The following is a 60,948-nucleotide window of genomic DNA, read 5'->3' on the forward strand; positions in this document are numbered from 1 at the left end:
ACCAAAAGTAACTATTGCTGGCAGGCAGCCATGTACTGGAATATGGTTTTTCAAATAGCACACCAAGTGAAGCTTGGGTTCAGTAAGAGGCACATCTTTAAAGTAATGCAGATAGATGGAATCAGGTAGTATAGATACTGCTGAGCCAGTGTCCAACATTAACTGAATAGAGTGTGGTTTGCCTGAGGGTATGGCGGAAACGTTTATCTGTTCTGGAATATGTGCAGTAGTGATTTTGTCCACACTCAGCACAGTAACATCTGGTATTATAACTGCATGCACCTGTTGATTGAACTGGCTACGGCAACATACTCTAGCAAAATGCCCAATCTTTTTGCAATGATTGCACTGAGCTACTTTTGCCAGACATCCTGTGTAGCTTGCAAGGTGTTGTGGGGATCCACAGTGAAAACATGCTTTTACTGTATTTTGAATATGCTGATTCCGTGGTTTTTCATTACTTTTTCTCTTGCAATTGTGTGTCTGCAGTGGTAGTGAACTTTTCTGCAAAGGAGTCACAGCCTGGACTGTGCCTCCTGTATCCATGCTCATTATTTTGGCTTCAGCTGTAGCTGACTCAATCTGAGTAGCAATGGTTATTGCTTTTTCTAGGCTAAATTGTGGTTCTAGAAGTAAGCGTGCTCTTACATGAAGCATGGTTGTTTTCTCAATGAGCTGGTCTCTAATCATCTCATCTGCCATATTCCCAAAGTTACAAATTACAATCAGACTCCTCAGGGAAGCAATATACTGCATTATAGTTTCCCCTGGTTTCTGCTCACGCTGGCAAAATCTGTAGCGATTAGCTATTACATTCACTTTTGGCACAAAAAGATTCTTTAATGCAGTGAGTGCAGTCTCATATTTATCATCTGCAAGGGGAAAAGTGTAAAATATACGCTGCCCTTCTGCTCCAAGGCAGTGGATTAGCAGAGCATGCTTTCTTACTTCAGAAATCTCTGTAGCACTGCTTGCAAGCAGATAAGTCTCAGACATATGGAACCAGGTAGTAAAGGCAATTGGAGGCTCACCTGCGCTTTGCAAAAAGGGTGCAGGCGGGTTCAGAGGCAGAAGATCCATCCTCGTCACCAAAATGTTGTATCAACCAGGCAAGGTACTAACAAGCTTCAACAGGATTTTATTTTCAAAGTGGAAACCTCTTTACCAAGCTGCTGCTGCACTCTCTGTAGTTTTCTCCCAGCCTCTCAACTCCTCCCCGCTCCTTCCTGTTTCCTGTCCTTTCAGACTCCCAACAGCCAGTGCTCCCAATGCTAATAATTACAAGCAACATGTAAACACCACACCTAGGCAGCAGCTTCACCTGACTTCTTCGTAGGCAGTTTGTCTCAGTGGGATTAAACATAACAGGCAGAATTCAAGGAGTATGATGTGAAAACTTTTAGCTTTAGCAAGACGTGCCTGGGTCAACAAAGCGCAGCTGAAAGATGTGGATTGCTGGCCCCGAGCCCCACTAGCTATGGAAACATAAGGCTGCAGCAGTGCTGGGAAAACATACAGGGATGGAGAACCAAAGTTGTTTTGAAATGGAGGATTCATAACATAGGGGGAATGTACAAAACCCCACTGTCCTAGGATGATGAGATATCCAGATATTAGGGGCTTTGTCTTATATAGGCAACTATCCCCTCCTCCCCACCAAAAAAGTGCCCCGATTTTTCACACTTCCTATCTGGTCACCCTACCACTGTCCACCTGGGGGACATGAAGGCATTTTGAATGAATACATAGTTTTGTAGATGCAGTGAATCACAAAAAAGAAAAGGAGTACTTGTGGCACCTTAGAGACTAACCAATTTATTTGAGCATGAGCTTTCGTGAGCTACAGCTCACTTCATCGGATGCATACCGTGGAAAATACAGTGGGGAGATTTATATACATAGAGAACAAGAAACACAGTTTACATCTTCACAGTATTGCCTAAAAATAAATGAGATCTTGTCCACAGGCAAAGCAATTGTGGCCAAAGCTTTCAAACCATGGGGGGCCCCAAGGTCAGGTATCTCAACGCACATTTACATGTTCAGAGATGCTCAGTGTCAGGGCTTGTCTACACTACAAACGTGACAGTGGCCTGCCTGTCTGGGTGTAGCTGCACCACTGTAGTGCTGCTAGCATGGGCCTCTGTGCCAACGGGGGAGAACAGGTGGAGGAGTTACACCGCATGTAAGGGAGCGGTGTGATTCCTCAGAGCTCCAGTATGAAACTGGAGAAAAGCCTGTTGAGAGTCTTTGGGTTAAGTTTAGAGGCACGAGCAACAAGGGTGATGTCATGGTGGGTGTGTGCTACAGACCAGCAGACCAGGAGGATGAGGTAGACAAGGCTTTCTTAGGACAACTAATAGAAGTTTCCAGATCACAGGCCCTGGTTCTCATGGGGGACTTCAATCACCCTGCCATCCGCTGGGAGAGCAATACATCAGTGTACAGACAATCCAGGAAGTTTTTGGAGAGTGTTGGAGACAACTTCCTGGTGCAAGTTCTGGAGGAACCAACTAGGGACCGTGCTCCTCTTGACCTGCTGTTCACAAACAGGGAAGAATTGGTACGGGCAGTAGAAGTGAGTGGCAACCTGGACAGCAGTGACCATGAGATGGTCGAGTTCAGGATCTTGACAAAAGGAAGAAAGGAGAGCAGCAGAATACAGATCCTGGACTTCAGAAAAGCAGATTTTGACTCCCTCAGGGAACTGACGGGCAGGATCCCCTGGGAGGATAATTTGAGGGGGAAAGAAGTCCAGGAGAGCTGTCTGTATTTTAAAGAAGCCCTATCGAGGGTACAGGAACAAACCGTCCCAATGTGCAGAAAGAATAGCAAATATGGCAGGTGACCAGCTTGGCTTTACAGAGAAATCTTCATGAGCTTTTAAACACAAAAAGCAAGCTTACAAGAAATGGAAACAGACAGATGACTAGGGAGGAGTATAAAAATATTGCTCGAGCATGCAAGAGTGTAATCATAGAATCATAGAATATCAGGGTTGGAAGGGACCTCAGGAGGTCATCTAGTCCAACCCCCTGCTAAAAGCAAGACCAATCCCCAACTAAATCATCCCAGCCAGGGCTTTGTCAAGCCTGACCATAGAAACCTCAAAGGAAGGAGATTCCACCACCTCCCTAGGTAACCCATTCCAGTGCTTTACCACCCTCCTAGTGAAAAAGTTTTTCCTAATATCCAACCTAAACCATGCCCACTGCAACTTGAGACCACTACTCCTTGTTCTGTCATCTGCTACCACTGAGAACAGTCTAGATCCATCCTCTTTGGAACCCCCTTTCAGATAGTTGAAAGCAGCTATCAAATCTCCCCTCATTCTTCTCTTCTGCAGACTAAATAATCCCAGTTCCCTCAGCCTCTCCTCATAAGTCATGTGTTCCAGTCTGCTAATCATTTTTGTTGCCCTCCGCTGGATGCTTTCCAATTTTTTCACATCCTTCTTGTAGTGTGGGGCCCAAAACTGGACACAGTACTCCAGATGAGGCCTCACCAATGTCAAAGAGAGGGGAATGATCACGTCCCTCGATCTGCTGGCAATGCCCCTACTTATACATCCCAAAATGCCACTGGCCTTCTTGGCAACAAGGGCACACTGTTGACTCATATCCAACTTCTCATCCATTGTAACCCCTAGGTCCTTTTCTGCAGAACTGCTGCCTAGCCACTCGGTCCCTAGTCTGTAGCAATGTATGGGATTCTTCCGTCCTAAGTGCAGGACTCTGCACTTGTCCTTGTTGAACCTCATCAGATTTCTTTTGGCCCAATCCTCTAATTAGTCTAGATCCCGCTGTATCCTATCCCTACCCTCCAGAGTATCTACCTCTCTTCCCAGTTTAGTGTCATCTGCAAACTTGCTGAGGGTACAATGCACGCCATCCTCCAGATCATTAATGAAGATATTGAACAAAACTGGCCCCAGGACCAACCCTTGGGGCACTCCGCCTGATACCATCTGCCAACTAGACATGGAGCCATTGATCACTACCCGTTGAGCCCGACGATCTAGCCAGCTTTCTATCCACCTTATAGTCCTTTCATCCAGCCCATACTTCTTTAACTTGCTGGCAAGAATACTGTGGGAGACCGTGTCAAAAGCTTTGCTAAAGTCAAGGAACAACACGTCCACTGCTTTCCCCTCATCCACGGAGCCAGTTATCTCGTCATAGAAGGCAATTAGATTAGTCAGGCATGACTTGCCCTTGGTGAATCCATGCTGACTGTTCCTGATCACTTTCCTCTCCTCTAAGTGCTTCAGAATTGATTCCTTGAGGACCTGCTCCATGATTTTTCCAGGGACTGAGGTGAGGCTGACTGGCCTGTAGTTCCCTGGATCCTCCTTCTTCCCTTTTTTAAAGATGGGCACTACATTAGCCTTTTCCCAGTCGTCCAGGACCTCCCCCAATCACCATGAGTTTTCAAAGATAATGGCCAATGGCTCTGCAATCACATTCGCCAACTCCTTTAGCACTCTCGGATGCAGTGCATCTGGCCCCATGGACTTGTGCTCCTCCAGCTTTTCTAAATAGTCCCGAACCACTTCTTTCTCCAGGGAGGGCTGGTCACCTCCTCCCCATGCTGTGCTGCCCAGTGCAGTAGTCTGGGAGCTGACCTTGTTCGTGAAGACAGAGGCAAAAAAAAGCATTGAGTACATTAGCTTTTTCCACATCCTCTGTCACTAGGTTGCCTTCCTCATTCGGTAAGGGGCCCACAGTTTCCTTGACTTTCTTCTTGTTGCTAACATACCTGAAGAAACCCTTCTTGTTACTCTTAACATCTCTTGCTAGCTGCAACTCCAAATGTGATTTGGCCTTCCTGATTTCACTCCTGCATGCCTGAGCAATATTTTTAGACTCCTCCCTGGTCATTTGTCCAGCCTTCCACTTCTTGTAAGCTTCTTTTTTGTGTTTAAGATCAGCAAGGATTTCACTGTTAAGCCAAGCTGGTCACCTGCCATATTTACTATTCTTTCTACACATCAGGATGGTTTGTCCCTGCAACCTCAATAAGGATTCTTTAAAATACAGCCAGCTCTCCTGGACTCCTTTTCCCATCATGTTATTCTCCCAGGGGATCTTGCCCATCAGTTCCCTGAAGGAGTCAAAGTCTGCTTTTCTGAAGTCCAGCGTCCATAGTCTGCTGCTCTCCTTTCTTCCTTGTGTCAGGATTCTGAACTCGACCATCTCATGGTCACTGCCTCCCAGGTTCCCATCCATTTTTGCTTCCCCTACTAATTCTTCCTGGTTTGTGAGCAGCAGGTCAAGAAGAGCTCTGCCCCTAGTTGGTTCCTCCAGCACTTGCACCAGGAAATTGTCCCCTACACTTTCCAAAAACTTCCTGGATTGTCTGTGCACTATTGTATTGCTCTCCCAGCAGATATCAGGGTGATAGAAGTCTCCCATGAGAACCAGGGCCTGCGATCTAGTAACTTCCATTAGTTGCTGGTCCCTCGGCCAAACCAGGAAGGCCAAAGCACAGTTGGAGTTGCAGCTAGCAAGGGATGGTCAGGGAAAGTGTGGGACCCTTACTGAATGGGGGAGGCAACCTAGTAACAGATGATGTGGAAAAAGCTGATGTACTCAATTGTTTTTTTCCCTCTGTCTTCACAGACAAGATCAGCTCCCAGACTGCTGCACTGGGCAGCACAGTATGGGGAGGAGGTGGGCAGCACTCAGTGGTGATAGAACAGGTTAAGGACTATTTAGAAAAGCTGAATATGCACAAGTTCATGGGGCCAGATGCAATGCAACCGAGGGTGCTGAGGGAGTTGGCTGATGTGATTGCAGAGTCATTGGCCATTATCTTTGAAAACTCATGGTGATCGGGGGAGGTCCTGGACAATTGGAAAAAGACAAATATAGTGCTCATCTTAAAATTGGGAAAAAGGAGAATCCGGGGAACTACAGACTGGTCAGTCTCACCTCAGTCCCCGGAAAAATCACAGATCAGGTCCTCAAGGAATCCATTTTGAAGCACTTGGAGGAGAGACAGGTGATCAGGAACAGTCAACATGGATTCACCAAGGGCAAGATATGCCTGACCAACCAAATTGCCTAATTAATTCTCTAACTAATTAACTAACTAATTCTCTCAAAGGTTGTGCTAATGCTTTCCATCTACAGGGGATTAAAATGGCCTGTCTCAAACTTTATGCTCTCCAGGCCTATACCAGCATTTGCCATAGCATCTAAATTGCTACAAGATTCATCTTTTTCAGTGGATCTTGGCAGCCTTTTGGTAGCTACTATTTATCAGTCATTGCAGCGGAAGGCTGCTTAAAGCTGGACTCCAACTATATTCCTGAAGTTCACCTGAGCCACCCCACTGCAAATGCAACACCAATGTTTCCTTTGGGCCATTTCACACAGAGATACAGCTATCTGAAGTCTTCCCTCTTCACCTGGGCCAACCCTGGCTTTTGTGGAATCAAATCAACGGCTTCCGCTCTCCAAAGTTTGCTCCCCATTTAGGATTCATGCACACCTGAAAATTCCCAGTCAGCCTCTAAGCAAAGGCAGTAACTTAAAGTCCCTTCTCCTGAAATAGGTCTGGACTCCCCCTTCTGCCCTTCAGATACAGGGAGGGGGAAGGAAGTTGAGAAGTGGCCGAGTACTTCTCCTTGAGGAAGAAAGGAAGGGTGTGGGTTGACTGCTTCATTTGCCTCTTTTTGGATCTTCTTTTCCTCCTTTAGTTACTTGCCAAGATCTGAATTCAGGCTTCTGTTTTTCTGATCTCATCTTCTGTTGCAGGAGGAGCACAGACACTTCAGCTTGACTCTTGGGCACACAAATGAAAGTACTTTTCTCTTCACTTTTACCATAGTATTTAATGGCTTGATGTATTGTCCTCTTGGGGGGAAACATCCCCCAGTACTCAGATGTGAGGGTGGGTACCAGGGAGTCAGGACATCTCAATTCTCCCAGTGTCTCATGTTCTCCGGCTGTAAACTGGAACAACACAGACCTGCCTCTCATGGGGTGCTGTGAAGCTTTACTTCTTGATGTTCCCAAAGCACTTTGGTACCCGCTGAGGGAAGGTGCTCTAGAAGTGCAAAGGATTATTAATTCTTAGGACTATTCTCTCTTCACGTTGTTTCATAGACTTCCCACCCTGCTAAATTTGAAGACCTTAAAAGCATGCTATCACAGGGCGCACCACTCACTGCAGTCTGGCGCCTCCTCCTCGCCACTTTGGGGATTAACTCGAGGTAGAAGCCTTCCTTCCACTATTGCTTTCCCGTGTCTTGATTCGATCTGCTGCTCAGCTCTCTCCTGGATCTGCAGTTCTCGCCTCGTGACTTGATCCTCCAGCCAGCTCACTTAAGTCCTCCTCTTCCCCGGAATCACAGTCTTTCCTAACACTGCTGTCTGCTTGGCGTCTCCCACACCTTTAGCCACTACCAAGTCACGCAGTCACGTACTGTGTTTCTTTGCCTCAACTACTGCTGCATTTCCCACAGCTACAGCAGCACCCTACTCAGTCCTGGAGCTCCTTCTCTACTCCCTAGGTCCCTGACTGCACTGTTCTGTCCAAGGTACTACAGGGTTACAGCCTACTAGGGACACAGTCTTCTCTCCTCAACCTCCCACCAACCACTGACCCTGCTCTGCCCTGTGGCTGTTCTTGTATGGGCCTGCTGGGCCTGGATTGGCTGCTTCTCACCTCCCCCCTCCTATTGATCACTTCCCCATGCAGCCTCCCTAGGCCTCTTAACCCCTTATTTGCCAGTGTGGGGCGGATGTCCCATCACATAACCCATCAGGCATGTTCAGCAGGCTGGTTTGCATCACTCTGTCCCAACTCACATCTGAGCTGCATTTTCCTTACATATCTCAGGGTTCAGTATGCACAGCAGGCCCTGGTGGATATTTGCTGCCTATTATAGACTGTGCTGATGAATTTTTTGCCACAGATGAGTTCAGAATTCAGTTACCCAGAGTTCCCTTGCTGGTTGCATAACATGATGGGCAGATTTCCACAGAAGCAATGGACGAGTCAGGCAGAGGGGGAAAAATGTACAGCAACTCTTCTCTGCCACTGTATACAACAGAGACTTAGCTGCCAATGCAATTAATCATAAAGCTATCAGCACCTGGAGTAACTTCTCCAGAAAGCCAATTCTATTACGGAGGCAGCTAATAATATCAGTGAAAACACACAGGAACAATGTACTACAGATGAATAAGGGAGCCTACCTGGGACTAGCTTAGCTTTCATTGTTGTGAAACTTAAGGAGTCAGATTAATTTAATCACAAGCAAAAAGATAGGACTAGAAAAGGGATCTAGTGGGTAAAGCAATGGCCAAGCATTCAGGAGACCTGGGTGATATTCCCAGCTCTGACACTGACTTGCTGTATGACTTTGAGTGAGTCACTACTGCCCTCTGTGCTGCTGTTTACCTTTCCACTTTTTGTCTATTTATTTAGATTGTTTAAGCACCTGGAGTGGCAAATGTCTCTTACTGTGTGTATGTACAGTGCCTAGCACAATTGGACTTTGATTTTTCTTGATGTTTATAGCTGCTACTGAAATGCCAATCAATAGCAATAAAAGTCACACAATAACTTTTTTATACTCCTATAACACCCTGGCACCCCCTTATTCACCACTGTCATGTAATTAGAATATGTTTTGCACAAAGTCTGCCTTGTGATGTATCATTCTAAAAGTTGTGATCTGCTAGACATTAGTATCTCGTTGGATTGTATGTGCTGTCGTCGTATGTGAAGTTATGAAGTCTGGCTATGTATGTGTTACTGAAACATGTTGTGAGGCTGAAAACACCCACAAGCAGCCTTTCAGGTACAACAGTAAAACAGCCAAACAATGTTAATGGCTTATTGAGGAAATGCACACAAGCCCAAGGATTAATTACTCCAAGAACTGTGTACAATAGAAACCTCTCAGAGATAGCACTAAACAATGGGGACTGTTTGACCCAGGTCACAGCAAAAGAACTTTCCAGCAAGTGGGAAGAAGATACAACAACGCACCTGTAAACATCTGAGGAACAGACTGAACAGGGGGGAAGTGATGGTCCCAGACTAAAGGAATTGCTAGCCTGTATATGAAAACCTGGGAAACACAAGCTGCAAAGCAAAGGCAGCTTGTGTTGTGCCTTAAGAATCTGCCAGACTGTTTATTCAGAGTGAGAATTTGCTAATTCATATCCTACCTGTATGTTAAGCTCAGTTTGCAGTTTTGTTTATTTACTAGGTAACCTGCTTTGATCTGTTTGCTATCACTTATAATAATTTAAAATCTATCCTTTTGTAGTTAATAAACGTATTTGTTTTAATTAAAACCAGTGTGCGTTTGACTAAGGTGTCTGGGGAAAATCTCAGCTTTGTTACTAAAAGTGTGCATGGTCCTCTTCACATAGAGAGAGAGGCGGACGGGGTATTAAACCCATCTACTGGCCAGATTTGACCAGTGCAAGATGGTATTGCTCTGGGATCCTAGGCTGTGAAGCTGGTGGTTAGAGAGCCTGCATATAACTGCAGCTGAGTGTGTCCCTACCTGTGTGAATACTGGTGAAAGCGCAAGTTTGGAGGGAGTTACAGTTTGTCACAGCAGCACATTGTGAGAGGGAGCCCAGGCTGGTGGGTCAGAGGGCTCGGTGGTACCCCAGTTCCAGGTGGCACCCTGGGGGGAACCCATCACAACTCCTTTAAAAGTATTTTTTTCAGTACTTTTAATTTTTTTCCTAACAGCAACCATTCCACATTGGCTAGTCACTTTGTTACATCTTTGGTTCCATTCAAATGCTTTTTCAAAGTAATTTTCAAAGTAATTAATGGATATTAATGAATTAATCCTCACACTATTAGAAATGAAACATGATTGTCCCACTTTTCCACCTGGGGGAAACCAAGGGAACAGAGACCGCAACTTGCTAAAGGCCAAAGAAGACGTTAGTTTCAGAGCAGGAATTAGAACTCAAGGAGTTCTGGCACCCTCTAACTGGGGATCCCGACCCAAAAGGGTGTGGGAAAGACTAGTGTAGGAGGGTTGTGAGTAGGGTCACCATACATTTGGATTTTCCAGGCAAAAACCTCTTCTTTAGTCCTCTGATCTCCCTCCAGGCAGATTTTGGAAATATGAAAAATTGTCCATGATTTTTCCTTGCCTTCAGAGCTGGGTGGCTGGACAGCAGCAGCCATACCATGCCACCCTTCCTTCTGCATTGTTGTTGCTGGTGGCACTGCCATCTGAGCTGGGCGCCGACCAGTGGCTGCCGCTCCCCAACCACCCCTCTTGGAAGGCAGTGTCCCTGCCAACAGTGGTGCAGAAGGCAGGGTGGCAATACCATACCGTTCCACCCTTTATTCTGTGCCGCTGCTGGTGGCGACACTGTCTTTCTGGCTGCCCAGCAGCGGCACAAAAGGAAGGGTGGGAATACCATACCATGCCACCCTTCTTTCTACGCTGCTACTGGTGGTCATGTTGCCATCTGAACTGGGTGCTAACCAGTGGCTCCCACTCTCCTGCTGCCCAGCTTTGAAGGCAAGGGAAAAAAAAAATCACAGACATTTTTTCAAATTTCCAAAATCTGCCTGGAGGGACATCAGAGGACCAAAAAAAGAGGTCATGTCTGGGATAACCCGGATGTATGGCGACGCTAGTACCATACACTAGTCTTGTGACCCCCTTTTGCGTTGGGACCCCCAGTTTGAGAAAGGCTGCTCTAGGGGATTTCCCAACAATGCTGAGGTCCAACACGGCCAATAGTTTCTGGTGAACTGTTTCCCACAAGTTCCGCCAAATAATTCATAGATTCTCAGGGACCTTTTCCCCTGGGTTGGTATCCATCTGATAGTAGGCTAGGTAGGTTTGCTCTGGCAATATTAAGAACACCAAGGGGATGTCTTCGATCAGCAGTTTTTTCTGTTTGGGCCAGAATTGTGGATTAAGGGCGCTTGTGGGCCGAGCTCAGGTTCTGGTGGAAAAGGCATTATGAGGAGGCCCTCTTGGTCCTTCCAAGCCTTCAGTAGGGGTACACTCTGTGTCTCTTTTCTCTTCCTTGGATGGCAGATTTCATAATCAACTGCCCTTGCCCTTTTTACAACTTTGAATGATCCTTGCCACTTGTCCAGCAGTTTTGACTTCAAGGTTAACAGCAACAACACAGGGCTTAAATTTTCACATCCTGGACCTGTTATTGTAGGTCCATTCCTGGTTCTACTGAGGTTTTCAGCAGAAGAAAGCCCACAGTGTCTCCAAGTTTTCTCTCAAACAGAACACATATTGTACCATGTTGATTGTTCCTGGTTCTGGCTCCTCCAATGTCTTGTGGAAGAGATCTAGGATCCTGTGGGGCTGCCTCCCATATAGTAGCTCAATTGGGGATAATAGGAGGTGTGGGATCAACCAGGCTCAGTGATGTGGATCCTGAGGCCTTGGTCCTCTGGCGGCTCACCAGTTGAGTTCCAGGTTAACAGAATCCAACAAAATGTATACAGTCCAACATCCCCTCAAAAGAAAGGGTCTTCAACCCACCTTTGGTTGCCTGTGAGTGGCACACCTTTGGTTCAGGGCTTATAATGTCTCTACCCTCTCCTCCTCTCCAATGGAAGGAAAAGGGATTTGTCCCCTCCATGAAATGGGTGGCTAGTACTGGAGCCTGGGCCCTCCCTCTCCACTAGGCATATGGTCAAATGCCTCACCCATGATCCTCCAGAAGTTAGATCAAAGGGTTCTGTAGTCTGAGGGAAAGGCCCCTCCTCTCAGGCCTCGAGGAAGCTACTGCTAGCAGAGTCTCCCCTGCAGCCCAGACTCCTACTGCATCCTTGTTCAGGATCTCCTCAGGTAAGTCTCTTGTTCTGTTGTCTCTCCCTCTTCTGAGCTGTCCTGCTCTGTGAGGTGGTGCATCAGTGCTAAGGTGCCTCCCCTGGCTGGAGAGGGGTCTGGCTCCTGCTCACTCAGCTTAGTGGGGCTGTCAGTCCACTCTGGTGTCCAGTAATCTGGACATCCTCTCTGTTCTCCAGTCCATCAGGGGGGTTGATAGGGAACCCAGGCCTGCCCCCTCGACCAGGTTCCAGCTCAGGGTCTCTCAAGCTAGACAAGGAGAGTCAGGGTTTGCTGACTCTGCCAGTGCCCTGAGCTCTTTCCTATCTTCCCTCAGGCCTCTGTAGGCTCTTCAGTCTGTTGGCCTATTTGCCCCTTTCTGGGGTGTTGTCCCTGGGCACCTCTCTAGCAGTCTGCTGACCAGAGTTTCTTGTTCCTACCAGCTCACTCCTCTTTAGGCTCACTGCCTGCTCACTCCACCCCACCCTTCTGCTCCCAGCCCTTTTATCTTCCCAGCTGCTGTTAGCCTGCCAATCAGCAGTGGCTGGCAGTGCCTGTATTAACCCTTTGGTCGCTGGGCTAGCATGGGGGTACAAACAGCCCATGACAGAGCCACGAGGTTTCCTATTTTGGGGAAATGTGCTGAGTTCTAATGGAAGGAAGAGGAGAGGGGGCTCCATCAGCATTCTACCATCACCTCCCAGTCTCCCTGGGGCCAGGAGTCTCTCTCCCCCGATTCCATCTGCAGGAGGTGCTGGGGGAGAGGAGATAGAGCCAGACCCTTCGCTCCTTCTGCCCCCAAGGGATTCTGGAGCATAGGCATGTGAACAGAGCACCCCAGAGAAAGGGGCACCAGGTCCTGGGAGGGACATGGGGGCTGGCGGTAAGGCAGATTTGCAGGTAAGGCAGCCTGCAGAGGGCGCTCTGGTGGCTGGATGAGCTAATTCCCAACGACCACCAGCAGGAGGTGCTGCCGGGTGAGTCTGAACCTTTACAGTACTCAGTGACAAAAGTATGGGACAAAGTCCTAGGTAGGAAATCAAATTCTGCCACCTTAATCTAGTTATTCCATGCTTAGAATTCAGCCAGCACCAGCTGAATCAGACTGAACAGGTTCCAAACCTCTCTGAGGCTCTTACCTTCTCAACAGAGATGTTCATTTTCTAGCAAAACGAGTAGTAGAAAAGGAGAAATATCCGAAGAGGTTCCTCCTCATGCTCAAGCATGTGAATCTTAATTCTCTCTCAGTCCTCAAGGAGAGACCTCAAGAAGGAGACTTGTTGCTGCATCTTAGCCACGGGGGCCTCTGAGGTTGCCCCTGCCCTGCACCTCTGTCCTGCCTGGCTGATGTCAGGGTCTCTCTGTGAGGTCACTGCCTCCCCACCACCTTTGCCCAATAGGCTGAGGTCCTGCAACAGGTCTTTGTGATGTCACTGCCACACCCACCCCTCCCCTGCAAGGCTGATGTCCTGCCCCTGGCCATTCTCTTTGGGCCCATTGACTGATCAGAATAAAGTGCTCTCAAATGAGCTATAGACCAACAATCGTGCATATTATTCAGAAAATATTTTAGAAGAAATAGAACATGAGAGAACTGTTCATGAACTGTTCAGAGACAGTTATTGGAGAGAAGCAGCAAGATCAGACATGATGGGTTATAACTTATTTGCTTGGTGTTAAAAGAGAACAAAAGGACCTGAGTCCTCCCTGCCAATAGCCCTGCTTAACCAATGAGCACTGAGACTCTGAGAGGTGGGAGGCTGAGGGTGTCCCACCAGATGCCCCAAAAGATGGCCCAGGTCACCACCAGGGGATCACTTTCAGAGCACTATTCCAGCTCCACCTCTTTGCCCAGGGCCTTCCATAATAAGAGCAACCGCCCCCCCCCACCTGACACACACACACCTCCTTGGTGAAGGGAGGGAAGCAGATAAAAGCGGGGGGGGGGGGCAGGGGGGGAGAAGGAAGAGGAGGGAGGGAGGGAAAGAGGAAAAGGGAAACCAAAAAGGACAAATCCTAATGTACCCTGTGACAAAAGTATGGGACAAAGTCCTAGGTAGGAAATCAAATTCTGCCACCTTAAACTAGTGTTTTCTGGGCTTAGAATTCAGCCAGCACCAGCTGGATCAGACTGAACAGGTTCCAAACCTCTCTGAGGCTCTTACCTTCTCATCAGGGACTACAAAAAGAGTAGTAGAAAAGGAGAAAACTCCGAAGAGGTCCCTCCTCATGCTTTAGTACATGAATCCTAATTCTCTCTTGGTCCTCAAGGAGAGCCTTTGAGAAGAAGGCTGCAGCAAAGCCATGGGGGTCTCTGAGATTGCCCCTGCCCTGCACCTCTGTCCTTCCTGGCTGATGTCAGGGTCTCTCTGTGAGGTCACCACCTTCCCACCACTTTGCCCAATAGGCTGAGGTCCTGCAAGAGGCCTTTGTTATGTCACTGCCACACTCACCTGCAAGGCTGATGTCCTGCCCCTGGCAAGCCTCTTTGGATGTTTGAGTTGCTTCCTCTGGATCACCCCACTCAATGACTGTTGAGTCTGGGGATCAAGCCAGCTACACAGTAAAGCATCAGAGGCTGCTCCCCTTGCCACACTCAGGTTTTCATAAATTAGTAAACTTTAAGGCCAGAAGGGACTGTTAGTGCATCTAATCTGACCCCCTGCATATCCCAGCCCTCCTGTATACCACAATAGCTAGGTTTTGATCAAAACATGAAAGGCATCTAGTCTTCATTAGAAGACATCAAGAGATGGAGAATCCACCACTTCCTTTGGTAGTTTGTTCCAATGGTGAATCATCCTCACTGTTGAGGGCATTTTTCTCCAGCCCTCAAAACATTTTATGGCTCTTTGCTCCCCATCTCCAATTTTTCAACATCTTTTTAAAATGTGGACCCCAAAACTGGCTGCAGTATTCCAATCTCAGTCTCACTTATGTTGTGTAACCCCCCACCGTATTTACAGCTCATATGTCTAATGATGGCTTTAGCCATGGGTGGCTGGTACTCTGCTCCCCCAGCGCTGCCACGGCCGCTGAACCCCTGGTTGCAGGGTTTGGCAGTGAAGTTTTTGCTTTATTATGCCCCAAGCAGGTTCTGGGGCAGCTGAGGAGGCGGTATGTACCTCCTCAGCTGCCCCAGAACCTGCATGGGGCAGATCAAAAGCATCTTCTACCGGATGCTTTTCCAGTGGGCAGGTTAGGTCTGGGGAGGCCAGCCCTGGGCTTCTCTGAGCGGTGGGCAGGGGAGGCTTGGAGCTTTGGCCGGCCCAGGGCTCCTATGGCTGGGGGAGCTCTCCAGGGGGCTTGTGGCTCTGGCCATGGAGGAGAGGGGGTCAGGAGGTCTTGGGGCTCCAACCATGGGAAGGGCGTGGGCAGAAGGGGCGGAGCCGGGGGGGGCTAAGCTTCCCAGAGCGGAGCTCCACCTGCTACCCATGGCTTTCGCCTGTTCATCATAGCATCACACTGGAAGCTCATGTTGAGCGGCCTGCCCAGTATGACCCCTAAATCCTTGCCAAAGTCACTTTCCTGGATACAGTTCCCCATTCTGTAAGTGTGGTCTGCATGCTGTGTTGCTAGGTATACCTCCTTGCATTTGGCTCAGTTAAAATTTGTTTTACTTGAATGGGTCCAGCTTACCAAGTCCAATGGGTCTAGCTTACCACTACGCAGCTCAGACTGGACAAAGCTGGAGGCTTTCCACACAAAATGTCAACGTCATATATTGGGCTTAAAGTGGAATGACTTCATCTGTAATGCAGACGTTCACGGGTGCTCGGGGCTATTGTCTGCAAGCAGTGACTTACGCTTTTCGGACATGTCGCAAGGATGCCACAAGACGTTCCAGCGAATGCCATTCTCCGGGTGGCTTGTAACATCCGGAATAACAACCGAGGGGCAGACCCCCCATTACATGGGTTCATCAAGTCTGTTCCGATGTTGGACTCTCAGGCCGTCAAGCCTTTGCGGTTGCGCAGGAATGGACCAAATGGCAAACGATCGCTACGGCCGACTGCTGGCTAAGCGTTGAAGAAGAAGAAGCTTACCAAGTGATCCAGATTGTTCTGTATGACTGCCCTGTCCTTATTTACCACTCTGCCAGTATTTTGTCGCCCCCAAATTTTATTAGCAGTGATTTTATATTTTCTTCCAGTTCATTGATAATTATTTTAAAAATTAGTTCCTGAGAGCTTCTTCAGACCCCTAGTATCAAGTACCTGCTCCCTATAGCACAGCGGGAAAAGCCCATCCAGCCCCGGTGTTACATAGGGGCTAAGCACAGAGCAAACACATGCGTAGGAGCTGTGTTATCCATAGGCTTTAAACAACACGTGGGGGTCAGCAACTTACAAATGCGCTACAGTCTTGTAGGGTAGATAGGCCCCCAACTGTGTCTCAGTCTCCCACCCTGTAAAATGGGGATAATACATGAAACCTTGATTATCTCTATTTTATCGTTGGGGAAACAGAAGCACACAGAGGTGAAGAGACTTGCTCATGGTCACAAACCCAGGAATAGAAAACAGCAGGTCTTCTGATTGCCAGTCCTGGGTCCTAGCTCTAATTATCCTGGCCTCTCTGCTCTAACTTTAGTCTCAGCCCAACTCGAGATTTTCTTCTTCTCCGTGCCCCTTAACTCCACATGACTACAGGAAAAATGATTTCCTGTTAGCCATCCGGCTGTAATGCATGTAGATGCCTTTCCAAAATATGTGCTCTGGCTCAGTCACATGTTATGGGTTTGATGGAGGAATCACTTGGTGACATTTTAGGCCTGTGTTAGACAAGAGGTCAGATTAGATGGACGTAATGGTACTTTCTGACCTTAAAGTCTATTAATCTATACATTTTTCTGCTGCTAGTAAGAAAATTCTGGTCATATTTTCTATCATTCACTTTCAGTTGGAATAATAAAGCAATACTTACAAGCACACTCTACTCAGGGAAGTTTATTTATCCAGTATTGGCTCCTAATCCATAGCACCAAATTATCCTCCTTTCTCTGAGCACAGGCTTTATCTTGCCTCCTTTCCTGCCTCCTCCCCCACTCTCTCTTCTAACAACTACCAGCAATTTGCAGTAATACAGGGTAGAAGCAGGCAGAATTATATAAAGAGAGCACAGGAGAGACACGGTAAGTTAGCAGCAAATACACAGTCATCTCTTTATCTTTATTAGTGAACAACCTTGGAGGGGTGCATATATTTAGCACTGGAAAAGCAATTACATGTTGTCTGCATCCATAGTGTGTTGTTATAATATTTCACAAGATAAGCAGCGTCAGGGATGGTTGGTGCTTGGATAAGTGACCTCTAAAGAAAGCAATGTGCTGTGGATGTTTTAGTAGGAAGCACTTCTGTTTGAGTCAGTTTGGAATCAGGGTGCTGCTGGACATGCAGCTTTTTGGAAGAGATGGAAAATGATGCTACTGACCACTCTGGTGCTCAAAATCCTAGTCCCAGTCTCCTGGCCAGATGCCAATGTAAGAAGCTATAATCTGCATATCCATACCTCCTTTGAATATAGGATGCTTTCTTAAATACCTGTCTTCAACATTTTTTCAACAGCTCATATTAATGCTGCACAACTATCACCTTCCACCCCAAAGGTAGCTGCATTTCAAAAGAAGATAAATGATTCCTCTTTCATGAATCTGATTCAAAACCCCAGTGAAGTCAACGAAGTTGACAGAGACTCCCAATGACCATTGGCACAGGTCCTATAGGTTTAAGGATAGCCTTATTAGATCATAACCTGATCAGACCTTTCCAAGAGTTACTTTGTATAAGAAGAGCCTACTATAAAAGCTAATCCTATGGTAAGGCATTTATCACCCTTCTGAAGATCCCTTGATTATGTCTGGAATGGATTTCAGGCCAGCCAGAGAAGTGAAGGATTCTGGAGTTTCGACATTGCTTTGATAGGCTTCATTGTAAATCAGGAAAGTGGAAGTAAAGATTTCTTTTTTACTATAAATTAACTTAAATTGCAAAATGAAGTTGTATCAGCTCCAAACAATTAGAACTTCTTTGTTTAGAAAATGTTGAAAGTAGGGGAGGGGGGGTTTTCAATAATTTTGAACATATTTTTTCAAATTTTTGTTTAAGCGGGAAATTTGTCGCAACCATTCTTTTCCAATGAACAGTTTCAGTTTCAATAAATCAGCATTTTCCAACTAAAAAGCATTTTATCAAGAAATTCCCACCCTGCTTTAGATCCGAGGGTTAGCCCCACTGCTGCTGTGAAAACTATGAGCTCAACTATGAGCTCCAAGGTGACCTCTGGCCACTTGCTTAATACAATCCAATGAAAAGGCTAGAATGCTGGATTCAGACATTGCCAGTCTCTCCTGTTGGAGCTGTTCCACTCTGTATAAATATTCATTGAGCCAGAAACAAAGATTGACTCTATAACCTGATGGGTAGGAGCCTGAGGACCAAGTCCCTTTGCTGGCTGATTCTGTTCAGGGACCTGAACTGGGGTCTCCCACATCCAAGAAGACTGTCCCAACTACTGTTTATTCTGGGGTCTCTGTCTCTCTCATGTGTTTTTTCACAACAGATTTCAAAATACTTCATTTTCCTTCTGCACAGGAATGAAAACCAACTTCAAAACCTTGCAAATTTTTGCAAAACAGAATTATTATTTTCCAGTTGGCTCCAGTTACTGCTCCTAATACTCTTTGTGGGTCATGGAGAAAAGCAAATACATATTCTATGGCAGCCACTTCTAATGCCTGACTGCCTCAATCGGGACAGAACAGGTAGAGGGGTTAGGCAGGAAACTGGCTGACTGAGTTAACAACATGTCACGAGAAGAGTTATTATGCATTGAGTTTTAAGAAGTCATAATACATCACTGCATACAAGTGTGAGAGTTAGGGTGAAAGCTCTGAGTATAGCAGAGATACGCATAAGTGCATGGCTCAATCCATTTGTAATCCATCAGCTCATGAAGAACTATGGAATATTCTCTGTACTGTTGATTAAGCATAGACAAACAGAGCTGAATGTGTCATTCACAGTACAAAGCTTGCTAGACAAATTTAGCCTCTTTTTCTGTTTGCAAACTGTCCCTAAATTTAATTGTAATTCCCTTGCACTAACTCATTGTTTGATGTTACTCAATTCATTTTTTTATTCTATAGCCCGATTGCAAATAGTTTGCTACAAGAATTCAATATTCTATATTCAAAATATAAACTGTATTGGTTACTAAAGATGATACACAAGTCACATAGTAATGTTTGCGTTGCCTGACTGGATGAGTAACTCCTATTATCAGGACAGGGATTGAATATGCTATTGGGGCTGGAGTATATCTCTTAGGGAAAAGCAGCAGATAAACAGGTCTGAGGGAATGGCATAGCAGGTGGCATGGCCGGGGAGGTGTTAAGAGAGCCTGAGGGAACCAGGAAATGCTCCAGCTGGAGCTAGCTACAACTGAAGGTATATAAAAAGACTTCACTCTCCAAAGGAAATGGTTCTGCTCAGGGAAAGGATGTTTTTATTGAGCACCTGAGCAGCAGGGCTCAGTCCTGCCCAACCTGAAGTACCTAGCCAGAAAAGGCTGTATTACACCCCGGAGAGAGAAGTCTCCTGCTGAGGATGGATTGTATGTTTTAAGGGACAGCTGAAGCAAGCTAATGCCCAAGTGTGAGCTGGACTTCTCTGAGAGATCAGGGAATTGATTACCCCCGTAACAACTGGGGAGTAGAACAGGCGGAAATTATTTCAAGACAAGACATTTTTTGGTACGAAAAATAACTTAATAAAATACAAAACTGTTTTGGTCAATTTGGGGGTTTTTGGTGCAAAACTAAGAAAGGGTTAAAACTGATTTTTTTCCCTTTTGTTAAAAACTAACACGTCATGCGATGGGAAAAGTTGTTGGTTCGAAGCTATTTGCAGAAAACATATAGCCTAGTTCACCAGCTCTCCAGGGGAGCAACTTGAGGCACTGGGAATTAAGAGTCCTCTTTGGGGACCTTTTTTTTAAAAAAAGGGTCTTGATTCTGTCTAAGTCGGTTGGCAGACAGGGCCATTACAGCAGGAGAGGGAACTTTAGAAAACAGCATTCCTCTTCCTTTTTGGATCACACACATTCTAGGAATAAGGTACATTATGAAAAACGAGACGGAAACGTTTGGTCTAAAAATAAACTAGCACGTGCACAAGATATAGTTTTTGGGTGCAGTTAACTTCAGTGCAGTTACTCCAGGTTTACATCTGTATAAGCAAGATCAGACTCAGGCCCTGCAATTACAAATACTCATCCGTTACTATTTATTTATAGCCACATGTAGAACCTAGGAACCCCAATGAAGGATCAGGGCCCCAGTTGTGCTAGGTGCTGTACAAACACTAATAAAGAAGACAGCCTCTGCCCCCGGACACCTTGGAATGTAGGTTGATGAGCAGCAGACAAAAGAGGGTGGCTGAAACAGACAAATGGATTGAGGGGACTTGGGAGGATAAGCTAACAATAAAAGGGGCAATGTTTGTGCAACAGCAGAAGTCTCAACTCACCACTTGCCTAGGCATTGCCAGGTGGTTGTGTTCTGCAGACATCATAGCAGAGGTACATCTTTGTTATCTGAAGATGTCTAGCCTATGTAAATGCATGTTTTTATTACCGTTTCATTCGTTCTCCGCCCCCCACCCACCCTTTCTTCTGATTGCTTGTTCCACCCCCACTCCTTATCTTGTCTTAATTAGGTGATGAGGTCTTTGGGGCAGGGATATGTCAAGCCCGTATGCTGACTGCATTTCAATATAGGCTATGTCTACACTAGAGACCTTACAGTGACACACCTATACCAATGCAGCTGCCCTACTGTAAGGGCTCCTGCCGGCCGCCAACATAGCACCGTTCACCCTGGTGCTTATGTAGGTCAGGGGTGTGTTGTTGTTTTTTTCCACACCCCTGACAGACAAAAGTGCTAATGTAGACACAGCCATAGATTAATAAACTGTTAAGTAGGGCTGGTCAGCGGTTTTCTGACAAAACATTTTTCCATCAGAAAATACCTTTTTGTTAAAATCAAAATGTTCCCATAGGAATGTGTCAATACGGATGAAATTCTGTTTAGAAAAAAATTGAAAAAGCATTTTGATAAGGTGATTCCAGACATTTTGACATTTTTTTGAACAGAAAGTTTACCTCCCTCCCCTCCCCCCACCAATTTTGTCTTATAAAAAAAGATTTACAATTTTGGTAAAAGTCAGGATCAAAACAAAACTTTGACCTGAAATGATTTTTCTTCACCAAACGTTTCATTTTGCAGGAAGTTTTGAAATTCTTTGTGTTTGTTCTAATTCAGAACAAAACCACATATCATAGTCACAGGATTTCCCTCAAAACAAGAATTCTGGGTCCTGCACAGCTCTATTGCTAAGTCAATATTGTTAAAATCCTTTCATTCTCCTTCTCCCCCAACAAGGTCACAACTTGGTATGACTATCCCATTTGCTTCCTCTCATTCACTATGGGCCGGACCCTGCAGTCTCTACTCAGAGCCAGCTTGCACCTGACCCTCTTAAGCATGCATAGGGAATGCTCAGTCTGTCTTTCCTTAGGGTGCATGATATTTCCAAGGGGCTGGACAAGAGGCAGGGCCGTTGTCACACCTCTCCCACTGCACTGGTGCAAGCTGAGTATGCAGTAGGGGGCACACTGGCACTGCCTGTCTGAGATGGGTGCACCTAGAGACATTCTCCTTGGGCCGGGTGGCTTTGTACCTCCCCCTACTCTGGGCTGCCACAATCAGACACACTCAAGCACTCAGGAAATACTGCTCTAAAACTGAACCGGAGTTTTACTGCAATAACTACTGCAGGATATGGCCCCATGTTTGCTACCAATTTCAAATTAGAATTTCAACTGGCCAGCAGGATTTCTAGCTTTCCCCTTTCCACCTGCCACTAGAGAGCTCCATACAAAAGGGAAGTGCTGCATATTAACAAGCAATTATATTTGTGTCCATGTTTCTGCTACTGGGCATGGGCATGAGAACACTCCCTGAACACACATGCTGTTACTCTAAATTGTGCATTTAGAGGATGGAACACTCATTCTCCCTCCATTAACTATTCTTCTTGTCATTACAGTGAATATTCCATTATGGAAAAAAAGTCATATAGAATGTAACAGGGATTCAGGTAAGTGGGTGTACAGAAAGTTAAATGCTCTATAGAAATCCCTCTGAGCACCTATAGAATTTTAAAAGCAGTGCTATACTTTCAATAGTTTTTGAACAATCATATAGAGGGGACATAATCTCTATTAAATACTATACAATGGTTCAATAGTATAGACAAATTAGTTTTCTGTTACGTTTCATAAGACTGTTCCATGAGTGTTTTCATCTCAATCATATTTTATACAGCTCAGTGTTACTTTGTATTCCAGTCAAAGAGAAGTAGCCCTTAGGAAATCCTGGCTCTGACAATGACTTCCTCAGTAACCATGGGTAAATTGCCTAACCTCTGTGCCTCAGTTTGCCCATCTCCAGTATGGGGATAATAATTGCCTCCCTCCCAAGGGTGTCTGAGGATTTGTTAATGTCTGTAAAGGGTTACATAAGTATAAATTATAACATTTCCCACCTTATCTTTTGCTGACTGTTCCAACAGAAGTTTGAAGACAAACTGGAAGACAAATTCTTTTGAGTACTGTGATTATCCACTGAACAGAGAGAGTATACTGAACAGCAGTATTTGGACCTTATTTTGCTATGAATGTAACCAAGTACAGTTATGCATTTAACCAGGATAATAGCACATGCAATCAAATGAGGTGAGAATGGGATCACATGATGCTTATGTGCAGAAGGGGACTGATACAGCAAAGTGCTAAGCACTACCTATGAGATGGTGAACGCTCCCAACTCTCACTGAGCCACATACATAAGGTATCTTATATAAGGGCAAAGCACCAATTTTTACTGACAGTCGCAGATCAATTATCCATTCACTTGGCAGCCAGAGGGCTGCTTCCGCCCTCCCCTCAAACCTTCCTTGAGCACTAGGTGCAGGGAACCCATGGTGCAAGGTCCTGCCCCACCCCCAAGTGGCTGAGCCTCTAACAGCTCTACTGCAGGCTGGGCTCTCCAAACCTGTGCGGATGGTCACAATTCACTCCACGGCATAAAGTTACTTAGGGTATGTCTACACTACGGAATAAGGTCGAATTTATAGAAGTCGTTTTTTTAGAAATCGGTTTTATATATTCGAGTGTGTGCGTCCCCACAGAAGATGCTCTAAGTGCATTAAGTGCATTAACTCGGCGGAGTGCTTCCACAGTACCGAGGCTAGAGTCGACTTCCGGAGTGTTGCACTGTGGATAGCTATCCCACAGTTCCCACAGTCTCCACTGCCCATTGGAATTCTGGGTTGAGATCCCAATGCCTGATGGGGCTAAAACATTGTCGTGGGTGGTTCTGGATACATATCGTCAGGCCCCCCTTCCCTCCCTCCCTCCGTGAAAGCAAGGGCAGACAATCATTTCGCGCCTTTTTTCCTGAGTTACCTGTGCAGACGCCATACCACGGCAAGCATGGAGCCCGCTCAGGTAACCGTCACCCTATGTCTCCTGGGTGCTGGCAGACGTGGTACAGCATTGCTACACAGTAGCAGCAACCCATTGCCTTCTGGCAGCAGACGGTGCAGTACGACTGGTAGCTGTCCTCGTCGTGTCCAAGGTGCTCCTGGCCACGTCAGCTGGGAGCACCTGGGCAGACATGGGCGCAGGGACTAAATTTGGAGTGACTTGACCAGGTCATTCTCTTTAGTCCTGCAGTCAGTCCTATTGAACTTGAATTTCTCTGAAAGCATGGGCCCTGCCAATGCATGCATCATGGTGCTAATGGGGCAGGTTCATGCTGTGGAACGCCGATTCCGGGCTTGGGAAACAAGCACAGACTGGTGGGATCGCATAGTGTTGCAGGTCTGGGACGATTCCCAGTGGCTGCGAAACTTTCACATGTGTAAGGGCACTTTCATGGAACTTTGTGACTTGCTTTCCCCTGCCCTGAGGCGCATGAATACCAAGATGAGAGCAGCCCTCACAGTTGAGAAGCGAGTGGCGATAGCCCTGTGGAAGCTTGCAACGCCAGACAGCTACCGGTCAGTTGGGAATCAATTTGGAGTGGGCAAATCTACTGTTGGGGCTGCTGTGATGCAAGTAGCCCACGCAATCAAAGATCTGCTGATATCAAGGGTAGGGACCCTGGGAAATGTGCAGGTCATAGTAGACGGCTTTGCTGCAATGGGATTCCCTAACTGTGGTGGAGCCATAGAGGGAACCCATATCCCTATCTTGGCACCGGAGCACCAAGTCGCCAAGTACATAAACTGCAAGGGGTACTTTTCAATAGTGCTGCAAGCTCTGGTGGATCACAAGGGACGTTTCACCAACATCAACGTGGGATGGCCGGGAAAGGTACATGACGCTCGCATCTTCAGGAACTCTGGTCTGTTTCAAAAGCTGCAGGAAGGGACTTTATTCCCAGACCAGAAAATAACTGTTGGGGATGTTGAAATGCCTATATGTATCCTTGGGGACCCAGCCTACCCCTTAATGCCATGGCTCATGAAGCCGTACACAGGCAGCCTGGACAGCAGTCAGGAGCTGTTCAACTACAGGCTGAGCAAGTGCAGAATGGTGGTAGAATGTGCATTTGGACGTTTAAAGGCACGCTGGCGCAGTTTACTGACTCGCTTAGACCTCAGCGAAACCAATATTCCCACTGTTATTACTGCTTGCTGTGTGCTCCACAATATCTGTGAGAGTAAGGGGGAGACGTTTATGGCGGGGTGGGAGGTTGAGGCAAATCGCCTCACTGCTGGTTACGCACAGCCAGACACCAGGGCGGTTAGAAGAGCACAGGAGGGCGCGGTACGCATCAGAGAAGCTTTGAAAACCAGTTTCATGACTGGCCAGGCTACGGTGTGAAAGTTCTGTTTGTTTCTCCTTAATGAAACCCCCCGCCCCTTGGTTCACTCTACTTCCCCGTAAGCTAACCAGCCTCCCCTCCTCCCTTCGATCACCTCTTGCAGAGGCAATAAAGTCATTGTTGCTTCACATTCATGCATTCTTTATTCATTCATCAACAAATAGGGGGATGACTACCAAGGTAGCCCAGGAGGGGTGGTGGAGGAGGGAAGGAAAATGCCACACAGCACTTTAAAAGTTTACAACTTTAAAATTTATTGAATGCCAGCCTTCTTTTCTTTGGGCAATCCTCTGTGGCAGAGTGGCTGGTTGGCCGGTGACCCCCCCACCGCGTTCTTGGGCATCTCGGTGTGGAGGCTATGGAACTTGGGGAGGAGGGCGGTTGGTTACACAGGTGCTGTAGTGGCAGTCTGTGTACCAGCTGCCTTTGCTGCAGCTCAACCATACACTGGAGCATACTGGTTTGGTCCTCCAGCAGCCTCAGCATTGAATCCTGCCTCCTCTCATCACGCTGCCACCACATTTGAGCTTCAGCCCTGTCTTCAGCCCGCCACTTACTCTCTTCAGCCCGCCACCTCTCCTCCCGGTCATTTTGTGCTTTTCTGCACTCTGACATTATTTGCCTCCACGCATTCATCTGTGCCCCGTCAGTGTGGGAGGACAGCATGAGCTCGGAGAACATTTCATCTCGAGTGCGTTTTTTTTTCTTTCTAAGCTTCACTAGCCTCTGGGAAGGAGAAGATCCTGTGATCATTGAAACACATGCAGCTGGTGGACAAAAAAAAAGGGACAGCGGTATTTAAAAAGACACATTTTATAAAAGAGTGGCTACACTCTTTCAGGGTAAACCTTGCTGTTAACATTACATACATAGCACATGTGCTTTCGTTACAAGGTCGCATTTTGCCTGCCCCCACCGCGTGGCTACCCCCTCAACCCTCTCCCCTCCCTGTGGCTAACAGCGGGGAACATTTCTGTTTAGCCACAGGCAAACAGCCCAGCAGGAACGGGCTCCTCTGAGTGCCCCCTGAAGAAAAGCACTCTATTTCAACCAGGTGACCATGAATTATATCTCACTCTCCTGAGGATAACACAGAGAGATAAAGAACGGATGTTGTTTGAACGCCAGCAAACATACACTGCAATGCTTTGTTGTACAATGATTCCCGAGTACGTGTTACTGGCCTGGAGCGGTAAAGTGTCCTACCATGAAGGACGCAATAAGGCTGCCCTCCCCAGAAACCTTTTGCAAAGGCTTTGGGAGTACATCCAGGAGAGCCGCGAATGCCAAGGCAAAGTAATCCTTTCACATGCTTGCTTTTAAACCATGTATAGTATTTTAAAAGGTACACTCACCGGAGGTCCCTTCTCTGCCTGCTGGGTCCAGGAGGCAGCCTTGGGTGGGTTCGGGGGGTACTGGCTCCAGGTCCAGGGTGAGAAACAGTTCCTGGATGTCGGGAAAACTGGTTTCTCCGCTTGCTTGCTGTGAGCTATCTACAGCCTCATCATCATCATCATCTTCTTCGTCCCCAAAACCTGCTTCTGTATTGCCTCCATCTCCATTGAAGGAGTCAAACAACACGGCTGGGGTAGTGGTGGCTGAACCCCCTAAAATGGCATGCAGCTCATCATAGAAGCGGCATGTTTTGGGCTCTGACCCAGAGCGGCCGTTCGCCTCTCTGGTTTTCTGGTAGGCTTGCCTCAGCTCCTTCAGTTTCACACGGCACTGCTTCGGATCCCTGTTATGGCCTCTGTCCTTCATGCCCTGGGAGATTTTGACAAAGGTTTTGGCATTTCGAAAACTGGAACGGAGTTCTGATAGCACGGATTCCTCTCCCCATACAGCGATCAGATCCCTTACCTCCCGTTCGGTCCATGCTGGAGCTCTTTTGTGATTCTGGGACTCCATCATGGTCACCTCTGCTGATGAGCTCTGCATGGTCACCTGCAGCTTGCCACACTGGCCAAACAGGAAATGAGATTCAAAAGTTCGCGGTTCTTTTCCTGTTTACCTGGCCAGTGCATCTGAGTTGAGAGTGCTGTCCAGAGTGGTCACAATGGAGCACTCTGGGATAGCTCCCGGAGGCCAATACCGTCGAATTGTGTCCACAGTATCCCAAATTCGAGCCGGCAAGGCTGATTTAAGAGCTAATCCACTTGTCAGGGGTGGAGTAAGGAAATTGATTTTAAGAGCCCTTTAAGTCGAAATAAAGGGCTTCATCGTGTGGACGGGTGCAGGTTTACATCGATTTAATGCTGCTAAATTTGACCTAAAGTCCTAGTGTAGACCAGGGCTTAGCAATTGCAGCTGATTGACATTGCAATGTCACTGGAGTCTTGCTTCTATATTTCTAAAACCAAGTCTTGCTAGAATAAAACTAGGACCAAAGGTGGAACCATGTCAATATAGATGAATTTTAGCAGTCCAGACAATAGCGATTTAAAAAAGAACCCCAAACCAAACCAGGTATAGAAGTAAATTACTTCCAGTAAGTGAGTTGGTAGATCAAGTTAGAGAACTATAAAATTTTGATAGCTAGTAATAAATGTTTCTTTGCCATGTGGGTTAAACCAGTTCAAAGGGAAAACTAGGATAAAGGCTTTTCTTTTTTATATATCAGCTGCTGTTAAATTAAGAGCACTAAATCACTCAACCCCAAGTTAGAAGCAGAATTTCTTTTTCTTGCCACTAGGTGCCTCTGTTTGATCTCGATAAGAAACCATGTTTTTTTTTCCCTTCATACTACAAATAAAGTAAGATTTACAGTAGGGTTAAGATTACAAGGTAGGGTTTTCAAGGAACACAGCATTGGCCTAACTCTGCTCCCATTGGGGCCAACATGTAAGGCCCCAATACAGCAGCTGGCTGCACTTGTGCACGCTGCCGCTCATGTGCTCAGCCAGTTGCAGGATTTGGGTCAAACACAGAGGAGGAGCTCATGCTATTCACCCTAATGGGAGTGGCCTGCCATGGGTCAGGGCCCTCAATGAAACCACACAGGTGATTCCTGCTTTCAGTTGAAGGAACAGCTGAGAAACCTTTACCTGAATTTTACTGAATAAATGATATTTTTCTTAAATTTCAAAAATAAATTCCAGTTGTTCATGGTGATGGCACCACATTTCTGTCTTTGTAGAAAACTGGCCCTTCAAGAATACAGAGTTATGGGCCTAATCCTGCAAGCTTCACTCAGGCCAAATTCTCACTGAAGCTAGAGCTCAGTGGTTCTCAACCTGCAGCCTGGGGGCCACTTGAGGCCCAATCAGCATACAGCTGCGGCCCATGTGACATCCTCAGGGCCATACAGGTAATATATATATCGTGTGGATGTGGTCCACATAACAGATAGAGAGCTGCATATGTGGCCCACAATAGTAAATAGGTTGAGAACCAGTAGGCTAAACTGTGGCAGGCCCTTGCTCAGCTGCATTGGATGGTGGCCCAAGAAATTTCCCCTTCTTGCATGTCCCACACAAGAATTTCTCCCTTCATGTGCAGGTAGGGGCACACCTCATCCAAAACTGGGCAAAGGTGCAGAGTGGGCCAAATGCCCAGAGGGAACAGCCAGCACCATTCTAACAGCACACCCCCATCACAGCAGGCACAATCTCTCTCTGAGCTGCCCGTCAGGTGGTAGCAGCTCTGAGCTGCTGCTTATTCAAGGCTGTGCCTCTAAGGCCCAAACTAGATGTAGTTTGGTCACAGACATTTGGTCACTGCTAAAGTGATGTGTTGTTCAACCAACTGCTTTTGAGTTTCAGTGAATAGAAATTCTGTTTATTCATAAGGGGTGAGATTCATGCAGGCACAGGCATCCTGTACAATACCCATTGCACCAGTTAAGCGAGAGGCTATGCTGAGGTAGGTGCAACAGGTAAGGTAGCCATGCATAGGGGTCTCTGCACCAGCTTTGAATACACTGGCATGCAGAAGAATGGGCCCAAGATTTAGGCTTATGCAGATCCAATGGCCTGAAAGCCACATGCAGGCAGAAGGGCAGAAGCTGTTTTTCCAGCCCATAAACTAGAATTCGCAGCCAAATCAGAACAGTTTGCAGCCTCAGGGTTCTCCAGGACACTCTGCTGCTCCTGGCTTCCTAAACAGCAGCAGCTGCCAGAAATGCCTTCTTCCATCTACAACTGGCCTGGAAGCTATGCCTCGTCCTGCCAGGTGCTGACCGGGCCCAATTATCAACTCATTTGTGACCTGCCCCCCTTCAAGGCTTAACTACAGAACACTGTACCGGGAATGACAATGACAGCCTTGCAAAATTTCCAGCTGCTTCTACATGCAGCAGCTTGCCTACAGAGTCATCACCCCAGAGCTCCAAACACTACACTGGCTCCCCATTGAAAGCCAGATTGAATTTCAGTTCTGGCCCTAGCCTTCAAAGCCCTCAGTACACTGTACCTCAGCTACCTCAGACTTTGCCTCTTTTGCTGCAGTCAGGACCTTCCACAATAGCCGTGTTCTTCAAGATCGTTGGAACCCTCCGCTATCATTCATGCGTGGGAGACAGCCTTCTAAACAGCTGGCCCATGGTTTCGGTGCTGCGTGGTTCTGGCACTTCGATACAAATGTGACAGACACCTGAAAAATATCTAGGCTGGGAGGGTCAGTGTCCTATGATCTGCATCCATTTCCTCGTCCCTGCTTAACTCCCTCCACAAAGCCTAATTACTCAGGATTTGGGCACAGGACGGCGGACAGCGCAAACGTTACCACCCTACTTGTGAAGCCAGATAGAGTTTTACTATTGCGTTCAATGGGAGCTGGATTGGGTCCAAGACGTAGGTGCTGGGACTAGCGGTGCCAGGGGTGCTGCTGCATCCCCTGGCTTGAAGTGGTTTCTATTATATACAGGTTTACAGTTTGGTTAAATGGCTCTGAGCACCCCCACTATAAAAATTGTTCCAGCACCCAGGTCCAAGGTGAATCCAATTCCTATACCTAACGAAAACCTTAGGCAACACCTTTAAAAGACTGGGGGCTCAATCCTGCATTTAGAGTGTATTAAAAGTCCTATTGAAATCTACAGGAGTCTTGTGTGCGCAAAGAACACAGCATCAAAACCAAAATCTGTTGTAGCTCAAGAAGCTTACAGCTCTTATATATGGTTGACTTTAAGGGGAAAAAAAATCTAATGCTATCACAATATATTGAGATCATCTTCTTGAAACTTTTTATCAAGGCAAAGTTACAATAAAATATTAATCATACATTACTTATTACTTATTCAGGATCAGGTTAATATTCAAAGAATCTGGCTAAAGATTCTGTTTTGCTGGCTGGGGAGCCCTTTTCCTCTGAATTGGTAAAAAGGGTGACAATACCTCTAAACACTTGCGCTTTCTGGAGCTTCTCTTGTAATAGAAAAGATGTCACACCAAGTATGTACACAAGGACAGTCCATATTTTACTATATCACTATTCCACAGGAGGAAGAGGGGTCACATTTTTCCAGTCATGTACAAGTCAAAGTCTTGCTGTTAAAAATAAAAAAAAGTAATTTGTTGCTCTGTTTAAAACATGTAGATCCTTTACTAAAGCACTAAGTAAGCAGGTCAGGGGATCTCTAGGAACCTGTAACTTTCTCATAAAACATTAATCTCTTTAATAATTTCCTCCCAAAACTAATTCCTGGAAATAACTACCACACGGGCAAGTATGTTTCCCTCTTCTTGCAATCCCTCCTACATAGCACCCCCCTAGTAGCAAAAATATGATGAAACTTATCTGGAGTCAAATGCCACCTATGTGGCAATTTATAAAAGAATTTCTTTACGAGCTACACAAATTGAAGATGGATATCCCCTTTCACATATAGAGACCCACTGATCCAGATCAATTTCTTTGTCCAAATCCCTCTCCTATCTTTTCATCTGGGTTCTTTTCTTAAGTCATTTAGATGTTTATTGTTACAAACATTTGAAATTAAAGCCCCATTCAGGTTTGGAATCTTTATTACTGGGGGAGGTTATCTATGTAACTCCAAACTTTCTGCATGTATGACTCACACAGTACAGCTGATCAAATCTGTCAAGGAAGGCTGTCTTTCCAAAGAGAAAGTCTACACGTTAAAAAGAAACATTATAAATTCACATACTCTTGTGGCTGTATTAGTTTCCCATGAGGACGAATATTTTAATGTCCCTGTAGCGGGATGGTTACCTGCTCCTGCCCTGTGGGGCTTAAAAGCCAACCTTGGGAGAGAGCCAGGGCTGAGGGCAAGAGAAGCTAGGCTGATTGGGGAAATGGCCGCAGCTGGGCCTATAAAGAGGCTGCTAGGCTGAAGCTTAGCCAAAGTCTCTCTCTGTGTTCAGAGAGAGAAGGGCCTGGCTGCAGGGACCCAAGGGAATACCTAGATTGGAGCAGGGCTGAGGGGGGAAGGCCTTGGAAGCAGGGGAGCTCCAGCCTGGAAACCCCCAGGCTGCGAGGCCTAGATTAGGGCCTATTAGGTACTGGCGTTGAAAGGGGGCAGCCCACGGGTAGACAGAGGTAGAAGGTCCAAGCCCCCTCACCTGTGATGACTGGCTGATACACTGCAGTCTGTCCCAGGGAGCAGGGCTAAGCGATGACTGGCAGTAGCCAAGACTGAGGCGAGGTGGGGGTAGTGGGTAAGGGTTCCCTGGGGAGAGGAGACCCTCAGGGATTGTTGGAGTTTACTGCCAGGGGGCAGCACCCCAGTGGGAGAAGGCACCGGGTCCTGGGAGGGACTGGGGCCGGCGGTAAGGCGGATCACCTTACGGTAGAGGGCACTTCAGAGGCTGATGAGCTAATTCCCAGGGACAACCAGCAGGAGGCACCGGCAGGTGAGTCGGCTCTATTACAGGCCCATAGATCTTCATGGTGCTTTAGAGAGATGTAAGACATCAGGTTCCTGCCTTGAAAAGGCTGCAAGTTAAGGATATGCTCCAAAGCCTATTAATAATGGGAGTCATTGATCTCAAAGGGCTTTGAATCAGATTCCAACGGTCCAATCCCACACCTCTTTCTCACATGAGTAGGCCTTATTAACTACAGTGAGACAACTCACATAAACAACAACTACTTACAGGAGTAGGTATCTGTAGGGTCATATTCTCAATTAAATGAATTACACAAGTGTCTATTAATTGTGGTGGAAAGGGAAGCGACTTTGCTTATTTAGATAATTAACAAGCATCTGAGTCAAGTGTTGATATCTGCATCTACAACATATTATTGACAGACATAATTCCATTTGATGAACGAGCAGTTATAATAATAATGCTATGGTCCAATAGAATAATCATTATGGGAAGCTAGTAGTGCTATGAAAGGATGTGTGAAATTGTAATGTTTCTCCTTTCTCCCAATAAACAGACTGTACACCAGGGTTACTCCTGAGGGAATTCTGCACCAAAAAAATAAAATTTCTGCGCACAATATTTTAAAATTCTGCAAATGTTATTTGTCAATAAATAAATGTGGAGGCTCCAGCATGGTAGTGGGGAGCACAGGCCACTGCAGCCCCACCATCCTCCCCTGGACTCGATAGTGAAGCTGCATCTGACCCTGACACAGCGCAAGGGCTGGGCCTGCCTCAGAAACACCTCGAGGTGCTGCTTTTCTGTGCCAGTTGTACCAAGATAGAGAGTGAGAAGGACAGGGGCTCACACATATGCCCAGCCCTGGCCCCTGATCCAGGTGTGGGGCACGCAGGCTCAGCCCAACAGGATCCAAGTTTGGAGAGGCTTAATCTGGGGGGGAATCCTGGTGTGGGGTGAGAGGGTTCTGTGTGGGGCAATCTGGGTGTGGGCGGGGATCTGTGGGTATGTCTACAGTGCAATGTAAGCCCAGTTAGTAGAACTTGAGTTAGCAGATCCCAGTTGGTTAACCTAGGGCTTGAGCATCTACTCTCATTTGTAACCCCAGTTAGGAATCGTTGCTCCCTATGGAACCCAGGGCTCCAGCATCTACACTATATTATGCGGGCTGAGTCCAACCATCCATATCTCAGACTTCCTGAACTAGTGCCCTTCCAAAACATGGCCAATTTAGCCCTTTGGTCATGTTTGGAACTAGAGGCTCTCAGTCCTGCATTTAGAGTGCATTTAAAAGTCCTACTAAACTCTACAGGAGCCCAGTGTGTGCAAGGAACACAGCATCAAAACCCAAAACTGTTGTAGCTCAAGAAGCTTACAGTGAAATTAAGCGACTTGCCCAAAGCCGCAGAAGTTGTTAGCGGAGGATCCAAGGTTAAATTGTAGGAGTTCCTGATTCCCAGTCTGGTACCCATTATTCTAGGCCACAAGACTCTCCTAACACCCCTGTACTGGGTGCGCTAGATACATTCTTTTCAGACAAGCTGTAGTATCATTTGGGCAGTGTGATTAATTTGTATTCAAGATACAACACAAGTCTCTGGTTTCAGGCATTGAGACTCGAACATCCAAACAAAGGAGGCAGCCTGATCTAGTCGATGGGGCATTGGACTGGGAGACCTGAACTATATTCTGAGCTCAGCCACTGTCTGCTGTGTGAATCTGGGCAAGACATTTCATCTCTTTGTGCCAGTTCCCCTTCCCTCTGTTTTGTCTAGACTATAAGCTCTCTGGGGCGGGAGCTGGGGTGCTGGAACAATTTGTACAGTGGAGGTGCTGAGAATCATTGAACTAAACTGTAAACCCTGTATATAATGGAAACCACTTCAAGCCAGGGGGTGAGGAAGCACCCCCAACACCCTAGTTCCAGCACCTATGGCAGGAGCGGTCTCTTAGTACGTGGTCGTACAGTGTTTAGCACAAAGGTTTCCTAATCGCTGTTAGAGCCAATAAATGCTATTGTAATATAGACAATAAATAATATTTCTGACCTCAGACATGTGAGTGGTATTCAAATTTTGATTTCAAACTCAAAAGCAGACCCAATTCTCCCCATTGTTGGTACTTTTACATCCCTCTAAAGTACTTTATTAAGACTTCGCATGATACATTATATGTTTTAGAATATAGTGGCTAGAAGCTACTGTTCACATGACTTGTTCTCATATAAGTGGGAAAACATTTTGCAGAGAGGGCAGTGGAGACAGCATCAATTTCATCTCCTCAAACGAAGTTGTCCCCAAGACAAAGCAGCCAGGCCTGTCGAGAGAAATTTGGGACTGCAGTACATCATGTTCGCCGGGGTCCCACTCCCTCCTATTTCACTTTATTTACACAGATGTTACAGACATTTTGCCCCCACCCCCCAATCTTGGGACCCTGATATAATTGCCCCCCTTAACCCCCTTCTCATCAGCCCTGCAAGCAGCAGTGGAGATTATGGACCCACAGACTAGGTTGAAATTAGGAGAAAATCTGCTTAAAAGGGACAAGATAGTAAGAAAAATATGTATCTTCAGGAACACACAGTATCTTGATTTCTGACTCTTGATTTCTTCTATGTAAGTGGGAGCTGTATATCTAGAAATACTTAAAATAGACCTACCTACTAGGCAAGAGCCAGAAGAAAAATTTATCTGCCAGAATAATGTTGTTTTGAAAATGTGCCTTCAGTACACATTCACTCCATTTATGTGCTTCTCAGACAGAGGAGAAAGGCAGTCTATAAAGTTCCTGGTGGCCTAAAAACAGAAACATCTGTTCAAGTCAGCTTGCTTGGCTGAATAGAGCAGCAGGAAAGCCCAACTGATTAACTCTGTCCTCTTCCTAATGTGTTTTTGTAGTTAACAGAAATCCCTATAAAGGTCTTTTAAGGATACTGACATCATTACCAGCCAGCCATAATTCTGTAAAAAGAGAGATCCAGGAAATATTACCCTACTTACTAGTTACCAGCCGTATCTAGTTTACACAATTCAAATATATTTCATCTGCCATCACCTACCTGTGAGGCAAACAATCTGCATTCTAATTTAGAAAGAGAGGGAGACTTAATGCACTGACGAAGGGAATGATACAAATGATAGTACTGTACAGGGTGGGGTGGTGGGGGAGCTCTCCAATCTCACAGCCAGATCTAAGCTGTAGAAAACAGTGCAGTGGATTAAGGCAATATAATAAATATAGGAAGCATTTCACATGAGGGCCAAGTTGATCCTTCTCAGTGTAAATAATAATCACATCTCTTCCCCCTTCTTCTTTCTTCCATATGTATTTTCTTAAAAGGATGCTGTTGGGTTTTTTCTTAGCTTTTTCAGATAGTGTTCTTTTCCTCACTTACGTTTATAATAACCCACCCAAGACTTGAACATGAGGGGTCTATGTCTCTGCAGGTGTAAACTGATGTATCTTCATTGAAAGCAATGAAGCTACACTGATCTATACCAGCTGAGAATCTGGCACCATATTTGTGAACATACTGATATCCACCAATCCAGCATTTCTACTGCACACACATAATATAGTGATTTGTTGGAGCAGGACTGCAGTGCCAGGCTGATGCCATCGATCATTTAAAAATAAAAAATTATGGTGAAGAATTTGAGGTGAAAATGTATGTGAAGAATTATATGGTCTTTACAAAAAAGTAATGGGTCAAATTTTGGGCTCTCATTTCACGACACTTTAAAATTAATTATTATTTTTATTGACAAGCTCATGGTTCCATAGCTAAGTGTGAGTTGAGTTTTGCATTGAAAGCAGGGATTTGATCACTTTATTATGTATGAAAACTAAAGAGTATCATCCCTAAAATTATAACATTTGATCTTTGAGCCAAATGAGTTTTCTGAGATTTTACAAGTAAATCTGCTAATTAGTTTATTAGTTAAAATTAATTTTAAAATTGGCCCATTATGGAATTTAGTACCCAACGTCAAACCATTTGTTCCTTTGTCTGGAATTCTGAATGAACTTTGTAATAGAACACCACAGATGCTTCAGATTTCCCCTATAGTGAAATCTTGTGCATAGGCTACATTGAAGAGTGGGGAGCTTTGTGTTTTCCTAATAGGATTATTGATAATTTTTCCTTGTTATTCTTCATAACTAAAAGTTTCTCCTTCAGCAGGATCTGATGAATAATATATCTACAACAGAGAATACCATGTAGAATTGCTGGCTTTCAAAATGGCTGATATTACCCATCATTCTCAATGAATTGGGGTCACAATTTACGCACAGAGAGGTGTATATCTTCCATTGTTCTCAAGGGGATCCAGGTCACAGGCTGCTCTTAAAAATGGCCACTGATTTCATGTTTGTTGGAAACGATGAGGTGGTGGCAAGTTTCAGAGAAGGCACATTAACAGCAGGAAGCTATACAGCGATACAATGTGGGGGAAGATGAATGCATCTTTACAAAGCAGCTCAATCTAATCGGGAACCACAAACCCTAAAACATCTTAATCGTAAATAGATGGTTATTGCATGGTGTCACTAAAGAGCAAAGTTAAGGTTATCTGGGTGTCCTAATGGTGCATTTCCTCACCTCAAAATGATGTGATTTATTTTCAATTTAACTTTAACTCTGAAGTTCTGGGTTTCTAACACTTGGCTTTGGAAACATTCCTATAATGTATTCTGCAAGTTACTGACATACTTTTAACCCTCATCTTGGTTTTTGTTTGGAAATTCATTGAAGGCCCAATTCTGAAATCCTTATTGATGCTTAGTAGTTCTGGACAGGTTAGGGCAACTGCACCTGTATGTCCCCTTTGTGGGTCAGCAAGGGCACCCAACCTCAGGCTTCCAGGTCCCCAGCTGTCATCACTTTTGGGTGGAGACCCACATCTCTGCAGAGTTCCCTGCCTTCACTGTGTATTTTCCAGCCCAGACAGATTGCCCAAGGACACCTGCTTGCTTTCTCTGCAGAGACTGATAACTGAAATATAAGTTACAATACAAATCTTTCTAAACAAGCCTACGTTATTCTTAAGGTAAAAAACATTACAGAGAAAACATTAAAAACCTACATGTCTGCTAATAAGCTTACTAATTATCATCCCATTCAATCGGTTTCTTTGCAGTTAAAAGTTCATCACAGCTCCAGCTGAGAATAAACACACAACCTCTATGAGGCCTCAGGAGGCCCAATCCTTCCAATCCTCTCCTAAGGATTGGGGCCTGGACTTCTGTGGACCAGGGTCCCATCTGTTTGCTGGATCAGGAAAAAGGCCCTGAGTCATCTTAAACCCAGTCTTTTTATCCAAAAATCTTTTCTTTTTTGGTCTCTGGAGAATCCAGTTTGAGCTAGTATATGCATATCTCCCCAGGGGATGCTTCAAAGGCTGATAAGGAAGGAAGTTCATCACCTCCCAACTAGGGAAGGTACATACACTGCAACACCACATACACAGCTGCATTTCTAATACAATGTACCCAAAGGTATTAACTCTAATTCAGTAAGGTTTAGCTTAATTCAATGAAGTTTATGTTAATTCCATAAGGTTTCTTTAGGGTATTGTCAGTCTGTCACAATACTTAAACACACAAGTGGTTCCACTGAGTTCAATGGCACCCTCAAGTGCTAGTCAATGTAAGGGTTGGGGGATCAGTCCCTAAATATTTGTCAAGCTTTCTTTATGAGACTGAAGGGAAACACAATTCCCGTTTAACATTCAGAAAGTGAAAAGTCCTATGCTGAGTTGTGCTGGATCAATTCATTGAAATGCCACTGAAATTACCTTAAAAAGAAAAGGAGTACTTGTGGCACCTTAGCGACTAACAAATTTATTTAAGCATAAGCTTTCATGAACTGAAGTGAGCTGTAGCTCACGAAAGCTTATGCTCAAATAAATTTGTTAGTCTCTAAGGTGCCACAAGTAATCCTTTTCTTTTTGTGGATACAGACTAACACGGCTGTTACTCTGAAACCTGAAATTACCTCAGGCATTGGGAGAGGGACAATTTCTCCTGCTGTCACCTGCCGGAAAAATATTTTCCCCTTTTAATATTTCATATAGAGGAAGGTCCCTCCAGAGCTTGTACTCACCTGGCAGCATGAAACTTTTAATATAAAGCCTTTTGTCCCTTAATCAAGGGCAATACCAGTATATATTCTAATCTCATGAAAGCAAATAGAGATACAGTTAGTCTCATCTCACCTTCTCCAGCTCTGTCCTACCTCTATTACTCTCTCTCATTTTATATTCACCCTACTGTTTCAGTACCTACAGTATTCTTTAAATCTCCTGTTAACGAGACAGAGATGTTGCTTCAAATACACTGGAAGGTGGTGGTGCGCAGAACAGAAAGAAGGTTTTAATTAAACAAATACTATTCTTGGCAAGTAAAAATAAAAAGTAAGTTTATTTGCTATCTTCTGGGAACTTCTATAATAAACTATAATAAATAAAATAAATAATAAATAATAATAATAATATAAATGTATTATTTGTACAACTTGAAGTCCCAACCAAGATCGTGGCCCCATGTGGTGCTAGTCACTGTACACGCACGCAGGAGACAAATCATGCCCCAAAGAATTTATAATTTAAACAGACAAGGCAGATGATGGGTGAGAAAAAGGAGGAAGTATTATTAATCATCCCTGAACTGAGGCATAGAGAAGTTAATGACTCACCTGAAGTCATGCAGGAAATCAGTGGCAGAGCTAGGAACTGAACTCAGGTCTGCCAGTCAAATAGCAAACACAAGACCCTTAGCCCAACCTGAGGAAATGCTGAGTTTTGTCATTTCCTTCACTCTTTGAGGCCCTGGGTGGCAGCCACAAATCTTCAGTCCAGAGACAATAGAATGGGATGCACTTTGGAGTCTGTGAACAGTGATGCCTAATCAACTAAAGCAATCACTGTGGTATGACAAGAGGAATGCCCTTCCCTTAGGGGCTAAGTGCTTCAAAACCCCAGCGAGAGAGGGACTGCGTAGAAACCAAACTCTAGTCCCCTACAGGGCAGGGGCAGACTTATTGGAAATCTTTCGATTTAGGATACATTTTTCAGATCAGAACAACCTATTACTCCACAGATTTTTCCAATGTTTTCCCTCTGTGGACCACTGGCTAATAGAAAGAGCCTCTCAGAGACCAGCTCAGTAATTCCCCAAAGCTTTGTGAGCCTCCAGTTTTACAAATATTGCACTAGTCAGCATTATTGGGATAGGACAAGAAAGGAACATTTATACTAATGATTTCCCATCATCCCTCCTCTAACAGGAATTTCTTTTGCCTTACCTTGTTAGCAGAAGTTAGAACCATGCATGGATATGTTGACTGATTGCTATTGAGATACTGTGGTAGGTGCAGCTTGCCCTGCATATAAGGGATGTGAGAAGGGCTCTCTGGAAACTAGGACAGTGCAAATACTGGAGAAAATCCATTGGAGAAACAGCCAAGCTCTGTGAGGAAGTTTAGGCTGAGGTTTATGCTGTACTATTATTTTTGAGTTACCAACAAACCCAAGCTACTAGAAGGGGATGAGTTTAAACACTCAGAATCTGTGTCCTCTTTTGAAGATGAGTTATACACTCAACCTATCTATTCACCAACAAAATGATGTATTCCTGGAAGGCTAATTGATTTTAAAAGTCTCTATGTAGAGACATTCATTTCTGTATATGAGTAGTATGGTCTTAAAATTAAAAGTTTGACAATGAACTGAATGACTTTGTCAGTAGATTAAAAAATGCTAACTGCAAAATCAGATTAGAATCCACAATGGATAACACATGAAGTAACAGACTGAGCAAGGCGTAGGAAGGGAAGAAGGAGAACCTGGGGAACTACAGACTGGTCAGCCTCACAGCAGTCCCTGGAAAAATCATGGAGTAGGTCCTCAAGAAATCCATTTTGAAGCATTTGGAGGAGAGGAAGGTGATCACGAACAGTCAACATTGATTCACCAGGGCAAGTCATGCCTGACCAACCTGATTGCCTTCTATGATGAGATAACTGGCTCTGTGGATATGGGGAAAGCAGTGGATGTGATATATCTTGACTTTAGCAAAGCATTTGATACGGTCTCCCACCGTATTCTTACCAGCAAGTTAAAAAAGTATGGATTGGATGAATGGACTATAAGGTGGATACAAAGCTGGCTAGATTGTCGGGATCAACGGGTACTGATCAACAACTCAATGTCTAGTTGGCAGCCGGTATCAAGCAGAGTGCCCCAGCGGTCGGTCCTGGGGCCCATTGTTCGTTTTTATTAATGATCTGGATGATGGGATGGATTGCATCCTCAGCAAGTTTGCAGATGACACTAAGCTGGGGGGAGAGGTAGATGAACTGGAGTGTAGGGATAGGGTCCAGAGTAACCTAAACAATTTGGAAGATTGGGCCAAAAGAAATCTGATGAGGTTCAACAAGGACAAGTGCAGAGTCCTGCACTTAGGACAAGAAGAATCCCGTGAACTGCTACTGGGGACTGACTGGCTAAACAGCAGTTCTGCAGTAAAGAAGGTGGGGATTACAGCGGACGAGAAGCTGGATATGAGTCAGCTGTGTGCCCTTGTTGCCAAGAAGGCTAATGGCATATTGGGCTGCATTAGTAGACTCATTTGCAGCAGATCGAGGAAAATGATTATTCCCCTCTATTCGGCACTGGTGAGGTGACATCTGGAGTACTGCGTCCAGTTTTGGGCCCCCCACTACAGAAAGGATGTGGATAAATTGAAGTGAGTCCACCGGAGGGCAATGAAAATGATCAGGGGGCTGGGGCACATGACTTACGAGGAGAGGCAGAGGGAACTGGGCTTGTTTACGCTGCAGAAGAGTGAGGGAGGATTTGATAGCAGTCTTCAACTACCTGAAGGGGGGTTCCAAAGAGGATGGAGCTCGGCTGTTCTCAGTGCTGGCATATGACAGAACAAGTAGCAATCGTCTCAAGTTGCAGTGGGGGAGGTCTAGGTTGGATATTAGGAAACACTATTTTACTACGAGGGTGGTGAAGCACTGGGTTACCTAGGGAGGTGGCAGAATCTCCATCCTTAGAGGTTTTTAAGGCCTGGCTTGACAAAGCCCTGGCTGGGATGATTTAGTTGGTGTTGGTCCTGCTTTGAGCAGGGGGTTGGTCTAGATGACCTCCTGAAGTCTCTTCCAACCCTAATCTTCTATGATTCTAAGACAAACAGAATTTGTTTATATACATGAGTAAGAAACTAAGGTGACAACCAGGGTTATTCAATGTAGCATGAGCTCTCCTAGGGCTGCGTAACAAACACCCAGCCAAGAAAGAAATCTTTGCTGGTGGACTTTTGCTAACTACAGCCCAGAACATAAAACATTTTAATTGCAACACTTGTTTCTGTTTTATAGCATCTAAAGTCCGGTACATGCTAATAGTGGAGACACTAAAGTGTGTAAAAATAACCTTAAACATTCAGCTATGGTACATCAAACCTTCTTAAGTGAAAGACCTTTGTGTCCAATGGCATTGCTTACTCAATACAGCTATCCTAACTTGTGGCAGTAACTGGTGTTTGAGGCTGTTGATACAAATACATACACCTCCCCCCATAGGTAACGTTTTTTGCATCCCAGGCAGGGAGTTTGAGAGGTGCCCACTGCCCGAGGATTAGATGGCACGCAGGCCGGCCTCTTCGTGAGCTATACATCAGGTGCACAGAGTGTGTTCGCAGAAGGAGCCACAGTTGATCCTCTACACAGGCTGCCCAGGGCCACTTCCTTCCTCCTCCAATGGCTATGGACAGGCGGGCACACAACAGCTCAGGGGTAGAGACTGGACTCGAACCCACAGGTGCAGGGTCCCAGCCCGCTCCCCTAAAGCAAGTCTCCACCTCCTTCCTTTAGCCCCGACCACTCTCTCTCTCTCACAAGGATGAGACGCACAACAGGCTACAGCGCCTGCGCACACTCTTTTATCCCAAGGATCACCGCCTCCTGGCTGCGTCCTGACGCTCGCCCAGGAGCACGTGACGCCCGCGGGCCGACACGCCTCGTACGCACGCGCACACAGCGTAGCACGGGCCAATCCGACGGCAGCGCACAGAGGTCAAGCGGGCGCCCGCCGGAAGATAGGCGCCGAGAGGAGACACGAAGACGACGCCGGGCGGCGCCAAGAAAAAGAGCGCATCACGTGGTGTCAGCATGGCCGGGGACGAGGCGGAGGCTGCGGCGGGAGCGGCTGCCGAGTGCGTACAGAGCCGGCGGTTGCCCGTGCGGGGCCTTGTGGGGGCGGCGAGACCCCCCGCGGACTGTGCCAAGCGCTTCATCTGCTCCTTCCCCGACTGCGAGGCCGCGTTCAGCAAGGCCTGGAGGCTGAACGCGCACCTCTGCCGGCACACGGGGGAGGTGAGAGAGCGAGGGCGGGGCCGGCACGCGGGGGAGGGCACGTCTGGGGTGGGGTCGGGAAGTGGGCGGAGCCAGGGCTGGCACGGGAGGGGGCGGGGCTGGGGCGAGCTGGCCACCTCTGGAGCCCTGCTCTGGTGGGGTGGGGGGGCTGTGTTACTCAGTGTCTCTCACTCCAAGATCCCAGAGCTGTGGGAGCCGCTGCGCTGCCAGGGCAGGGTGAGGATCCAGGCTGACCTGCCAGATGAACCAGCCCTGGTTTGCTGCCCACAGGGGCCATGCCCCTGAGGCCTCACACTGTAACATAGCCCTGGGGAGGGGCAGCAGGGTCTAACTGGGCATTTTGCAATGGCATAAGGCAAGAGTTGGGGGATATCAAGAAACTTTAGGGCAAGGAGCAGAGCCATCTCTTCAAGGCGGTGACTTATTTCAGCAGGAAACAGCTCAGAGAAAGTGATACACAAGGCATGCAGCACTTACTGAGCACAGCTCTGTAAATGGGCACTGGGATTCCTGGGTACCATTTATAACTTTGTTGGGCAGTATCAATTTAGAAATCACAATTTTCACCTGAAAAATCTGGTGTCTGCTGTTGTCACAAGCAACCGCTGTGATTACTGTGACTGAAAGAGATAATAAAAACAATTCCTTGTTTTTTCTCATCATTTTATTTTGAAGGTTTGGCAACACTTCAAAGGTGGTTTCACTTTTATTGAGGGTGCACACCCTTCCCTAGGCTCTGCAAGAGGATGTTTATCATTCATAGTAGCAGCAGAACTTAAACTGGAAGTAACCAAGTCACAGACGAGTGTGAATTATTGGGGGGGGGGGTGACTGAGCATGTTTGGTGATGCCTTTCTAAACATAACAGAAGAACACACAAAACACTAAATTGCCTTTTAAACTAAAAGGATTTTTAAAAAATCCAGGTATAACACAGGATGTTCTCTCAGAAAATCGATTTTAAAAAAATTGTAATTTTAAAAAAGCCCCCACTCACATTGCACTTTAACTTCTCTGTGCTTTAGTTTTCTCATCTGTGAGGTGGTGGTATGCTTCACTTGGATCCTGATCCTTCAACTGATTTTGAACAGACTCCCTCCCCTGTCCTTTCCCCTAGTGAAATCATTTGGGGCTCCCTGGGATTGCATAGTCCATTGCAGGATTGGCAACATATTTCCACAGCGCTTTACAAACCTCTGATAATTCTTCAAGCTCCTTGGGTGAAAGAATCTATAGAAATAGAAAGCATTGTACCATGTTAATAGCCTCCAACAATTTAAAAGGACACTATCTATTTGAAATCTAGTTAGTTAAAAGTAGATCCAGGTCCTTCAGGTGTCTGTCCTCCTACCAAATTTTGTGGCTTAACCATCAAACTTCCCTGTTTTTATTTATTTTTTAAGTGTGTGCGCTTTCCCATGTGGCTGTGTGGGGGGAAAAAACACACAAAGAGGAAAACTAACTTTAGTAAAACTGACTATACTCAAAATGCTGTCAAATACACAATGTAAACAAAAACTGCATTAGTATTTTTCTCCGTCTTTCCGTTAGACTATTGTAAGATCACCCTGTGCTAATTTTGAAACATTAATCATCTTATAAGAAACTTGTCTGAACTCTAGAAATAAACCCAAAGGCTTGTGGGTACAGATTTTTGGCATTTTCTTAAATTAAAAAAAAAATCCAGATTAAAGTTTGAGACTCTTCTTTTTATCTAGGAAAATATTTTAAATGGGTTCTCATAACAGTTTGTGTGTGCAACCTGAGGATATAAAATGCTTTAATTTTCTAAAGAAAAAATTTATGCACATTAATGAATTTTTTAAAACATTTTCTGTAACTGTTCATGATTTAACACTGACTATACCTGTGCCCTGTATGCTTTGATTTTTTTTTCCTCATGGTTCTTAAATGCGGTGATGTTTATATTAAAAAAAAAAAAATCACTTGGTTTCATTAATATAAGGGCAGCTTTTCCTGAAAATCAGTCTCCTAAAATAACTTACTTTTATGATTTTTAAGCAGTGTGTGTGTCTCTCTCTTTCTTTCTGTCAGAGACCATTTGTTTGCAATTATAATGGTTGTGGTAAAGGTTTCACCAGAGACTTCCATCTTACCCGCCACTTTCTTACGCACAGTGGAGAAAAACCATTTGAGTAAGTATTGTACTCATTTCCTTCAGGCACTGAAAAGGTGATTAGCTACTGTCCTATAGAAACAAACTTAAATAGAAAACTTACATTCAGGAAAGCCAAACAAAGTATAACACTAATATGATTTCAGTGTCATGGAAACCAACACAAGCTGGCATGCTGCTTCAGACTAGTGGGCCATGTAGCCTAGTATCCTGTATCTGGCAATGGCCCATACCAGATGCTTCAGAGGATGGTGGGGTGGGGGGAATCCATAGTAGATGTTTATAGAATACCCTTTCCTTCTAGCACCAAGTTGTTAGTGATTGGCTTGTGCAATGATGCCTGAGGGTTCTAGTTTATCTAATCTAAGGTAGCTTTGCATGTTCTCAGGACAAATACCAAATCCTTTACTGGAATCCTACTAAGCTCTTGGCCTCTCTTTGCTTTGATCAGTTTTAAATTTTTCTTTGTTTCATTGGATGCCCCCTTGCTTTTAGGTTGAGAGAAAGTAAATAGGACTGCCTGATTTACTACCTTTGATGTTCCATTCACTGTCTTATGGGTGTCTTTTTTTTTTTTTTTGGCCTCCTTTCTCAGATAACTAGCATTAACCTTTTCAGACTCTTCTAGTGGAAGTCTTTTCATGAGATGTGACCAGAACTGAAACAATGTTTAAATGACACTGTCATTTAAACTTTCCTATACTACTAAAATCTTCAGAAATCACTCCTTTAGTTTTGTAATATATTAAAAATGCATATTGCCATGTACAAAATTTTATGAGCCTGACTAACTAGAGTTGGGTGGGAAATTGTTTTCCTGTCCCAGGAGAATTTTTGAGATTTCATAAACTTTCCTGTTCCATAAGCAGATGAAACAAAGACGTTTTAAAGTTGGTTCCCTCCCCCCACCACAAAAAACCAGAATGAGACACTGTTGTCTGATTCAGAGCAGGGACTTGACCCTTGGTCTCCCACTTCCCAAGGAAAGTTTTTAATCAAATTGGGTAAATTCCCATGGAAGTTTTGGTTTAGCGAAAATGACATTTTCTGAACAAAATCATTTTGTCAAAAAATTCCCAACTAGTTCTATTACTAATGCGAACGGGGGGATGTAGCTATGTATTTCTTACTCTTAATGAGGTCACTGAAGCAACTGTGTAAATAAACTTATCAAGTAATTCTTTTACCCTTTTTTTGCAAATGAACCAAATTGAAAATGCAAAACCATATTAACTTGGTCAGCCAGGTCTTTTGTGCTAAACAGGACTGGGCATGGACAGAACTTGGAATACGAAGAGAAACAGGTTCGGTAGGATGTTGGTGATTCAGCCGCTAGTATTTTGTCTGTCAATTAAGAAGTGAGCCAATGTCCCAACATAGCTAGGGAGCACTGCTGCTGAAAGGCCCCTCTTTCAAATGATACATAAAACAGAGAACACTGTTGCTTGTGTAAATTTGTAGTGTTACTGTTGGCTGTTTAAACTACCACATATTGCTCCATTTCAGTGGGTGAAGTGACTTCTATATGGTTTGAACTCTCTTGGAGCTTTCAGGATGAAAGAAACTGTACAGTGATAAGACTGTTCGTTTATTAAGATTTCAGGAATTTTTAATACCATAATACTATTAAACACTCCAACTTTTCTAGCACTAAGTACAACCTGCCAAGAATTGGTGTGGGTATGTGATGGTCTGGGAGCCAGGAACTGCTAAATTTTAATTTCTGTGCTCTGACTGGGATTTCCACTGTAGCTTTAAATGAGTCACTTATCTATATTTTAAAGATAAAATGGCAGGATAATACTCCGTAGGATGGTTGTGAGGTTTGATTAATGCTTGTGCAATATTTTGAAGACACTGGTATGATCATTACAAAATATTGACTTGTGTATATAAAGAATTAAACTTGTTGCTCTAGTTCTTTCCCTTCACTCTCCTGATTATCTGAATACAGTATTAAGAAAATATTTATTTGCAGGTGCACAGCTGATGGTTGTAATCAAAAATTTACAACAAAATCAAACTTGAAGAAGCATGTTGAACGCAAGCACGAAAATCAGCAAAAGCAGTATGTAGTAAGTAACTCTTGCTAATATATGCTTAGCATTAAACAGCCTCCACTTAACATAGTTAACCAAATATTTCCAATCCTGAGTGCATGTTCAAGTGTTGTTATAAAACAGTTGCATATTTGGTACTGAATTTGTAATATTAGCAAAAACTTGTGGATCATATTGACCTCTCTCTAATCATAACCAATTTAATTTTCCAAACAGTGTGACTTTGAAGGTTGTAGCAAGTCTTTTAGAAAACATCAACAGCTAAAAGTTCATCATTGTCAACATTCCAGTGAACCTTTTTTCAAGTAGGTGAATAATTTTAATAAACTGTAGATATTCCCATGTACAATATTTAAATGAAATAAGATAAGAGATCTTCAATGTGGGTGGATGATACAGGATACAAATAATCTGCATTGATTATGGACTTTTTATATGTAAACATGCTTTCCTTTTTATTTTTAAGGGATGCTGTTAGGTTAACTTCAGGTTTAACAGCTTACTTCTTTCTGCTCTACAGACATACATACACACGCATGTGTTGAACTATCCCTTCACTTTGTCAGGCTATTCTGAGCAACAGTCCTGTGCTCTGTAACTGGAAATATTTTGCACATTTAATGCTTTGGATTTGTTACAGCATCATCCAATTGTATAGTTTAAATTTTACATATAAAGTGTAATCCATAGGTAGAATAGCACTTTCCTTTACCACGTTGGCTCCCCTGCCTGCTTCCCCAGCAGGGAGTAGTTGCTTAATTAACACAGGTGAGTGGTGAGCAAAAGTGAGTTAGGTGTAAGGACACAATTGGTTCGACTGAAAAGCACTACCTTTGTGGAGTTGTATGTTTCCATTAGCAAAGCAAAACCCGTATTAATTGATGGAAGCAAAATTAGGTCTATTTCTTATAGGTGGAATTTCCTTATGAGTTCCATTGTTACTTCTAACTATATGTAGCATAACTGAAGGAGGCAGCATAGTCCACTGGCTAGATTATAAGAATAGGAGACAGATTCCTGTTGGTTTTTCCCCACTCTACCCCCAGCTCTGGTATTGACTTGTTGCATTGCCTTGGATGTATCATTTAACCTATCCCCATTTTACAGAAGGAGAAACTACCTCACAGGGATGACATGAGGTTTAACTAAGCTTTTAAAGTCTGGGATGAAACTTGTATATACATAGAAAATATTTCATAATTAAGACATAAAGCTGCAGCTGTTGAGTGGATCAGGCTTATCAGAGCTGCACTGTGTAGTGTTCTGTTTTATTATAAAAATATAGAGAATCTTTTTTTGAAAAAATACATTTGATTGCACCCTTCTAATTGCTTTTGGCTCATTAGTGTCTTTGTTTGTTTTTAATGTGTTTAACACCTAGATGTAGTCATGAAGGATGTGGAAAACATTTTCCTACTCCAAGTAGACTAAAACGGCATGAGAAGATACATGAAGGTAATCTAGTTCTCCCTCTTGCTTCAGTCACACTGAAGTACCACAAAAATAGCTTGTTTTTCAGTGTAGCCTGGGGCCTTGGAGATCTACAACCAGATCTAGACATGGCCCTCACTTCATGAACCAAATAGCCTAAATTGACACAAAACAGCACAGACTAATTGGATAGCTGGCTGAGGTGTAATTATAGGGTGTTGCAGGATTCCGTGTGTAACTTCACCTTTAATGTAAGTGAGAACATTCACAGGCTTGGCAGAATAGCTCCAAGTGTTTTTAGTCATACTGCTCAGGTAGGTCCTTCCCAGAGCACGCTTTCCTTCCCTCTGAGATTATTTTGATGTGATGGTCTGGTGGTTAAGGCACTGTTTTAGGACTTGGGAGACCTGGATACTGTTCTCTGTTCTGCCACATGCTTCCTATGTAACCCTGGGCAAGTCACATAGGACTCAATTCTTAGTTATTAAGGGGCCTAAAAATGCAGATGTGGGATTTTTGAAAAGTGTCCATGTGCCTAACTCCCAACTTCTGAAAATTGCACTAGGCACCTGCATACCTCTAAGATTCTGCTCTGCTCAGCGTTGCAAGGTATAAATGACACAACAGTTTGCCTCATTTTCAAAAGTGATTTAGGTACATGCTGAAAGTTAATGGAACTCAGAGCAAGACTTAATCTCATATGCAAATTTAGGAACTTTAAGTTCATGCCCACATCATCCATACAGGGGAGTTACAGCGCTTTGGTGCACACAGCTATTCACACCACCTTAGCCCAAATTGCAGGGCAGTGCAGATATGCCTTGTCTCTTTTGAAAATGAGACTTAATTGGCTGGCATTTGTGCCTTGCAATGCTGAGTAGAGAAGTGCCTAAGTATCTTTTTAAAATCTGGGCCCTAGCCTGTGACTCCATTCCTCATCTGTAAAATCGTGATAATAGTACCTGCCTACCTCACAGGGAGGCTGAGAATGAATATATTAGCTCCTGAGGCACTCAGATAATACGGTGATGGAGGCCATATAAGTACCTAATTTAAGATACAGTTGTGCTCAGTTTTAACTCCTCAGTCAAATGACTTAAACCTCATTTAATCATGCCTAATGCAAACTCGTGTCTTGGCAAATCAAAGGTTGGTATGTGGCTTACACTGCTAGAATGAAAGAGGATGACAATCCCAAAATCTAGGTACAATTCCAATAGCTTAAGTATTGTAGGCCCAATATTTGGTTCCAGTCAGATTTACAGTGTGAGTGCCTAAATGTGCTGTTCTGCCCCATCTCAGTTCTTAGTGAGAAGCCATCTAAGAACTGAGGATAGTCTGGGTCTTGCACTCTCTGCTGACTGCCAACAAAGGAGCTAATCGCAATACCACTTCAGTCCAATTCTGAATTAAGATACCTCATTATGAACTACTCATTTCACATAGGACAAATAGCCAGTGGCTCTTGGCTGCTATGAACTTGGAAGTATGCTATATAGGTAATTGATGCTGTATCTGTGTATCCTAGCTAATTCTCTTAATTTGAGGGCTGCAAGGGTTAGCACGAACATACTCTAGCAGCATTACACACTGAGCCATGTTGCACATGCTGTGGATTTTAGGTATACGTTAACAAAACAGATCTCTCTATATAGCTTATGCACTTAGCATGAAAACAGTGTGGCTACATTAGCATGGTTATCGAAGCTTAAATTGTACATCTTCTGGTAAGTGTACAACTCCTGTGTTGCATTCCATTTTCCTGCCTTGAAAACTGAATTGAGTAAAGGAGGGGCAACTTCAGACTCTTGCTGTTAACTGTATCATGGTAGCAAATTTCATTTTTCTAAATGAAAGTAAGAAGTTGCAGACTTTAGTAAGTTAGGGAAAATCTCCAAAATCATGAGACTTGCATTGTGTCCAGCTCTCTTCCTGCTCTGACAGTGATGAAAGCGCTTTTTTTTGACGGGGGGGAGGGGAGATGTTAATCTCCTGGTACACTATCTCAGCAGCTGCCTTTGCCTGTTAGGCTGTGTGAGTCTACAGTGATGTCCAAGTGGGAAAGGGATTCATTAGCCTTAGTTAAAAATCATTCATCCACTTAGAGTGACACACTTCAATCTTAAAACTTTATCCAATTGTTCAAAATTCTTCCTTTTTGAAAAAGTCAGTTAAGTGGAAACTTTCTTTTTGTGGGAGAGACATGTAAGAGGAGGTCTGGAAGAAGATGGGGGGAGTGCTCAAAAACCTCTCACACTCAGATGACACATTTCCTTAACCATTCAAGCATTGGAAGTTAAGAATGACGTTGTTTCACTTATCTTGGACCTGTATTGAGCAGGTATATATGTGTATCTAACATTTAGTTGACTGTTCTCTGGCAAATTAACACTTTTTAGTGTATTTTCTAAACCTAAGCCATGTGTTTAATAGGATATGCATGCAAAAAAGACAACTGTTCATTTGTTGGGAAAACATGGACAGAACATCTAAAACATCTGAAGGACAGTCATGCAGGTAAGCTCAGTAAAACTTGCTTTTACAGTTCTTTACAGTGACTTAAGTTCAGTGCTCTAGGGTATTGCATAAGAACCCAAATACTAACTTAATCCTTCAATTAGTGAATATGAATTGCAGACTCTCATTCTAAGGACGGATTTGAGTTATTTAAGTCAGAACCTTCATTTGGATTTTTTTTGAGTAAATTGCCCTGTTCTTGTTTTTCACCTAGAGCCAGTAATCTGTGGTTTATGTTCTAAAACATTCAAACGCAAAGATTACCTCAGACAACATCAGAAAACACATGCTGAAGAAAGAGAAGTATGTCGATGCCCAAGAGAAGGTTGTGGGAGAACTTACACAACTGTGTTTAATCTTCAGAGCCATATTCTTTCATTTCATGAGGAGAAAAAACCATTTTTTTGTGATTATGCTGGCTGTGGAAAAGTGTTTGCAATGAAAGTAGGTATTGTAGATTGCCTTAAAATCCAGAATATCCTCTCTTGGGTCATGTCAATATAACTTTCTTCTCAATTGCAGCAAAGTCTTGCAAGGCATGCTGTTGTACATGATCCTGACAAGGGAAAGCTGAACTTAAAAGTAAGTCAAGTACTTCTGGAAACACCTCTGAGCCGTTTCCTTTCACTTCAAGGAGCAAAATGTAAATTAATTTAAACACATACAATTACGTAAAATGTCTTTAAAATTGGAAGCTAGTCTAGCTACTATATTTTACGTAGGCACTCTGAAGACTTCTGAATTTAAATACTGTAAAGGAGGGCAAAGATTAATTTTGAGTATTCCAATTATCAGGATTTTTTAATCTATAAAGTAGGAAGGCTGCTAATTCTGTACTGTGAATCTCTTATAAGGCAAAACAAACTCGTCCTAAACGAAGTCTGGCCTCTCGTTTGAGTGGATATATTCCTCCTGAAGCACAGCGACGAAAGGTTAAAGCGGCAACAGAAAATAAGGCTCTGAATAAACCTGCAGAAAATGAGTTACCAACTGTTGAAACACTGACACTGCACTAGAGACTTCTGGGGACAACTTCAGTGAGAATTGACAATTTACTTTATTATCACATGGGTCAGTTCATAATGTCTTATGTAGAAAACTGAATATTTTGTTTTGTAGTCACTCCAGGTGGTTAAAATCACTGCAGTTCACTTGACTCAGTTTCATTTCCATGCTCCTCCTTCAGAATGTCTGTCTGTTTTTCTTTTTCCATTTTCCTGTACTCACTAGCTTCTTTGTCTGACATGTGTCTCAAGACACATGTACTCTTTCCTTCTTTAACTACTCTTGGCTGGGATAGGTAAGTAGCTTTCTCAGGCATAGTCGCAACAATCTGATCAAAGAGAGCCAGCTGAAAACAAGGAAAATAAAAATTTGATTATATTAACAATTGGACTTAAGCAGGCAGTTCCTAGTAATTCTTCAGAGTAAGTGAAGAGATTAAAATGTTAAGTCTGCTCTACCTCTGTGGCAGTTTCTTACAGTTAATCTGATACCCCATTATCTCTGTGCTGCACTCATGGTCCAAAGCAGAGCTAATCACTTATGTCTTGTCCTAGTTCTCTTTTACTCTACTCATTACCACAGAACGTGAGGCTTTTAAAGTGCTGGAGCCACTACCCAATCTCTCCATTTTAGAAAGCTGTCTGTTTTCAGTGGTAAAGTTCCAGTAAGCACCTTCTCCTTTATAGCCATATTATCTTTCCACTTGATTCTTAAGTGAAATTATAAGCATACTGTGACCATGAACTCCTTTAATAGAAAAGGTTAGCCATACAGTTGCAGCCGTAGACTCAACTAGTGACTGAGTGAAGGAAACATTTATAAAATAAGTTATAAAATGTCAGTAGTAGAGAACCCATCAGGGGTAGGGACAGTGACTTTCTTTAGTCTGAAAGTCAGTCTTAAACTAATTCGTAATGACTGAATTGTCATGCAAGATACTGTTTTGTACCTGCATGAGTAGGGGGAGCCCTATTCTCACTCTTACATGCAAAAAGCCCTTTATTAAATCTGTATCAATAAAATTTTGTTCCCCTTTTAAAATAAATCATTAATATTTACACACAAGAATTGCATCCCAGGGAGCCATTAAGGACTGTTCTCCTAAATTAGCAAATAGATCCACCATGATCAGAGGTAAGTCACTGCGGGAAAAAAAAGCATACCCTAGAAGCCACCCATTGACTCTCCGGTAAACGGCATTGATAAAGAAGGTACTCCACTAGGAGTGAGGAGGCAGAAGCTGGATGCTTTGCATTTGTCAGCAAGGTGGTCAAGTACAATAAGCTAGCTTTCATGCATATTTGTGGAAGGGAGTCATAGATTCCAAGGCCAGAATGGATTATTTTGATCATCTAGCCTAACCTTCTGTAGAACAAAGGACATAAAACTTCCCCATAGTAATTCCTTTTGAACTATACCATCTCTTTAAAAAAAATCCACTCTTCCTTTAACAAATTGCCAGTGAGGAAGAATCCACCATAATCCTTGCTAAATTGTTCCAACAGTTAACTACTCTCATTCTTAAACAGCTAAACTTAATTTACACTCTGAATTTCTTTAGCTTCAACTTCCAGATTGTCTTACTCTACACCAACTATGCAGTAGAATAATGCAGCGTTAACATTTCTAGACAGTGTGAGATTTACTTGTGTAAATGCATTGTTCAAACTATCTCTGTGAAGAGACCATTAGTCTTGAAGAGTGGTGTCTGATAAATGGAAATAGCTTCACTTAAAAGGAAGCAGGTTTTGCCCTCTGTACTAATGTCACAACCATTACTTTTTTTACTAATAAGAGGTATACTATCAAAGGAAGAAAGCAGTATTATTCCTGGAAATACTTAGCACTGGTCACCTTATTTAATACACTTGGCTGATCAGACATTTTAAAAAACCTTACTATAGCTTACCATCTTTTCTGGTCCATCTGCAACATTTCGTTGCTGTACAGAAATTCTGACATGATGCTTCTTATCAATCCACTGCTGAATCTGTCTAATTTTGGTCTCTAAGTCATGTTTTGCAATAGCTGCAGAAAAAGTTAACTCCTTCAGCTGAACAGGCCCTGTTAAAATATAACCAATAATATATAGGCTTCAAATTAATTTTTGTAGTGTTGTGTACACCCCTGTTCAGTGTTCTAACGTACTGAGGCTACTGGGAGTTTTATTGTTTTGTTTTTTTGGAGGTGGGGGTAGCGGCAGAGGGGAGAAAAGTACAGATCAGATGTCAGACAAGTATCTTCATTCTAAAGAACCCATCTTGCCTACTTCATTAAGGGTTCCCTGTCTTACCAGTTTATCATTCTTTTTGCACCACTCCACAATACCTTATGTCTTCCTATCTTGCTCATTACCAGGCTGTCTCCTATGCTGCTCCTTGTACTTGGAACATCTTCCCTCTACCATTATGGCAGGCCTTTCGTCCTTCAACATCCCTCTTAAAGAGCTCTCTCTTCCATAAGGCTCATAACCATTAACCAATATTAAATTAGAGGGTTTTGGGGGAAAGGATTACAATCTTTGAAGTTACCATTTCTAGTCACTTAGTCCCTGTTTTTCAGACTAACCAGGTTTGGTCAAGGTCTGTCTCAGATAAGGCTGAGTACAACTCAAGTACTTAAATAAGGCTGTTCCAAGGTGTACCTGCCATGAAATGTACGAATTCCTAATTAACCTTTTTATATTTAAAAAAGCAAAGTGTTTTCCCATTGTATAGTTAAGCGGGAAAACTTTTAAAAATTAAGTCATCCCCCTCCACTACATCTCTGGTTCTGTTTCAAAAGATCACACAGCCTTGAATTCTGTTACAGATAAGAAGTCCTTGTAATAGCATAAACACAACTCATTCTCCTCCCACCCTCTGTGCATGCTCTTAAATATCCATTGTTACAAACTTCTTTTTTGTAGGTGTTTTAACAAGAGCTAACCAAAACTCTTACAGTGGGGCTACTGCTGTAGCTCACTTGCCTCAAATCAGTAATAACTAGCAGAAAACTTCAAGAAGTATGAACAGTTTTTGTTTGCATGAGGATAACATAAGACAGTCAGACATCACTATATACAAACACCTTCTCTAAGTGCTCCATCTTGCCAAGTTATTAACCCAATAATTTAAATTACAGGTACAGAATGATTTATGAGGAGAAATTGAATAATTTTGGTTACTTTATATATAAAAAAGTGGAAAGGTCCATTTGGAACACTGTAAATACATTGTTGCCAAGGCTTCCAGATTTTCTCTCCTTTATGTTGAGCAATGTTTTGTGACGGTCAGTGGCAAAAGTATGCTTCTTATAGATATGGCATATTCAGTTGCAAAAGCCATGTCATTTATGAAGTTTGCATTAATAAAAATTATCATTTAAAAGAACAAAAATTCAATATGAATGCCATGGTACCAGAATCTAGGTCATTCATTTATATAAGTACTTAATACCAGAAGCCAAAATATAAATTGAGAGCATAATAGAATGGTTTTCTGCATTAACAAGACTTAAACCAATTTTTGCTTTTTCAGCATGCAAATCCAAAATAACACTGACCATGATGACAGTACTCTTGATTTACATTGATGTAACAAACAGGATTTGATCTACTGTCACTCCTTCTGATACAGCAGTTTTCAAAGTGTTTAATATTAACAAGACACCTACCAGCTTTTGAACTTGCTTTTTGCTTCTCTCTACGTTTGAGCTGCTCTTCATGAATCTGCTTCCCAGTCATTAGTCTGTACACTGGAGGCTCTTCATTTTCACGCAGCGGAACAAGCTTCAGATCATGATCATTCATGAGTCGAATCACATCTCCTCTGTGCATATTTCCTAAGCTGTCCCCATTTTCGCTAATTACATGAAGGATCCGCTGAGGAATTTTCCTCCCAATGCTTCCAAATGTTTTTTGGGCATTTGGGGTTTTTTTCTTTCCTTCTGATTTCTTTTCAGCTTCTCCAGTTGTACAAAATGATTTTGTAGGTACAAACATAAGTCTCCTTTTAGCACCAGCCATCACCATCAATGCTTGAGAGAATGTCGTCTTTTGCATAGTTTGCATCAAAGGAATGTCAAAGTATTTATTTATGCAACTAGTTTCATTCCTTGTGGCTTGATGTATTAATTTCCTTAGACAAAGGGAAGCCATTCTGAGAAAGTGGGGAAAAAAGAAAAAAAAACAAACTTCTAGTCATTAGTTAGAAAGACCTAAGTCAAGGTTGGCAGCCCTAATTCTTTAAACTATCCTTTAATTTGTTTGCAAAGTCATGTATTTTTTGATTTAGTAAGACGCAAGGTGCACAGTCATCAGCGACCCTACAGTAATAAAGTGTTCATGCAATAGAGAAAGAAGGTTTGGCAGGGAAACCATTTCAAGCTTCTGAAGGGTCATATTAAATGGAGGTTTTTTCCAATATTTTAAAATGTAGGGTCTAAACTTACTTTAAAGAATCCCAAAGAGTTGTGAGCTAGCTGATTTACCATTGTAAGACCAGATAGTTTGCCATAGGCCAGAGGTTTGGTTTTTAAATAAAGTCTCAGCATCTGAAGTTACATGCACAAATGAAGAAAGTTGGATGGAAAATCAGACAGTACCTCCCTCCTGGTGCTGCTGGCACCCTGCCTGATTAGAATATTTTCTTTCACTTATACTACACTGACTCAGGTCCACCAAGACACCCAAGAGAAGCTGAGGTTTATGCATCATATCTCTGCAAAGTCCTTAGAAGTTCATGTCTCTGAGGCTTATAGGAGGCTTGGAACTTAAAAGAATGAGACTTCCATGCAGAATCTTTGAACATGCAGTTAAAACCTGACCTTTACCATACCTGTAGTCAGCCCATAGAGAGGAGCACACATTTATCCCAGGGTTGAAACTGTCCTTTATAAAATATAGTTATATTATATATAACTGTCCTAAATACAACCTATTTCTTACCTCACTGACTCAAAATAATAATAGTTTATTTTCCTCAAAATATGAGCTACCCCAACTTAATCCCATATAAGTAATCAAAGGAGAATACTTGGCAGTTTTGCTGTGATATGGGCTAAGTCCTATTGTCATTTCAGTAACTAAACTAGAAAGCTCTATCATCTAAGTTCAGACAAATATGCAGTAATATTAGAGCACAGCTGCATCTATATTAGTGGTTTAACTTGTCAAGCTATATTATTTTGACAGAAGTTGAAAATAAAGATTTGCTATTGATAGTGTTTAAAAGTGTCCACAGTCTTTACTGGTTTCAGAGTGGTGAGTTAGGACAATATCTTGATGTTTCTCCCTACTCCTCCAAAGGCATTTAAAGAGCTTACATAGAGAATGCACTCAGCCAAGAAACCAAGGGGTGTGGGGAGAGTGCATTTTACAATGGCTATCCAACCATAGCTGTTTAAATGCTTTTTTCTGTCCAAGGTGATGTTTGTGAAGCAGGCAGACTGGGGAGAGGAAGGTAAGGTAAGAGTTTGCTACAGACATATGGAATGGAGCAGTATTTCATAGAGAATGTCTACGCTGCAGTATTAGCCCAGGCTCAAGCCTAACCCCCCTTCTGTCTACACAAATTGCACTAACAGAGGGCTCAGACCCAGGCTCCCAGGACCCCACCAGGGTGAAGGGTCTGAGCCTGAGTCAAGCTGGGACTCTGGATTCAAACCCTTTTGCTTTGCAGTATAGACACAGTCCTAGTAGATGCATGCTCTGGAAGTCTGCCAAAAGTATCCTATGGGCCAACTTTCTTTGTCCTCTGAACAGTCAAGTTTGGTGGACAGTCAAGTTTTCCCACACTGCACCATGAACAAAGGGCTAGAGCGGCCACATTTTGGGAGGGCGCTAGGAAGTCTGAGATATGGTTGGTTGGAGTTGGGCCCACATAATGTAGTGTAGATGCCGGAAACCCCAGGTTGGAACTTAAGGTTCAACAATTCCTAACCTGAGGTGACAAATGAATGTAGAGGCTCAAGCCCTAGGTTAACAAACTCAAGGTCTGCTAATCCTGTACTTACATTGTAGTGTAAACATATCCTAAACAACATTACTCCATGACAGAGGTTCCAGGCTGTGGATAGCAAGCAGAGATAGGTGCTTAAGTCTGCAAGAGGGCAGGGCTTACAACACACTCTTGTCCTTGATGTCTCCTATTGCCTGGTTTAGGCTGCTCCCTGCCTAGCATACTGGCTTTTGTGGATCCCACTCTCAGGCCCCTTTCTCTCCACATGTATTGTATAGGGAGCCTACGCATGTGTAGCCCCAGGTTAGGCGTTGTAGCTTGGGTCCAAATCTGGGCTCCAGCATCTAAAGTGCACCATGTGGGCCTGAGTGCAACCACCCATATCCTATAGCACCCTCCCAAAAAGTAGCCCCTCTAGCCCAGTGAGGGAAAACTTGACTGTACAGAGGACAAGAAAAACCAGCTTATGGGATACATTTGGTGGACTGGCAGAGCATGAGTCCTGTGGGGCTACATCTACACGGTAAAGCAGTGGTTCCCAAACTAGTTCTGCCACCTGTGCAGGGAAAACCCCTGATGGGCCAGGCCGGTGTGTTTACCTGCCGCGTCCATAGGTTCAGCTGATCGCGGCTCCCAGTGGCCGCGGCTCACTGCTCCAGGCCAATGGGAGCTGCTGGAAGCGGCGGCCAGTACATCCCTTGGCCCGCGCTGCTTCCAGCAGCTCCCATTGGCCTGGAGCAATGAACCACAGCCACTGGGAGCCACAATTGGCCGAACCTGTGGTCGTGGCAGGTAAACAAACCGGCCCAGCCCACCAGGGGCTTTCCCTGCACAAGTGGCAGAACAAGTTGGGGAACCACTGCAGTAAAGCAATAGAGTTGAACCCTGGGTCCTGGCTTGACTCAGGCTCAGGGTAGGTCTATACAGTAAAGAAAAACCTACAGCTGGCTTATGCCAGCTGACTCAGGCTGCAGGGCTGTTTCACTGCAGTACAGACTTCCAGGTTTGGGCTGGAAGGTGGGCCTAGAAATAAGTCTACACAGCAATGCGACAGCCCAAGCCCTGCCAGCCGGAGTTGGCAGCCCCTGTGACAGTGTGTAGATGGAAGGAGGTTAGGTTTGAGCCTGAGTTTAAACCCTGGGCTTACACTGCAGTGTAGACATACCAATGGTGTGTGCCGAATCAGGGCCTATGGTTGGTACAAGTTTTGAGATGACTGTCTCTCTTACTATGATGGGGAGCCTATTGTGTTAGCTGATTAAGCACTTAGTAAGAGGCAGTCCCTATGCTCAAGAGCTTTCACTCTGAATAGACAACAGAGAAGGGTCAAACGGGAAACAGAGATTCACTGACTTGCCCAAGGTCACACAGCAAGTCAGTGGCAGAACCAGGATTAGAACCTGAGTCCCCAGTCCTGTCCCCTACCCACTGCACCACATTGCCTTTCATCTAGTGTACCTGATTATAAAGAATGTCACATGCTCAAAACCAAAATGTATCCTCCATCCCAAAGAACCTTGTATTACTTCACTGTTAATTACTGATCAGAAAAATGAAACTCCTGCTACCCCAAACATACATATCATTTCAAACTTTTTAAATGCCATATCTGCCCCCAACCCTCCCACAGCCCCCATTTGCTGGGGGAGAGAAAAGTATCTTTTACATCAATGGATTTTGCTGCTTATGTTTCTGGTGTGGTTGCATATTTTGCTGTGTGTGTGTTACAATCTCTGGGAAGGACCATGCACAGCAGGGAGAAGGTATTTTATTATGAGTTTTACAGTGTCTGGGGAGGGTATGTTGCTGTGTGTGTATGTTGATGGGATACAAGTGCATGCTGAGAGGGAGGTGTTTTGCTGAGTGCTGGGATGAGGTACTTTGCTGTGTGGGAGTGTGCATGCACATGAGCAGGGAGATTTTTTTTTTCTGTGCACAAGTGCACTGGGAAGAGGTATTTTGGGTGCATGTGTGTGTGCTGGGAAGGAATATTTTAGAGATGGTGTGGGAGGGAGTCAGGGTGCACTGATTTAAATTATTGATTTTAATCAACTTTTCCATTTATACTTCAGTTCTTTTCTAAAGAAAAGTACAGTCTCATTGGTTGATATAATCATAAAAACATACTGATTTACAACTAATTAGAGCCTTTATATTAGATTTGGTACTTTTTTTGCTATCTAGCAGAGTACACTATATATACATGTACTTAAGCAATTATTTCATTTAATGTTTTCAGATTCTTATTGATTGTACAGTTTTAGTATGTTAGAATAGTGAATGATATATTGCTTATTTACTAGATAATTAACTTTTTGCTCATGACTTGTCAAGCTGCATTAGGATGGTAACAAATTTAATTAAACAGAGGAAATAGCACACAAAATGTATTTTTATTAAACAAAACAAGCCGTTAATATAGTACTTGAACTATTTTGCCATATTTATAAAGCTTGATCTCAAAAGTTGGAGGTTTTCCCCAATTCTTTCTTTATCAAGAAAAGCAGACTTTAACTCCAAGTTTTGATCAACGCTCATGGGTTCAGCATATTTATTTTTTCTTTAAATGTTTTAAGAGATTATAATAAGTTTAGGCTTTACCATAATTTGTATTAAATTCAGATATTTTTAAGTTTCATTTTTTAAAGAAAATCTTATAATTTAAACAACAAAATAAATCCAATTTAAATAAAAAAATCTGATGTTTTTAATTCATTTTTATCTACCCAAGAGAGGGTATTTTGGGGGCATGTGCTGGGAGGGGGTATTTAGGAAGGGTGCTGTGAAGAGTGTGTGTACTTTAAAGGGGTATCTTGGGGGTATCGGGCATGGTGCTGGGAGGGATGTGTGTACTGGGAAGAGGTATTTGGGGGTGTTGGGATGGGTGTGTGTGCTGGGAGCGGGTATTTTCGGGAGGTGCTGGGGATGTATACTGGGAGGATATATTTGGAGGTGCTGGAGGAGTGTGTGTTTTCTGGAGGGAGTATTTGGGGGGTGCAGGAGGGGGTACCAGGAGGTGCTGGAGAAGTGTGTGTACTTGGAGGACTATCTGGGGGGTACTGGGAGAGGGTACCTGAGGGGTGCTGGAGGACTGTGTGTACTCGGAGGGGCATTTGGGGGTGTACATGTACTGGGAAAGGAACCGGGTGAGTGTACTGGGAGGGAGTACCGGGGGGGGGGGCTGGAGGAGTGGGTGTACTGGGAGGGGCATTGGGGGGTACTGGAGGGGGGTACGTGTACTGGGAGGGGTATCGGGTGAGTGTCCGGGGGGGGCACTCCTGGGGTGCTGGGCAGTGTCGCTCTCCGGGGCTCCCTCTCCCCCTGGCAGGGCGGCGGGGCCAGGCCCGGGTCGCGGTGCCAGCACCTCAGCGCCTCCCTTCGGCCCCTCCCACACCGCGGCCCCGCCACCCCCGCCCGGCCGGGCTCCGAGGCCCCGCGGCTGGGCAGGCGGCCGGGCCGAGAGGCGCGCTGCGGCGGCACTTACCTGCTGGGGCCGGGGGATCCGGCAGCGGCTGACGCAGGGCGGGCGGCGCCAGGCGGGGCGGGGCGGAGCTGAGCGAGCTCGGGAGGCCGAGGGCGGCCTGTGCCCGCGCGCAGGGCGCGCGGCGGGGTTGTGCGAAGAGCCGGGGTGTCTGCTGAGAACGGGGGCGGGGCGGGGGGGCAACGGCCTTTGCTGCGGGGACACTGGGCGCTGCAGCGTGTTACTTAGTCTGGGGGTCCCGTGTGTGACGCGGGGGTACTGGGTTCGCGCGCGTGTGATGCATCTTGGGAACCTCTCTCCGGCCGCCGCTGCGCTGTAGCTTCGTGCCGCTGTGTGTGCGCCCCTGCTGGCGCTGAGCGGGACTGCACTGGGCGGGAAGCATGCACGTGCTGGGGCAGACGCACGCACGACGCAGGCTGTTGCAAGGCGACTGACAGCAACCTGGCTG

General features: G+C 44.4%; 2 protein-coding genes across 3 annotated transcripts; one reads left to right on the top strand and one right to left on the bottom strand.

Annotated features, from left to right (window-relative positions):
* The first annotated feature begins 41,618 nt into the window (after nt 1-41,618).
* GTF3A (general transcription factor IIIA) lies at nt 41,619-56,282 on the top strand. 2 transcript variants are annotated; one of them, XR_013345067.1, is made up of 10 exons: nt 41,619-41,930; nt 43,986-44,086; nt 46,046-46,142; nt 46,344-46,432; nt 47,509-47,582; nt 49,992-50,075; nt 50,290-50,519; nt 50,598-50,657; nt 50,930-51,146; nt 54,599-56,282. XR_013345067.1 is itself a non-coding variant. In XM_077809725.1 (9 exons), the coding sequence occupies exons 1-9, from the start codon at nt 41,727-41,729 to the stop codon at nt 51,089-51,091; spliced, it is 1,101 nt and encodes a 366-aa protein (XP_077665851.1). In that variant the 5' UTR covers nt 41,619-41,726; the 3' UTR covers nt 51,092-56,282. The 2 variants fall into 2 exon arrangements, 1 of the variants encoding a protein (XP_077665851.1); XM_077809725.1 differs by having other exon boundaries at nt 50,930-56,282.
* On the bottom strand, nt 51,114-60,612 carry MTIF3 (mitochondrial translational initiation factor 3). The gene is made up of 4 exons (XM_077809745.1): nt 60,504-60,612; nt 54,735-55,219; nt 52,990-53,144; nt 51,114-51,426 (listed from the first exon to the last, which is right to left on the bottom strand). Exons 2-4 carry the CDS (start codon nt 55,216-55,218, stop codon nt 51,214-51,216), a joined length of 852 nt encoding a protein of 283 aa, XP_077665871.1. The 5' UTR covers nt 55,219; nt 60,504-60,612; the 3' UTR covers nt 51,114-51,213.
* Nucleotides 60,613-60,948: the final 336 nt, after the last annotated feature.

This window comes from Eretmochelys imbricata, chromosome 1 (assembly GCF_965152235.1).
Source record: "Eretmochelys imbricata isolate rEreImb1 chromosome 1, rEreImb1.hap1, whole genome shotgun sequence".
Classification (NCBI taxonomy): domain Eukaryota; kingdom Metazoa; phylum Chordata; order Testudines; family Cheloniidae; genus Eretmochelys; species Eretmochelys imbricata.

Coding starts and splice junctions, on each gene's coding strand:
- GTF3A (XM_077809725.1), top strand. CDS start 41,727: ATGGCCGGGGACGAGGCGGAGGCTGCGGCGGGAGCGGCTGCCGAGTGC. Junction 41,931..43,985: donor TCTGCCGGCACACGGGGGAG/GTGAGAGAGCGA, acceptor TCTTTCTGTCAG/AGACCATTTGTTTGCAATTA. Junction 44,087..46,045: donor AGTGGAGAAAAACCATTTGA/GTAAGTATTGTA, acceptor ATTTATTTGCAG/GTGCACAGCTGATGGTTGTA.
- MTIF3 (XM_077809745.1), bottom strand. CDS start 55,218: ATGGCTTCCCTTTGTCTAAGGAAATTAATACATCAAGCCACAAGGAAT. Junction 53,145..54,734: donor AAAAGCAAGTTCAAAAGCTG/GTAGGTGTCTTG, acceptor ATATTTTAACAG/GGCCTGTTCAGCTGAAGGAG. Junction 51,427..52,989: donor CAGATGGACCAGAAAAGATG/GTAAGCTATAGT, acceptor CCTTGTTTTCAG/CTGGCTCTCTTTGATCAGAT.